Genomic DNA, 71,325 nt, shown 5'->3' on the forward strand with positions numbered 1-71,325 from the left:
CTCTCTCCCATTCTTTTTAGGCCATGGTTGATCTTTCTGGTGTTGTTTTTATTTATTTTTCATTCTTATCTTTTTAAATTTATTTATTTATTTTTGGCTGTGCTGGGTCTTCGTTGCTGCGCGCAGGCTTTCTCTGGTTGCGGCGAGCAGGGGCTACTCTTTGTTGCGGTGCGTGGGCTTCTTGTTGCGGTGGCTTCTCTTGCTGCGGAGCACGGGCTCTAGAGGTGCGCAGGCTTCGGTAGTTGTGGCTCACGGGCTCTAGAGCACAGACTCAGTAGTTGTGGCACATGGGCTTAGTTGCTCCACGGCATGTGGGATCTTCCCAGCCCAGGGCTCGAACCTGTGTCCCCTGCATTGGCAGGAGGATTCTTAACCACTGTGCCACCAGGGAAGCCCTCTGGTGTTGTTTTTAAACTGAAATTAGGTATACATTCCATGTGAAAAAAAAATCGTAGCATGAGTTTGTTGCTGTTTGATCTTAAAGGCATTAATAAATGTGCGGCAAAGGCCCATGTTATTCCCACATTACAAGTGAGAGATGTCGAGAAAACAAGGCACCCTGGGAAGAGCCCTAGTGTTCATCTTCTACACTACGGTCCACAGTCGGGGTGTCTCAGAGTTCTTTTGCAGAGAACAGGGCCCACACTGGCTAGTTTATGCAGGAAACAACTTATTAGGGACTATGACAGAATTGCAATGGAGCTGACAAACAGACTCTAGACAGGGCTTTGGGGACCGGCTTGCAAACCATACTGCAGACTTGGAGCCACTGCCTCACTGTACCAGGAAAACAGTGATTCCAGAACCAGCCTGGAATCAAGGAGCTACTGCTACTGCCACACTCCCAGCTTGCTGGGTTCCACTCCAGAAAAGGGTTGCTCTTCCCCCTGCCTCTAGATGTGAGCAGACACTGCACTTCCAGGAGCAGCCGAACATCTCCACCCCAGGACTGCATCTTGCAGAACAGGGCTGCCAGAGTTTTGAGAGAGGTCATTTGTAGCTTTTCAACTCCTGCAGTTCGGGAAGGATCTGTAGGAGAAGGACGGAAAGGACCGTGGAGCACCCGTCCACCACGCACAACTGCACACACTGGAGGAACCATCCTTTCAAGCCTTGTCGTGGTAACATTAGCCGCGCGAGGCAAGGGTCTAACTGTTATAACGAGGGCTTGTCCTATGTCCTCTTGAGCGATTTTTCAAAGGGCAATTTCTAAAAGGGATTTTCCTACAGGAGAATCTTACCTGTAGGTGATCTGTGCCTTGGATATCAGGTGTTAGCCCCTTGTAAGCCCAACTCCACCCTATTGCTGTGGCTTAGGCAGGTGATCGGCTCTTAGACGGGACTTCCAGAAATTGTTCTCATGCCCGTGGGCAGCAAGGCAGACAGAGTGGGGTGGTGCACCCTACAAGGCAGGCTCCTCTCCTCCTTAACACGCTCGCTCTCTGGGCTCATGGGCAGGGGGAGGGGGGAGGGACGTCTCTGGGCTTATGTAAGCTGGGCGGGAAACGGGGGTCTGGGCCCTCGGTCTCCGCAAACTGAGTGACGCGCGGAGTTGAAGAGCAGCAAGTCGTTGCTGTTCCCATACGGCGCAGGCCCTTTAGACGCGCAAAGCCTCGGGAAGGCTGGGACCCAGCGAGGCCAGGACGCTCCCCACGCCCCTCTCACTCTCTCTTTTGTTCCTTAAGTTTTAATTTTAGACATTTAAAGAGACACGGAAAGCTATTCTGCTGCGCTGGATAATCTGAGCGCCATACCAGAGCTGGAGAAGGAGGTGGTCAGGCGCGGCGGGCTGGGCGCGGCGACTCCCAGGACCCCGTAGTCTTAGGATCCTGTAGTTTTCAGATCGTGAAGCCCGCGGGTGGGGAAGAAACTCCAAACCAACAGCGCTCTGACGCAGCCACATAGTGCGCGGGCCTCTCCCCGCCAGCTCTGTCTCCCATCGCTAACTGCGGGGGTGGGAAACGTCCCCCTGGGCCGCCCGGGCCGCCCACGCAGCCGCTCGCCCTCGGGTTTCCTAACGCGGTGGGCGCGGACCGGCCCCGCGGAGCAGCCGAGGCCCAGCCACGCCGGCCCCGAGTTCAACTGCAGTAAAAGGGCCCAGCCCGCCCTTGATCACGCGGCTCGCCTGACAGCCCCCCTCAGGCCCGGGTCTAATTGAGCCCGGGTCACCTGGGAATAGGTTCAAAGGCATCCAGGCCGTAAACCACCTCCAGGCCCCGAGCCAGAACGGCCTGGCGAACAAAGAGCCCCCCCGAACCACTTCAAACGCGCCCGCGCTCGGCGTCCAGATGGCGCGGGGCCGACGTCCCCGGTGTCGCCCGCCGAGGCCGGGCCCCCGCTCTGCGGCCGCCCGGGCTGCCCCGCGGGCGCCCAGCGCAGGGGAGGCCGCGCGGCTCCCCAGACCGCCCTCTGTCCACAGCCGATTTGCGAAGGAGATAGTGGGCCCCGAGGCTGGGGCCCTGCACCGCGGCCTAGCGGGCGCCCCCGCCCCGCTCCCGCACCCCCGGCGGGGGCCAGGCAGGTGGGTGCGGTGGGCGCCGGGCGCTCCCGCGGAGGCTCGCGGTGGCGCTGAGGTTTTAACGCACTTAGAAGGACGGCCTGCTAAGGCCGTCGGGGCCGGGGCTCCCCAGCAAGTTGGGGTGAGAAACTCCCCCATACAACTGCTGGGCAGAGCAGGCCGCGTCTCCACGGATCCCCGCGTCGCGTGCGTGGAGAGCGGCGTCTCCAAGGGCACCCGCGTGTCCGCACGCCCGCTGTCTGGGCGCCGGGGCTACTGGCCCCGCACGTCCCCCACCCCTGGCCGAACGTGCGGGCCACGGCGCGAACTCGCTGTGCGTCCCGGAGCAAGCAAGGCGCACACTGGCCCGGGCGCCCCCGGGGTCTCCCCGCCGCGTCCTCACCTCCTGGGAGCGCATCCAGGGTAGGACTCGCCACCCGCACCCCTCGCGGCGCGGGAGAGACCCCGCAGCCCGGCGGGTTTCGATCTCCAGTTAAGGAGCAGACAAAGCCGGGTCGGCTGAGCCCAGGGCGCGGCGCGGCCGGAGAGCGGTCAGAGCCCGGGATGGAGGCGCGGGCGGCGCGCGAGGGCCCGGCACTCGCGGGTGCCCGCCGCGGCCGGGGCCTAAGGGGGAGGCAAAACTGAAAGTGCCGCGCCGGGGGGCGGGGGCGGCCAGCGAAGGCCCCAGAACTTGCCCTGCCCCCGGGCGCGGCGGCCAATCAGCGCGCCGCCCTCGCTCCTGACAACTATTTAGCAACCCAGCCCGGCTAGGGTTTCCAAAAAAGTTAGAATAACTTCCTCTCCCGGAGACCTCGGTTTTGCACAAGCCGGCCTTGAAATCAGAGCCTTTCGAGCAGCTCGGAGAGCGTGTGCTCGGCGACCGCGGGCTTGGCCAGCGGCGCGCGCTCGGCGCCCGGCGCCCCCAGCCCCACGCGCGCCGGGCGGGCGCCATGGAGGAGGGCTCCAGCTCGCCCGTGTCCCCCGTGGACAGCCTGGGCACCAGCGAGGAGGAGCTCGAGCGGCAGCCCAAGCGCTTCGGCCGGAAACGGCGCTACAGCAAGAAGTCGAGCGAAGATGGCAGCCCGACCCCCGGCAAGCGCGGCAAGAAGGGCAGCCCGAGCGCGCAGTCCTTCGAGGAGCTGCAGAGCCAGCGCATCCTGGCCAACGTGCGCGAGCGCCAACGCACCCAGTCGCTCAACGAGGCCTTCGCTGCGCTGCGCAAGATCATCCCCACGCTGCCCTCGGACAAGCTCAGCAAGATCCAGACGCTCAAGCTGGCCGCCAGGTACATAGACTTCCTCTACCAGGTCCTGCAGAGCGACGAGATGGACAATAAGATGACCAGCTGCAGCTACGTGGCCCACGAGCGCCTCAGCTACGCTTTCTCCGTGTGGCGCATGGAGGGCGCGTGGTCCATGTCCGCCTCCCACTAGCGCCGCGCCACCCACGTCCGGACCGGCGCGCCAGGGTAGGTGCTGCGCGCGCGACGGGCGCCCTCCTCAGCGGGCGGGCCCCGGCGGCGAGGATGGGGTGCGCTTTTCCTCCTAGCGACAGACGGGGGTCGATCGGGAAGCTTCCAGGTGCCGGGGCACCCCTGTGGTTTTGTGCAAGCTCCCAGACAGGGTGTCAGTCGCGAACGTGCTGACTGGTGACAGTGGTATTTTCCGTCCTTGCTTCTGTGGAGGTGGGGGCCTGTGGGTGAGTGTCGGGGGAGTGGGCATCAGAAGAACTGCCCGGAGCCGGCCGGGGCAGAGATCTGAGGACCAGCTTACCCACTGCGTCTCTCGGAGCGGAGGCCGCCCGGGAAGCTGCCTGGGCCGGGCCGGGCCGTGCCGTGCCAGGCTGTGGCTTCGCCCCGTTCCCGGGGAGTGGCAGAGCGCGCTCGTCGTGCGGACACCCAGTTCTCCTCGACTGCTCTTGCAGGGTGTCCCGGCCCGCGCCTCGGGGACCCGGCCGTCGGCGCCCTGGCCCGCCCGGTGGGCGCAGAGGTGCGGACCGGCGGCGCCTGGGTTTGCCTGGGGAAGGCGGGAGGACGCTGCCCTTTGCTGGCGGCTCCGGGGGCCAGTGCAGCCCGAAAGCCGGGGACCATCCGCGCCCCGAGCGCGGAGGACAGGGCCGAGGCTGAGGCGCGGAGACCGGACCGGCGCGGAAACAGCCGCTGGGAACCCCGGCTGCCCGCAGGCAGGTGGAGTGGACCTCGGAGCTGGGAGCCTCTGGCCCCAGCCTTGAACCTCGAGAGTCTGGGAGGGGGCTCTAGCCGCGCTGCGACCGAGCGTTCGGCCCTGCAGGAGAGCGCGAGGGGTCCAGGCTGGGAAACAGGTTTGCAGGGAAAGGGAGGCGGTGCGACAGGGCCCGGCGCCGGAGAAGGCAAAGGGACACGGCTGCCGAGAGCACTGGAAGTTCTGGATTCCTCTAGTAGAGCGCTCAGGACGTCCTGCACCGGCCCCTTTTCACCAGACACCTTAGAAGCCCCTTAGACAATGTCTAACTGCGGAGATGCTGTCCTGTCCTTTCCAGAAGGCTCTGTGACCATGCTTCTCTCAGACGATGGAGTGAAGGGTGCAGGATTTTTGGTGGAGAGAGAGCCGGGTTAGAAATCCTTCGTACTTGGGTATGTTTTAGTTTCTCGCTCATCGTGTAGTGTTTTTATTCACGTCTCCACTTCACACAGAAGGAATTTAGATTAATCAAGAGCGTGCAGCCGCCCATTCTCCCAAGCATATCCATTTCTTTCCTGTGTGTTTTATAATATCTGCAAATGTTTTTGCTGTGGCTCTGAAAGGCTGATCTAGCACAGGTGGATTTTATTTTATTTTTTTAGTTTTTATTTCTGTGCCACTGAAAATTCTTTTGGTGAAATAGGCCCCTAAGACAGTAATCATTTTATAGGCTTTTTAAAAAGAATTTTTAGCAGAGAATAACTTACGGGGATCTTCTCCTATCTTTGTCAAAAGCAGATGGAAAGTGTCTCAATCACATATTTCCCTAGGAAAGAAAGTTTGGATTGGCCGAGTACTAAAATGCTACAGTGGGATAATACATTAATTCTGGTTTTTGCTGCCTAAATTATGAGCTTCCATTAGTTAATTCCATTTACCCTTTCTACCATGCATAGTTTACAGCACATCTGAAATAAGAACAAACAGATGAGGAACGTCGTCTTTTTAAAACGTACACATATATAGCTTTGTTGAAGGAAAAAGTCAACAGAATTATCATTAAGACTTCCCTCCAGAAAATTATTGAAAACAAAAGCAAGAGGTATTACCTTAATGCAGGAATTTCGTAGGATCTTTTGCAGTTCATTTGAAAAGAATCGCATTCCTAAAACAGAGAATCAGACATAGAGCACAGTTCACATTATATAAAAATAAAAGGTATTACTTATAATGAATAAATGAAAAGCATTAAGAGTTTTCTTGGGAAAAAAGTCCCTGACATGTAAGAGAGAAACACATTCAGCTGGAGAGCAAATGATCTCCATGGGGCCCATTTATTTTTATTTTTCTGTACTTGAATATAACTGACTAGGTCTGATAAACCAGCTTCCTTAGGTGGATAGATACCCACTCTGTACAGAGGAGAAGGGAAATGTGAAAATCTTTGACCCACTGATGATCCCGGGCGCACCTTGTTTTTACCTATCAGGCATGTTCGACAAGCTTTTGCATTCTTTCTGTTTTTAAGAGTGTAAATACAGTCATAATTGGTTTGATTTCCTGAAAATGTTGCTCCATGCCATTTGTTATTTATTTGTAACATTTTTAAGACGCATTAGGTATATGTATTAGTAAGGAATTTCTAGACCTTTCCATAAATTGTGTGTGATTTTAGCGTCTGTTGAGCGATATGAGAAAAGCTGTGTCTACATGAGCAGCAGCCACATTAGACGCCGAAATTGCCCCTTGATATAAAGAGAAACACAGGAAGAATCAGAGTACTGCTGGTGCTAACGTTTGTCCTGACTCTTTCCTTTGGCCTGGTATTTAAAAATACAAATACACAATAAATCAGGTGTCTTTGGACAGTCAGCAGGGTTCATCTAATCTGAACATCTCCAAAGGAGTTTTCAGTTTTCTCGTTAAATGCCTGAGTCTTCGGTGCAGGGTTGGCGGGGCACCTGGCTGGGAGGGTGTGGGGAGGTGATGATTACTTATCAGACATTTTTCGTGTTCTCTGCTTTGTGCTTAAAGAAGATATCTCTCTAACTTCTGCAGTCTGCATAGATTTTCAGTAGGTTCCCACCCTCAAAATACTACTTATTTTTCCCTAAGAACTTTTAGTTACTTTGGAGAACAGAGTAGGACCCTCTAACCATCCGATATGTGTGAGCCTTTTCCTCTCTCCTGAAAATCGACGTTTTGGAGGTGTTCGTTAATGGCTAAATTCAGAATGCTAGCTGGTCCTGAAAGAAAATGAATCCCCTATGGTGAATGGAAATGCAGAATCCTAGGAGAGCTTTTGGTTGGTCAGGGGAAGAAGTAGAATGAATGGCCCAGCTACTTGAAATATAAATAATGTTTTGTTATAAAGTGCCCACTGAAAAGATCTGATGTAGAGGCTGACCTCTGTTACGTGGGTATTGTTTCCTTAGATATTTGTAGTTACTCTAAATCTTGCAGGAAGCAGGTCTTGCTACCCATCTGGCCAGAGTGGGAGCCGGAGGCTTGGGACTTGGAGAGTGGCTGTTGGAGGTCATTTGAAATGTAGTACTTTTCTGAGGTTTTCTGAAAGCTGTACTATTTTCAGACAAGTCTTGAACCTGAAAGAATTGAGTTTTCATCCTCCTTGCTTCACTGTATTTTGGATAGGCGGCGCAGATGCCAGATTCCTTTCGCCTGGTGAAAAGATCATAAAGTAAGCGCTTTCTGAGCAGATCACTATAACTCATAACTGTAGTTTAAATCTGGGCTTTAAGAGAAAACAAATATTTTAATAAGCCAGTTTTAAAGGCTGAACTTTTATGACAGTTTTTAAGCTTAGTATTTATATTCGTCTATTCTCATTGGTGTCTTTAAAAACCCTGTGAATGTGTGCTGGAAAGTCTGTTTATGTTTGTGTCTTGTCCTGGGAAAGGATAAATGTGCTGCAGAAAGCAAACCAAATACAAAGCTTTCTGCTAGCAAAGAATTCACAGATGAGGCAATAAAATTCAAAGAAGAGATGAATACGTTAGTGTAGCCAAGAAGCAAAGCCATAAAGAAGACGTAGAATCTGAGAGATACAGACATGGATGCGTTCAAAGGTAAAGCCAAGATGAAACACTAAAAACGGGAAATGCTTGAAAACATATTTCACGTGGTCACCTGAGTCTACACGTGTGATAAAACTGTATAGAATGAAACACTCACACGCACACACACACACATACACACACACGGGTGCGTGTAAAACTGGCGACATCTGAATAAGGTCTGGAGAGTGTATCAATGTGAGTTTCCTGGTTGTGATATTGTATTATAGTTTTTTGAGGTGTTACCACTGGGGGAAACCGAGTGAAGAGTGTAAGGGAATCTCTGTGTACTGTTCCTTACAACTTTCTGTGACTCTACCGTTATCTCAAAATAAAAAGTCTGAAAGGAAAGATATTCCACAGGAATTTTAAAAATTTCTATATTCAAATGAGCAAATTATATAAGGAATGATTATGCCTGTCTCAGAGGAATAAGCCCAAAAAAATGTGCTTTGAGCAAAAATCCATGTTTTTCCCTGATATCATTTGCATTATTGCACTTTATTAGGAATTTCTCATATTTGCAATATATAATGAATTAGAAGTGGTTCCTTTTAATTCTAAAACAAAGAGTAGAATCCCAGAAATCTAGAGGAGAAAGACGAATCAATACATTTATCCCTTTGCTAATAACGAGTATATTTTTCAAAGGAATTTCAGGAAATATTCACCTGAAACTGATACAACATTTGCTTTTAAGATACTAAGTCTATATTGACTTACGTATCCCCCCCCCACACACACACTATTCTGAAGCCGATGATTTATCAAAATTATTCATCCAAGAAGCGTAGAGATTGAAGTCTTAGTACACAGTTGGGGGATGGGGAGAGAGAGAGACAGAGAGACACAGAGAGAGAGAGAGAGAGAGACTGACAGAGAGATATCAAATCGTAAACTGAATCATGGTTCTTTTAAATTAATATTTGTTTGTCTTTAATAGGAACGTATTTTGTGTTTGGGTAAGTCTTTGACCGCAATTTAGTTATATTAAATGTGCCTTAATTTCATGTTTATTTTGGAGTGAGATACAGTGACATTAACGCTGCGATCTCCATGCTGATGTCAGCTAAGGCATGGTGGGATTTTTCTTCAGTGATTGCTAACAGTTGTCATGCTAAAAGGAGACTCGATCAGAAACGGGAAAAGCCAGCACGTAACTTTATTCCGACCTGAGAAATGTTTCGTGGTTACTTGAAAACAGAGTCATTTTGAGTCAAAACAATGTCTTCCGTGCTTTGAAATCTGTATTATTTTATCTGCAACTGTCTTATTTAGAATAACATGATCCTGTGATTATGTGTAAGAGGGAACATGATTGAGAGAGCGAGGCGTGGTGTCTGTGGAGGCTGTTATTGTTCAGTGTCTTCCCATAATATCGTTTTCCTCTGTTATTTGATCAGGGAAAGATTTAGATGACCCAGCTTCTCGTGATGTCTCCTGTAGATGGTAATTTTACTTCTCACATCCCAAGAGCAATGCCTCTAAAATTGCCCACATCCCTCCTTTCTTTGGACCAGAATTTCCCCATCAATTGAATGAAGGACAGGGTTGAGCCCAACGAGCTTTAAGTTATCAAAATCAGTTATTCTGAAAAATACTCCTCCTTTCTTTTGAGCTCATATTCGACCTTAAAAATAGCCACCTACATCTTTGGGGAGAAATGGTAAATTATGTTGTCTGCCATTAGATTCCTTTCCCTTGCTGTTTGTGATAGAGGGTTCACATTTGTTCTTCCGGACGTGCAGATCTGGTGTGTGACTGATGGGAAAGATTTGGGCAAAACCCCTAATTTTATTAACACTGCGATAGAGACCAAACAACCAGCCCCAAGCCCAGGGCTGAGGTTTGTGCTGGGGTCACAGCCAGGGCCTCTCCGGAGCGTCAGGGAGAGCAACTCAGAAGGGAAACCGGTGGTGGGTGTTCAGCCTTGTGCCTGGGGAGGGGAGGTGTGGGGATCCTTTGTCCGACTCCCCATGGAGGACAAATGCCCCAAGTTTTGTTGTTCGTGCTGTTTCCCTATTGCTGCACAGATGAAACACCACACTGGCCTTTCTGTTCAGTTCTCTCTGAGTATGTCCCTCTTCTTAGAGATTCAAGAGATTTTTGCCTGCTCCAGAGACAAGTGAGGGCTCCTTGAGGAACAGCTTGTAAAATAAACAAACTCCCTGAAAGAAAACACAGGCCAATAGTTTCTAGTCTCTGCCTCTGCGGCCGTGGTGGATTTCTGTGTGTGTTCGACCTTGATTTAACATTCTGGAAGTCAGAATGCAAGCAGACATCATGTTCTTTCAATCACGAGATCTAGAAATGAACATTGAGCTGCTATTTCCTCTCATTAATCTCAGCTCTTTAAGTAGATTTGTTTGCATGGAGTGTAGTGGGATCAGAAGTCAAAAGCCATTTGCCTTGTTTGACTTTCTGGCCCTGTGGGCGCGAAAGTGCCTGCTACCTAGTCGTCTGCTTCCATAACTCAGACTTTTAACTCGGAAAGAGTAACAGGGAAAGCTAGCCTGCAGGGTTGGGAAGACCTGTACTTACTGGGTCACTTCCGGAAGGCTGTGTACATTGAGAATCCCATTCCTAATGAGATTGCCTTGATCAATACACAGGTGCTTACCATTTCTTTGGGAAATGCCTAAAATTACTGCAAATTGGAGAGGAAAGGAGGGGGGAAAGGGCTTTATTTTCTTTCTCGAGTTGAGAGCATCGCCCCGTCTCTATTCATATAACATCGTCACTGAAGATTAATTTTCCTGAGTTTAAATCATCCCAAATTGCCTACTACGTATACATCGGGTCGTAACTAACGAAAGTCTTCAGAATACACATGGGCACCTTGTTGTCCTTTTTCATGATATCCGTATGCGTCGGCAGGAACCTAAGAAAGAAGATTTGATCCTTCGTGCATTTTTTCTGTCTGGTGAGCCTTTTTTCCTCAGCTGCTTCCCCGCCCGGACCCTACAACCCCGCATCCTCTCTGACGCTTATCCTTTAGCTGAGATCTAGCATGATTAATAACTGAAGTCCACGAAAGCTTTCATATCGTAGTAAGTGATAAAGGATGAACAAAAAGCCCGTCCTCAGGCCGCGACAGCAGCACAAACAGGCGTGGGGAATAAACACCTCGTCTCAGGTTCCCTGAGTAGAGCAGGCCTGGGTGTTCTGGAAATTCAGGGCAATTCAGTAATAGATGTGCAGCCAGACCCCCCCGGCCCCCGAACTGTGCGCTGGGTGACGCCCTCTCCTTAGCTGGCGATCGTGACTCTTCTCTAAGAAAACTGTTCCACTGATACTAGAACAAAAGTGCCCCTAATGGATATCTGTACCCTAGAAAGCCTGGTGTGTCCTGTTCTGTTGATTTTTCTTGTGCAAAATGACCTGCTTCAACCACCTAGAACTGCGTGAAACCATGTGGTGACTCCACCGGCGGGCGCTTCCGGGGCTGATCGTTCACGGTGTCCGTGGTGGGGCTGCACGGGATCTCCACGCACACCCCTCTTGTGGAAAGAGTCCACGCAGTCAAGTATTTTAAGGGCAGAATTAACTCAAGGCTATTTTGCCGGATGTTAAATTATTGCCGCTTCCGGAACTCTCTTTTAGACGATTTTTTGAGGATAGAGATTTTCTTTTAATTAAACAATAAGCAAAAAGCGTGGACTGTGATATATTTATCTGCTCGTTTCAAAGATCACTATTATGCGACATCCACTTTTGTTTTATTACATTTCAAAAATGAACGATTTCACATAATTTCACTGTTGAGTAGATTTAATCTTCTTACGTGTCTCCAGCGATTCTGGAAACGTGAATCGATCATTTATGATTTATATATGACAAAGGTAACGTTTTCAGGAATGGCAAAGTAAAAGAGAAAGTGAAGATCTGAACGGGAAAAGTGATGTGTGGAGAATTTCACACGGAATAGGGCGATCGAGGGGATCGGGGCCCCTGAATAAGGAAACGGAAGGATCAGGTGTGTGTGCGGGCGCGGACCTCCCTCTGCTGGTCCCTGGAGACCAATCGCGTCTCCCCAGGGATCCCTGAGAAACCTAGAAGACAGTGGTTTATCAGAACAAACACCCTCCCGGCCTTCCCAGCAAAGGGACACTTTGTAAAATCCAGTAGGGCTGCCTCAACGCTGCTGTGATGATGCCCCAGGCGGGAGGCCACGGGGCCGCATGACCTAACAAGGACCTGCAGAGCCTTCACCTGCCACCTGCCCCGGGGCATCAGCGCCACCCCGAGAGGGCCATCCCAGACGTCCCAGAGGTGGCACCCGACTTGCAGGACCCTGCCAGAGGCAGCGGGTGCCCCAGGTACCAGAGAAGGCAGAGGTCCCTGAGAGCTCGGTGGCTGAGGCGAGCACCCTGCATAGGCGAGGGGAGCCCAGGAGGCGGGTGCTCAGCTGGGCCGGACGGGCCTCGGCGCTGCTGCTGATCTGCCCTCAGGTCACGCGGACGAACGGCTGAGCGTCAGCCAGCGTGGCTCAGCCTTTGCCAGGGTTAACGAGAAGACGTGGGAACTCAGCGCTGGTTTCCTCCTCCTGTAGATAACCCCACTGTCAAATTTCACTTTGAAGCTTTCGCTCGTCCAAAGACAGCAGACTTCCAGGAGATGACACCCGCCCACCACTGAGGTTCACAGGGGAAACAGAACGCGCCTGGCTTTGCTGAGAGAAGCCAACTCACCATGCTGGCCATCTTGTGAAGCATCCTTCTGCTGGAGCCGCCGAGTTCTCTGAATGGTAATAAAGCGTTATTTGCACGGATGACAGAGTTCATCCTCCTGGCTCGTTCCTCAGAAGCGTGTCAATGTGCGGATTTTATGAAGCAAGCTCTTGGACAGTCAGCTTGTGTTGTGTATTTTTTGAAAGTTACAGCGAGTATCATTCAATGTTAATTATATAATTTCACTTTTGCTGACCAGAAAGAGGCAAAGGGGAAGTGAGGACACAAAGAGCAAAGCTGGTGTGTTTCTGGCTCCTGGCACCCACCGCGCTCTCTCCTGCGTGACTCTTCACAATGTGAATTCTGGAGGTTTTAAATGTTCACGACTACATGTGGTCAACGAGCCTCTCCCCAATGGATTTTGCTCTTCAGTGAAATCACCGTTTCCAGAGCAAATCATATGCAATTCTTTCCCTTGGTGAATTTCTCTGACATGGTATTTTTCTACTGGGGGAAATTTTAATTAGACAGAAAGCAAAGGCAGTTGCTCTTGTAGGGGGCGGGCTAGGTCCCCAAGTGAATCTGTTGGGAAAAACCCATTGTCTTGGGTCCAGGGGATTGAGAATCCAAACAGGACTTCTCCTGAATTTGAACATGCAGTGGACCTCAATTTCCTGCTCTCAGCCCTGCATTTTTGGGCTGAGGTGTGTCATAGCTTCGCTGGGACTCAGTTTTCCTGCCTTGCAAAATGATGGGGTAAGTTTCTCACAGTCCTGCGGTTATCAAAATTCCAAGAGCCAGTAGGACCCAACCATTCCCTCCTGGGTATGTACACACCAAAGAATTGAAAGCAGGTGTTCATACAGAAGGGCACACTCATGTTCATAGCAGTGCTGTGTACAACAGCCAAAGGTGAAAACAATACAGGTGTCCGTCAGCTGAGGAAGGGGTCAGTGCAGTGCGGTCTCTCCATACAGTGGAGAACTACTCAGCCAGAGGGCGTGATGTCCTGGCTCATGCTACAGCGTGGGTGAATCTTGAAAACATTACGCTGAGTTAAAGAAGTCAGACACAAAACACCAAATAGCGTCGATTCCATTGACATGAAATATCCGGAACAGGCGAAAGTAGATTCGTGGTTGCCAGGGACTGGCGGGGAGGGAGAACGGGACAGAATTGCTTAATGGGTGTGGGATTTCTGTGTGGGGTGATGAAAAAGGTCTGGAACTAGATAGCAATGATGTTTGCACAACAGTGTAAAATTCTCCTGAATTGTATACTTTAAAATGGTTAAAATGGTGAATTGTGTATTTTACCAGCAAAAAAAAAAAAAAAAAGAAAAAAAGTCCTGAGTCAGACTGTGGCCCTCTCTGGTGACTTGATGGGACTTGGGGGTGGAGGTGTGCTAGACCTTTACCTTTTCTCCACTTTCCAGAGACGTAATCCAGCTTATCCACTTGATTCAGCGCTTATCAGATGCTTCTCATCTAGTCAAGTTGTGTTGCCTAAAAGCATTTTCCTTTTGAAATCTCTTTCCTAATGTGTTCATAAAAAAAGTCCCTCAGACAATTCTGATAACACACTTAGTGGCCTGTTGATTGTGTCTCTGGAAGCCTCTCCACGGTGGACTGGGGTTACAGGGGGGAGGGGCGCAGGGGCGGGAGTGGCCCCAAGGTTCTGCACTGCCAGCCATCGACCCAACAGACAAGAACGGGGAGCATCTTCACACCTGCTGCAGGGGTGGCCCAGGAGCATTTGGACCCATCGCGTCCAGCAATGGGCTCCCTAAAGCCCAGGGCCTGCCCGCGAGTGAGCCGATCTCAGTCTGGTTCGCAGGCTCAGAGACCCTCAAAGGGGATGCTGTGGCCACCCCGAGCTGGTGATTCCTGAGAACGGCGTCCTCTGGCCCTGCGCTGCTCTTTTGGGTAAATCCCTCTCTTTCTCCAGTGCCACCTTCTAAGGGCTGGGACCCTAGCCCAGTGCAGAGTGGACATGTGACCAGCATGGTGGGGCCTGCCCCCAGAGAGAGGGACATGGGGAAAGGGGTGGCACGCCATCATTCGGGGCCAGTTGCTGGTTTTTCTCCTTTGATCTTTTTTCTCTCCTTCCCCCACTGCTGAGGTAACTCCTCACCTGCTTCCTGAGCCACTGTGCCCCAGAGACCCACCAAGGGAGACGGGTGGGAGAGTGCTCCCTCCGCCGTGATTCAGTTCCGCTTCTAAAAACACCATCACCTTCATGGTGTCATGCAGTCAGCACTTTGAGACACTTGCCGAAACCCCAGAGATAGTGTTGGGCTCATGGACTCTGCTTTGAGAATCAGACTGGAGGGCTCAGGAGAACACGAAGCAGGTCCGAAAGAATCTCACCAGGAGGGGTGAGTGGCTGAAAGCAAATTTGCTGCTGCAGTTCCCGCCTTCCTGGTCCTCTGTGCACCCCTCCCCCCAAAAGAAAACCACCAGGGAGGGAAGAAGAGAGGCAGACAGTTTCCCTCAAGCTGCTGAGAGAGAGAACTCAGATTGAGGCAGGAGGACAGGACTCAGGTTGCCTGCCGGCCCCCTAGTTAAGTTGTGTCACCGCCTGACAAGAACCCGGGTCACCCCCGCAAGCCAAACGCATCTTGTCCCGGGGCCCCGATGCATCAACGCTACGTGCTTCCTCCTGCAGCTGTGAGGACGGAGCCCAGGTGCAGAGGGGATGCTCCTTGGTTCACGAGTGCAGACCAGCGCTACTGTACCTGGGGACGCTGCTCCACTCTCCGGCCACCTCTGCTCTGAGTAACTGAACTGGGGGCTCACCATATCCCCCTGGGTGCCACACACTGTGGACACTGGGCCAGCACCCGGGGTAGGGCAGTGTCATGTTGGGCGGGTGGGCTCCATCCTTCCTGCAGCTGGTTTTCATATAACCGTCCGGGTGACGGGAACTAAGTCGGCACCCTTGGGTGCACACACACAGGGTGCCCCCTCCCACCTACCCCATCCTTCTCACTATCCCTGCAGCCAGTCGGGTGTCACAACGTCCACCCACCCAACCTCTCCATGAAAACATCGGCCGTCAAAGCTAATAGAAAATCAGGCCTCCTGGTGAATCCTGGCGGACAAAATGAGTGCCGTTTTGTCCCGTCAAGGTCCGTGGCTCTGTCCGGCGGGGATCACTGACACGTGTGTCCACCCCCAGCCCACCGGCTGCGGCGCAGCAGGGGCGCTGCAGAGCCTGACAGTGGACACGGAGGGGACGGAAATGACGGTGCTGCTGTGGGGCCTTCACTGCCCTGGCCCCTGCGGCCGGTCACCTGAGGAACAGCAGACACAAGTCACGAACAAAAGGGATAACTGCAACTCAGTTAAAAAATGAAACTTCCAAATACCAAAAAACTAGGATATCCAGAATTTTCACATGAACTGGGAAGGACATGTTTACACTGTGTTTTATAATGGATCAATATTCTTATGAGACAAAGAGCCCTTAAAAATCCATAAGAGAAAAGACGATCACCCAGTAGAAAATAAGGGCAAAATATATGAACTTACAAAAGAAGAAATTCAGTTGGTCATACACATATAAAAGTGTTGAACTTCAACAGTAGCCAAGAAATTCAAAATAAAACAGGAGGATACTATTTTTTTACTAAAGTGGAAAATACATAGAGATAATGATAATTCCCATTATTGAGGAAACGGTGAGGAACCAGGTCCTCTTGTCCCTGCCAGGGAGAAGATACATTGTAAAATCTTTCTAAAGAGGTTTTGACAGTAGGTAAAAAAAAGATTGAAAGAAAAAAATTGGAAATAAGCTTGGATGGAGCAAATGCACTTCTAGGAGTTATCTTTGAGTGAATCACGGTGGCTCTGCCTAGCAGCAGACACATTCATATCAGCTTTGTTAATACGAGGGAAATGTTTAAAATGTCCTGAATGAATTGCTTGAATAAGCTGTGTGGTTTAGCCATATTCTGGAACACTGTACCGTCAGCAGATTTGGTATCGTAAGCAAATATTTAATAACGTGAGGGAAACGGTTGTACAATGGAACAGAACAGAACATATGATCCCAGGTTGAAAATTCACAGTGTGCTTGCGTGGGTATGTTCGTCCAGAGAGAGAGAAAGGTAAGGACACGTGTCTCTAGACCAGAATGTTAGTGGAAAATCTTCCTTTCCTTCTTATTTTTATTGCTTTTCTTTATTTTCCAAATTTTCCGCAAATGCCATGTATCACTTATGCAATTTGAGAAAACCAACCAGGACGTTTGAGAGGGAGGGTGGAAGGCTCTTACCACGCATCCCTTCCTCTGGACTCTGGTTAACCCTCCTACCCGCAGGCCCACGCTGGTAAAGCAGGGCTCCTGCAAGACAGCCTTCTGCCCTCCTGCAGATCCACCCTCGCTGGAACTTTCACTCCATGTCACAACTTTGGTTCCTACTGAAGTAACATGTGAAATATATATTTTTCGTTATCTTCTGTAATCCACCGTCACTACCCTGTCCCCTGTCCACCGTTTTCTCAGAGGGCCTTTAATGCTGGGATCATTTGATGTCTTCTTCCAGAACCCATCAACTTGGCCCAGCTGGGCTCCCTACCGGGACCCCAGGCCGGCTTCTTCTGGTGGGGGCGGGGCGGGGGGGGGGACCATGTACCTTTCTGCTTTCTGCTCTTATCTCCCGGGCAGATCGGCATAAGCGCTTAATTACAGAAATTAGCTCATCCTCTTCCCCTGTGGCCACCCCGCCCTCGGTTTGGTTTCAGCATCCTCATTTGTCTTTCTTTTCTTCTCTGTATTTGGGGATATATGCTCTTAATCGTAAACCACTTCAGATTTGTGGAAGCAAGTGGAGAAAATACAGTGAACTGACTGTCCCCGAATCCAGTCTGAGAGGAACCCCAAGGGAGAAGCCTCCTTACCTTCTGGAGGCGCTTGTGCTCACCAGTCACTGGAATCCAAGGTTCAAATCAGTCACCCCCCGCTCCTGGCCTTCGGGGATGAACGGCACACGTTCAGGACTGAAGCAGAAGCTGGCGGTGCCGGTGGGTTTACGCCCCCTCCCATCCTGACAAGTCAGGTTCTCTAGGAGCCTGGACCCCGGTGGTTTGCAGCCTCACCTACTATCTGAATCACATCTGCACCTCCCAACCTAGTGTCCCTGGGCTGAGCCCCCAGCTCTGAGTCTCACGCTTCCTTTCCAGTTCTGAACCATAATCTAATTTGCTCTGAGGCTGTCTTCTTTCACACCCTGGGCTGCATCGGATGCAGGCTTCTGGCACATTCTGGGACCACCCTTGCCAGATGGCCAAATCCTTTTCAGAAAGATGACTGAAATGTTTGTAAGTTTCCATCACCGCCGGGTGAAGTGGCCCTGAGGTCTCCAGGAGGGAAAGCCCTGGGTAGGCACTTTCCTCCAGGCTGTCTGTCCTCTGCAGTACACCCGTGAGCACACGGATGCAGTGAGCTGTGCTTGAATTCTCAATCCGAAACCACAGTTGCCTTTGCTGTAGAGACATAAAGAAACCAGGAGGTTAACGGCCGGGTTAGTCCCCGCCGTGGGCCTCCTGCATGAATCAGAGCCGACGGGGGAGCATGAGTGAGTCAGAGCGATGGCTTTTTGTCTTCTAGCTGCGCAAATAAACAGAGCAGGAAGGCCGAGTGGGGCGCCAGGAGCACGGGGCAGGAGGCGGCGCCCTGCCCCCGACGGTCAGCCTGGGCCAGGGGAACTGGGGTGCAGGAGGTCGGAACCCGGGCTGGGGCCTAGACCAGGTGGGACCGGGACAGGGAAGCTGGTGCCGTGGGGCACAGCCGGGCCGAGACGGGTCTGGGGGAGGCGGGTGCAGGCCTTGGCTGCTTTGCAGAGACACGGAGCCAGGGTCCCCCCTGCCTGGGGTCCACCCGCCCCTTGGTGCACCCTGCCCAGCCTGCACCGGCATAGGAGGGACCCTGTTCCACGCCCTGCGCTCGGCTCCTTCTGAAGTGCCCGTTGGGCACCTCCCCTCAAGCAGCCCCCTTCTCTGAGCTCCTGTGTGCCAAGGAAGGGGGTTTGTGAAGCCCGCCAGGTGCAGCTGGGTGGCACCAAGGTTTGGGGGTGGCTCGGAGGGGTGCCTCCCACCGCAGGCCTGGCCACGTGGTGATGTGAGGGGCCTCCTCTCTCCCCGCAGACTGGTACAAAGGGAGGAGCCACGCTGCCCCAGAGAAGCTCAGGGACCAAAGGAAGACCAGTGAGGGTGCTCGCTGAGGCTGTGATGTGGAGCATTTAGGGGTCCCAGCACTTGGCACGTAGAGTTACTTTAATCCTGAAAATGGCCCATGTGCCCTTACTCCCAATGCCCAGTTGGGGAAACTGAGGGGTCTTAGCTGAGACCATCTAGCTGCAGTGGGCGGAGCCAGGAAGTGCACGCAGGTGGTCTGTGCCTTCAGCAGCTGGTCTGAAACGTGAGACGCCCCCTCCTGTTCCTGGGATGGGTGGTCACACTGGGGATCTCTATTTCAGACAAGATGGGGACCCCCATGTGCCGTTCCCTGGGGAGAGAGCAAGGGTTGGGCCTGGATGCTGGCTGCGCACCGGTGGCATTTCCTGCGCCCCTGCCCACTGCCTGCGGGAGCCCATGCAGCTCTCTGCCAGGAGGGTGGGGATGGGGGTGGCGGGAGGCTGATTCTGCTTCCGGCCACCCCCCACAGGTCGCCACACCTGTGCGTTTCTGTTTCCGTGCTGTCAGGATTCAGCAAGGCAGGCTGGTCATGATTCAGCCTGAACACAGGAGCCCCAGGTCCAGAAATGGATTAAACCCTCCCCAACCCAGGTTACCCTCCTGGGCATCAACCCACTAGGCAGGGGTGAAGCCTCTGAACTTACAGAGCCCGGGGATGAGGTGAACCTATAGACTTGTCACCGGAGCTTGTTTTGTTTGCTGTGGTATTAGAAACATGTTCCTTCTAACCCAGAGAATCCCTGCTACCTGTTTAAATGTGTGGTGTAAATAAACAAGCAGATGTAATGCTCTCTGTCAGTAGGGAAGACTCCCCACTGTCTACACAATGCCAGCATGGATCAGATGTGCTTCCCAATAAGGGAACATTTCCTGTCACTCAGTGCCCTGCCCGGCAGGGGACGGTTGGGGCCCTTCTTCTGGGCCCATCTTAGGACAATAAACAATAAACAACAAAAAAAATTTGTTTATTTAATTTATCCTTTTTATTCAACTACTTTTTAAGAGCAGTTTAATTTTCGCAGCAAAATTGAGGGGGAAGTACAGAGATTTCCCATATACCGTCCGCCACCCCCACACGCAGCCTCTCCCACCAGAGTGGAGCATTTGTCATAATTGATGAAACTGCATGGACACGTCATCATCCCCCAGAGTCTGTATCAGCGTTCACTCTTGGTGTGGTACATCCTGTGGGTTTGGACAAATGTATAATAATGTGTATCCACCATTTGTAGGGTCATACAGAATAGTTTCACTGCCCTAAAAATCCTCTGTGCTCTGCCTTTTCATCCCTCCATCCCCCCAACCCCTGGCAGCCCCTGATCTTTTTACCGTCTCCATAGCTTTATCTCTTCCAGAATGTCATACAGTTGGAATCATACAGTATGGAGCTTTTTCAGGTGGGCTTCTTTGTCTTGCTGACGTGTATTTAAGGTTCCCCCATGTCTTTTCAGGGCTTGATAGCTCATTTCTTTCTAGTGTTGAATAACGTTCCATTGTCTGATGTGCCACGGTTTACTTATCCATTCACCTACTGAAGGACATCTTCTTGGTTGCTTCCAAGTTTTTGGCAATTGAGAATAAAACTTGTAAAAACCTCCACGTGTGGGTTTTTGTGTGGACGTAAGTTTTCAGCTCCTTTGGGTAAATACCAAGGAGTGCGTTTGCCGGATCACAGGGTGAAAGAATAGGTTTAGTTTTGTAAGAAAGCATAAAACTCTCTTCCCAAGTGGCTGCACCGTCCTGCAGCCCCCACCCCCACCCCCGCGCTGACCAGGAGTTCCTGTTGCTCCACAACCTCACCAGCCTTTGGTGATGTCAGCATGCTGGGTTGTGGCCCCCCTGGTAGGTGTGTAGTGTTAGCCTGTCGTTCAGGACATCCGTCACCTAGTCAGCCAGGGCATGTCTGCAAGTCACTGATCTCATCTAATCACCTCCATGGTTGATGGAGAAATATCCGTAACATGGCGTACGAAGTGCCGCCTCCCCTGGGCCCCGTCGAATGTCGATTCTTTGGCCATCCCGCTACCCCACCCCCTGCCCTCAGCACTGCTCCAGGTTCCCTCGTGGCTGCGGCTTCTACGCACTTTTAACCCCGGGCCTCCTCCCCGATCAGCTCCACCACGGGGGCAGGTCTGTCCCTTTCACACGGTGCTCTGCACCTGCAGGGGAGCTACCTGGAACAGGTGTTCCATGGGAACAGGTGGAGTGAATGAGCAAATCCTAGTGTTGTGTCCTGAAAACACCCATCTCCTCATGCTCTGTGCTAGCGTGCCCCTGCCTCCGCCCCTCTGGTACCCCCGTCCCATGTCCCCTTCTCTGGGGGGACTGTGACATTTGTTGTGACCCCCAGCATGCTCCCCTCACAGTGGCCCTGTTGCTGTAACTCTCTCCAGGGCACGTCTGACTGCCCAGTATCTCTCGAGTGCCTCCAAGACCACGTCTTGCTTATACTTCCACCAGCCTGGCCCAGCCCGAGGCCGGGCATGTGGTTTGTACACAGCGTGTGTTTGCATGATGCAAAAATGCAGGGGAGGGGATTGCAGGAGGACCCTCTGTTTCCCCACCAAGTACACAAAGGAATTATGCTGTGTCTGTGATACAAAAGCACATTTTGTCTTGTGACAGGAAAAAGTATTTGTGATTTACAGTTCCCTCGCTGCCTTCTGAGGGAAACGCTCCTGGAAGCTGGGGGGCCTTGAGGTTGCTGAGAACAGAGAGTCGGCCTCTCCCTGTAAGCGTTCTCCATCCTAGAAGCCTGTGGCAGTTTGCCGGAAGGGGGGGCTGTGACATTGGAAGGAACACAGCTCCTGAACTTCTGTCTGCAAAAGGAGGGGGTGAAGAGGGAAGTTGGGGGAGAGAGAGAGAGAGGGAGAGAAACTTCTTCAGTGCATCCTAACAGAGGGGAGAATAGCGGGAAGAGATACATCTGGATCTGGGGGGGGCGGGATTGTGATTTGTGATTCGAGGATTGAAGTGCTGTACACTAAGTGCTATCTCCTTTGCCCTCAGCACACACAAACACACACACACTCAGTAAAATACTCATTTCTCACCAGGCTTTATGCAGTGGCTTTGAGGGTAGGGGTGCAATAAGGAGAATCCCAGCCAGGGTCCTGGCGTGGGGTGGGCTGTGATGGGAGAGAGTCGAGGCTGAGTACCCTTCGAGAAAACAGAAGAAAGCATCTACTGCAGGGCTGCGGAATGCCCGGCCTGCCTGCTCTGGGCTAGTTGCCAGCAGACGGCATCCAGAGACTGAGGGCTGGGTGGACAGGCTGGCCGCCAGCTGTGGGCTTTACATCACCCCTGGGAAATGCCTCGAACCCAGGACAGAAATGCAATAGCGTCCTCACCAGAAAGAAGCTGATGAGCGGGCTGGGAGGCCGGGGGCAGAGCATCCCTCCCAGAGGTCTCTGGGTGCATCCCCAAAGGCCTGGATGATGCGGGCAGGAGGACACCTGGAACCAAAGGGTAGGGATGTGTCAGGTGGAGGCCGGAGAGAGGAAGAGCCAGACATGGCGCCCAGCAGGACCGAGGCACCAGGCAGGCTCCCCCGCAGCCAAGTGAGGCTCTTCACAGGGAGTGAAAGGATGGTTGAAAGAAGGAACGGAGTTAACGGAAGCCCAGGGAGGCGGCTGGCACTCCTGGACCACCTCTCCTGACGAACACAGACCAACATAGACCAGACATGAGTCCCTCAGATGTAAACCCGAGTCACTGGGACTCCTCTGGCTGCACCAGCCCGAGGCTCCCGGAGGCCTCCAGGGCCCTTGGGCGTCATCTGCCGAGGCCCCAGGGGCCTTCTCTGGGGTGGGGTCTAGAGCAGGTGGGCTCCAAGCCCCCAAACTGCCATCTGCCCGGAGCTGGTACACGCTGGGCAAAACCCGAGCCCGGTGGTGTTGGTTCAGAGGTGAGGCAGTGTGTCTCAGCAAGGGGACGTCACGCAGAACTTGTGTGCAGGATCAGCCCGGGCTGGGGTCTCCTCTCCTCAGCGTCACTCCATCACGCCATCAGTGGCTGGACCACAGCTGCTGGTCCTCACAAGACAGAAGATGCTGGGGGGTGGGGTGGGCAGCAAAGCAGCTCTGGCCGTGGCTCTGTCTGTGAGATACGCTGTGTTCTGAGCTGGGTGGTTCTCTGGGACCAGGACCCCCATGCTCTCCTCTGTCCCCGCCCCACCCCCCACCCCCCCCCCCGCAGACGTGGCTAGCTGGGCTCAGCATGGACAGGATGTAGTCTGATGGCTTGTAGAGTACTGGGGGAGCCCTGAGTGCCGGGGCTTGTACCCACCAAGTCCCCAAGACAGTCCGGCGAGGGGGTGGGGGTGTGGAGAGGCAGGGGATGAAGAAGGAGCAAATGCAACGGCTCAGCACGGCTGCAGCCATACGCCCTGCACTGTGGGTCCTGCCCGCGCTGACACCGGTGACGGGGGGACACTGTGGTCGGCACGGGTGGACCGTGGTGTCCGTGGGCAATCAGATCATGTCGAGTGGGCATGGGGGATGCAGGTGCCTGAAAGTGAAGGTGTTTTGTGCAGAGGCAGAGCCCAGGGAGGACTCCACGGAGAGGAGGCACCGCGTGTGTGGCTCACTTGAGGAGGGGGCACCGTGGACGCGAGGACACAGGAGGGAAATCAGTCAAGGGCGCGAGGGACTTCACAAGAAGTGCTGGCACTGGCTGCCACTGCTGCAGCTTGTTTACCCCATGGAGATGGAATTTTATCCGTCCAGAAAGAACAGTCTGGGCTCTCTCAGTAAAACTTTCAGGAGACAGGCAAATGCAAGCAAAAATAGACAAACGGGACTCCGTCCGCTTAAAACTCTTCTGTGCGTGAAAGGACACAATGAACAGAGTGAAAAGGCAGCTACGGATGGGAGAAAATATGTGCAAACTGTGTGTCTGAGAGGGTTAACGTCCAGAGTATATGAAGCACTACTGAACTTGACAACGATGACGATAAAGATCGATTTAAAAACGGGCAAAATACCTGAGTAGACGTTTCTCCAAAGATGATACACAAATGGCCAACAAGTACAGGAGAAGATGCTCAACGTCACTCATCATGAGATAAATGCAAGTCAAATCTGCAGCAAGATACCACCTCACACCCACTAGGACGGCAGCGAGTGTCGGCAAGGAGGGAGAGAAACTGGAGCCCTTGTGCACCATTGGTGGGAACGTAAAAGGGTGCCGCTGCCGTGGAAAACAGTACGGAGGTTCTTCAACGACTTAGAGATAGGATTATTACCAGGTGATCTAGCAACTCCTCTTCTGGGTAAACACCCAAAAGAGTTGAAAGGGGGGTCTTTCAAGAGATATTTGGACCCCACGTTCATAGCAGCATCATTTACAATTTGGCAGCAACCTAAACATTCACTGAGGGTTGAACGGACCAACAAAATGTAGTTTATCCATATGGTGGAATATTATTCAGCCTTAAAAAGGAAGGAAATTCTGACGCAGGCTCCAACATGGATGAACCTGGAGGACATTAGGCTGAGTGAAATATGCCAGGTGCAGAAAGACAAATACTGTCTGATTCCACTTACATGAAGTCCCTAGAGTGTCAGACCCCTAAGACAGAGGCTGGGCAGAGAGGAAAACGGGAGATGTTGTTTGATGGGTATAGAGTTTCAGTTTTTCAAGATGAAAACGTTCTAGAGGTTGGTTTCACAGCTGTGTAGATATTCTAAACCCTACTGAACTATACACTTAAAATGGTAAAGATGGCACATTTTATGCCGTGTATTTTTTTCACATTTAAAAATAATTGAAATATAGTTGATTTACAGTATCTTGTTAGTTTCAGGTGTACGGCACAGTGATTCACTGATTCTATACATATGTAGAATATATTCCATATTCGTATGTATAACTGAATCACTCTGCCGTACACCTGAACTAACAAGATATTGCAAATATATATATATATTCTTCAGATTCTCTTCCCTTGTAGGTTATTACAAAATATTGAGTATAATTCCCTGTGCTGTACAGTAGGCCCTTTTAGTTATCTATAGTAGTGTGTTTTGCTATGTGTTTTTTACTACAATTAAAAAAAAAAAACTTTCAGGAGGTGTTCCTGTCATATTGATGCAAAGAGGAACAGGTGTTGGGCAGTGGGTCCCCACCAAGGGTCCTGCCTTCCCCGCTCCCTCCACGATCTGCTGGTGTCAAATCCCCCTGAGGGCCCCTAGCTGGGAGTCTTGGGTTAGTTCTGTTTGGGGCCAACTTTTGGGCCCTTTGACTTGGAGGCTGGCCCAGGCAAAAGCCATTTGGTTTGCTCATTTTACCTTCCTTCCAGGGCAGGAATTCTGGGCTGACAGTGTCCTGAGCTGTAAGGCCAGGACTCAGGCATCTTTTTTATTCATCTGCATTTAGATCTGGTAACTTTTTGGCCAACCCTATGGAGGGAAGTGGGATCCTGTTTCTTTTGGTGCGTTCAATGTCTATTACTTTGATACAGATATGTATCTTTAAGGTCATTCAAACAGCAGGCCTTGGATGTTCTTGGAACGGAGAATTATGAAATAGGACATGCCTTGGGGGTGGGGGAGGTGGGCACGTCGGGCCCGGCAGACGCCAGTTCACCTTCTGGACCGTGTCTCCCCCTCCTGCAGGTGGCAAATCTGAGGTCGCAGACATACGGCCCAGAGCACACACTGCGTGGGGTAGTTCAGAATAGCTGGTATTATGCGATGGAGTTATTTCTTCAGAGCCCTGTCTTCACATTGCACACGCATTTGTTGGGCGCTGACTGTTTGCAGCCCTTATATTTGGGTCTGGAGACTAAAGGTGATCATGACTTGGTCTCTCCCGTGGAGGAGTTGCCCCCCGCCGCCCCCCACCCCACAGTCAGGGAGACAGATACATGAGCCAGCAGTTATGATGCCGGACGTCAGTGTGCTGTGACAGTGGTTTGCAAACAAAGAAGCGGTGGATTTGTCTCCTGGACGCCATGGGAAGGCCAGACAAAGGTGCGGCACTTTGGTGGACTCGGTCCTTCGTTTGGCAGAAATTTATGGAGCTCTGTCTGTGTGCTGGCCTCCCAGTTAGAGGCTGGGATTCCGGGAAGAGAAAGATGGTCCTCGCCACCACGGGGCTTGGCCGGGGACAGCAGGCAGGAGCACACACTAAGAAGCAGATGTCAGGTCAGTAGTCACAGGTGCCGTCCAGGAAAATAAAGCCGGAGACAGGGAGGGGGGTGGCAGGAGGCTGGTGTCACGGCGGTCACTTAAAGCTTCTCTGAAGAGGCGACTCGGGCAGATGACTGAATGGAGTGAGGGATCCCGCCAAGATCAAGGGTTAGCAGGCCTGGGCAGGGAGTGGCCAGAGGAGCCGCACGTGGAGGGAACGGAGCTTGAGAGCACCCAGAGGGTGGGGTGTGCGTGGGGGACGGGTGGGGCTGGCTGTAGGCGGCAGGCTGGGAAGACAGCAGAAATCCACACCTGCATGTCCCCCTACACAACTATGTGTTACCAAGTCACCCCGCCAGGGAGACAGAAGCCAAACCCGACTAAAAGTCACATTTATCTTTGAAAGATTTGATAAGTGAGCCTGTAAGGAATGTTCTGGAACATGTCAACGCCAGAAACAAAATAACGAAGTGTGTTTTGTCAGATCTCACTTGGGAGAGGCTGGAAGCCTGGGCTTCTCTGGTCTACTGTCCCCGTCCCCAAACCCGGGGATTCTGTGTCATCTCAGAGCTGTTTTGTAACTTGCTCTAACCTTGCTGATCATATTTCTTCAGGGAAAAAAATCATAATTCACTTGCAGTTCTACACGAGGCTGGGACTCGGTCTGTGTCTTGGAGAAGTTAGGAGCCCTTCTGGAAGACGCGGGGCCCCTGGCAAGATGATGATGGGTGGGGACATCTTCCCGAATGACGGGTTTCTTGAGGAATGGCGGACCAAGGCTGGCAACTCCGTGTGGATGGGGGGTGGTTAGCCGCCACCACTGTTCAAGGGAAGCCACAGTGCGAGGACACGGCTGTGTCTCTAGGCGCCTTCGTTAACGCCTCCTGCGTTGCCGAGTCCGGTACAATGGAACCTCATTTGCTTAAAGCCCTCGCCTGTCCTCCTGTGGTATCTTAATCGCAAGTGCCGTGTTCCGCTTCAGTCCCACGTTACTGGGGCTTAAAGAGTCCAATTTAGTCATTTAATGTTCTTCTTTTGCAAAAGAATGGAAAAAATGTTAGGATGCAGCCCGATGAGACATTGCAGCGTCCCTGTGCTTCTAAACAAAAGGCTGAACTTTTGCAATGATTTGTGTCATGGTTGGACGCTGGCCCACTGACTCTCTCCCTGCTGGGTCCAGTCTGCACCAACCCCGACTCCGGTCCATTTCCAAGTGCCGGCAGGTATTTTTATGAAGACATACATTCTGGCCCTTTTCTCCTCTCCTGGAGAACCTACAGAGGCTTCCTCCCTGACAAGGCCAAGGTGAGCACTGTCTGGATGCCTGCTGTGCTTCAGGTAGAGAGGTACCTGCCCTGGGCTCCCATACCCCTGAGCCCTCCAGGTGCAGGTGAACCAGTGTTACTGGGATATATTTCCTCTCTCTCTGCCACACTGGGCCCCTCCCTGTGGAGTGCCAGTACTCATGTACGCTCTTTCCATGGCTTGGTGTAGAATGGATGAAGGCGCAAAAATGAATGAAGGACGGCGGGGCATCCACAGCTTGAAATGATTTATTTTCTTACTACCAGAAGACTCAGGGAACAATGCGAAAAATAGGAAATACTTTCATTGGCTTTCCCAGCTCTTAGATGGCTTGAATCAAGTGGGCAGACCCTGGCTGGGGAGATGGGACGTCTGCAGACCGCCGTGGTCTCAGGCCACAGTGGAGCCAGCTCTGTCTCTTCATTCTGGGGTGAGACACGGTGGACGCTTGGCCCTTCAAGGAGCCCTGATGACAGAGGAGAGGGGAGCCCCAGTTGCAGGGCTTAGCCAAGGATGAAAGGCCACTTCCAAGACTCCTCCAACAGTGTGACCGCCGGGACAGACTCCCGCTCCTCCAGTAGCCTCCTCCGTGGGGTAAAAATGAATCAGCTCCGCAGATCAAAGAAGAGAAAAGTACAAGTCTATGTGGTGCCTGTCCTCCAGCAGGGGACCTGGTCCAGGCCCAAGCTGTCATTCTCCAACCTTTGCGTAAATTGTAATCTAATTCTGTAAGCAGGTATATACAAGGGAGCTGGTTAACTTAGGTAGAATTAAGCTTTGAAACACAATAAACAGGAGTTAAAAAAAAAAAAAAAGGTCTGTGTGACGGTGGGCAGGCATTCTGACACAGGTTCATCCCGGTTGCTTTATTTTCACGTGGCTGACGTTTGTTGCTTGTAAGGAAACTGCAGAATCGCACGTCACCTTGAAAGAGGGACTGGCCTGCGGTGAGCTGGACATTTAGGAGTACGTGGGTTCCAGGAAAATGCCGTGAACTTCAGCTCCCTGACCTGGGTCACAGGAATGCCGTAAATCAGGCCAGACCAATTCCCAGGATGCCCGTTTTCCCTCGGCCCGGTTTCTGGGAATCATGGGTGTCTGTGCATTTCTACCCAGTCCCCAAGTACCAAAAAAATAAATAAATAGATGGAAGGGTTACCTCACCGATCCTTGGCAAAGACCCCTGGACTCTCACTTCTCAGTCCCAAGTGGAAGTTTACTCGGGAGATTCTGAAGCAATAGAGAAAAAAGTCAATAAAAGACAAGGGAACCAGTTTCTCGGGGGGCTTCCCCATCTGGCAGGGCTGGAGGGAGGCACCAGGATGCCTAGGGGGGTGGGGGGGGACCCTGAGGCCCACAGGCCAGGGTTCAAGGCCCCATCCACTCAATGCCCGTGGGCGAGGGGGCTGGTAGAACTAAATCCCTGTCGCCCGCCCCTGCCTCGGCCCCCTGGGTGCCTGTGGAGGTGACCAGGGCCTCTTGGGAGATGCGGCAGCGGCCGAGCCCTCACTAGAGGGAGGGAAGCCAAGATGGCCCCAGGCAGGACCTGCAGGGGGACCAAGGGCTCTCCAGAGGGCTTGTAACTTTCCTCCCTCCGAAGAATTTTGAAATCGGGAGGAGCAAAGCCTGGGAAAACATGGTTGTCAAATGTTTCACGAAGCGCCTCCAGAAACGTCAGGCTTCGGGTGGGCTCTGTCCCGGGGACTCTCTTCTACTTTCAAGGGGCCTTCAGACAGGAAGTAGCACCCCTGGTGTGCCCGCTCCCCTGGGGACTGAGGAAAAGCCTCCCCCGCCGGAGACCGTCTTGAACATCACGCAGAAACTAGTTCAGAAAAAGAGAAAACACCTCAGTGTTCGTCATAATGATAAACCAAAGCCTGTCGAAGATAAAAGAAACAAACAAACACACAGGCCTGTCTCATTAGGAACTTAGAAGAAATCCTACGTCAAGTATAAGAAAAATAAATTCAGCGAGCTTTCCAAAGAATAACGCACATGACAGGGAGGTTTTACTTCTGGACTAGAAGACCAGTTGACACACTGTCAATATGTGTCAGAAGCATTAAACTTGTTCCTAATCCTCCCGAGCCATGCCGTCCAGCCCACCCACCGTCGAAAAAGAAAATAAATAGAATCATCTGAATAGATGCTGAGAACGCATCTGAGAAAATTTAATGCATTTCTGATATTAAAATCTCTTTTTCTGGTATTTCAAGTCTCCAGAAGCTACGATCATGATTTGACCTCACCCTCACGGAGAGGACCTCTTCTGAGAGCTGACGTGGCAGTCACTGCCTTGGCATGGAAGTCAAGAGCATCCTCACCAACATTCTGTGTTGTAACACTGCCTGGAACACTTAAATGGTTCTGTGAAACAAGAAAAAGGAATAGAGACAGAACGACTCGAAAGCAGAGCAGCAGCAATGTTATTGTTCCGAGGTAAAGCAGTTACCTACCTGGAAGCTTTCCCCCCTCTCCATCACCAAAAAAAAGAAATCCCTTCAGAACCATTAGAACCAAGGAAACCATTTAGGATAGAGGCCATTTACTAAGTGAAGATAAATTTTAAGAACGTCCTCATATACGCTAACAATAACCAATTCGATTATATGATGAAACAAAAAAGATGCCATTCATAAAAACAAAAAATAAACAACACCTCCTATATCCTTAACAAGAAAAGCGAAGGCCTTTTTTGAAGGAACGTCTCGTAGCTGGGGAATCCAGCACAGGGTGTTTTTGAATGAGCAGCTCTGCTTACCGTGAGGCTGTTTGCAAATACATACGATTGTGAAGGTGCCATTTCTTTCTCAGATGAATTCCTATGTTTAATGTAATTTTTAATTCAAGAAAGTTATTGTCAGGGATGCAGGGAAGACGAGGACGGCAGAAAGAAGAAATTTATGACAAGGAAATGTGAGGAGGGAAGCTGGGGTGGCCAGATGTGAGATCTCAGAGCTCCGGTACTGAGATCACAGGGGCAGCCTGGGCACCAGAAGAAAGCAGCATGAAGTCGGGCTGCAGAGAGCTCGGAAACACCCCAAATATCTGTCATCCCCAGGTACAGGTAGAGGGGGGGCTATTCAGAGTGTAATTGCAAAAAGAGGGGTTGCCAGGTCTCTCAGGAATAGCCACAGGGGTTGTGAAGACCCAGGCTCTCTGCAAATGACCATGGCCCCCAGCTCTTGAGGGGCCCTCCTCCCGGCTGCACCCCACCTTGTTCCTGAGCCCCGGGATCTCTGCGGGACTTGGACCCCACAGCTGGCCTTTTGTCGCAGCCCGTCTGGAACCCGTGCAGGCAGCCCACTCTTGCCTTTGGAGTTACAGTTACACTTGACTGTCTCCTTCAGCGTTCTGATCTAGAGTCAGATGGCAACCAAAGACTGTGAACTCCAGGGCACCGTGAAGAAAGAGGGGCCAGCCCCGCCGGCATCCGAGCCCCTCCCGTCAGGGCCCTCCTGGGTCCTGGCCATCGTCAGGGTCTGGCCAGAGGGATGCGGGCACTGCTCTCCACGCCTCTCGTGAAAGTGCAGGTGGCAGCGCCAGGTTGATCTGTCTTCCAGGTGAAGTCGAGGTCCCCAGTTTCACGTGGAGTCTGTTCCTTCCGGAGATAACACAGAATGGAAACGTTTCCCCAGGACTGTGTGGGTTTCATCTTAATCGTGGCCTGAAAGCTGTGTGTGGCCGCGGGGACAGATCTCATGGAGGGGACAGGATGCCGGTTGGGCAGGGTGGGGTCGGTGCTTTCAGCTGGAAACCCCATGTGCCCACCACCTTTAGGAGCCCAATTTTATGTTTCACTCAATGTTACCTCTGGAGGGGCTGCGGTGAGAATTTGTCTGTGAAACATACCAAGTGAGGGCACGTGATCGCACAGAAGTGCTGGGACACCCAGTAATGAAAGGGAGACCATAATTCTGAAAAGAATTCTAAGTGGATAATATCAAATGGCACAGTGTGCTCTGTGCAGAGAAAGAACCCAGCAGGCGCCAAAAAGCAGGAAGGGGTCACTGCTGTGGGTGGACACGGCTCTCTCCCCTTTGAGCCTGTGGTCTTGCGGGGACCCGAGCACCTGGAGAGGTGTGGGGTTAGTGCCGTCCTGGTGAGATCAGTGACCAGGGCTCCGCTGGACTGAGTGGAGGTGGAGGGGTCAGAAGTGGATGCCCTGTTGCTAGGGTGACCGTCCCTGCCCTTATCCCCAGGACCGTCTTGGTTCACTTCTGTTCTCCGAGCCTGATCAGTAACAGTGCCCCTGTCATTCTCAAAAGTGTCTCACTTTAGCCGATGTGCCTTGTGGTCGTCCTCTCCAGCACGCACACACATGCATGCACGCGCACGCACACACACACACACACACACACACACACACACACGCACGCATGCACACAGCCTCCTGCCGGGGATGCCGAGCCATTCTCCAATGCTGGGAAGGGGATGTACATTAGAATTGTTTGTAGATTTTTCTACAATACTCCGTCCTCTCTCTGCCCTGCTGCCCCCTCCCCATTCCAGTGTGCCCAGCTAGGGGGGCGTGTGCTGAAAATCACTCCCCCGCCATCCTGATGTGCTGCCTCCAACCCCCGAAACCAGGGACCTGGCATCAAGCCGGGGGTTAGCAGGACCTCATCCTGAGTTAAGCCCCGGTCCCTGGGCTGTGGACATCACAGCTGTGCAGACCGGGGCCCCTGGTCAGGCCGCACTGGTGGGAAGCATGCTGGACATGTGGAGGGGAGGCGGGGGGGGGTGGTCAGGAAGGGCTTCCTAGGGCTGGCAGCCCTGAACCAGGCACCCCAAGACCAGAGGACTCGCCACTCCCCACAAGGGAGGAGCAGTGATCTTTCTCGGGGCTCTCGTTTGCGGTTCACCTGCTCATGGCTGTGCAGGCCTCCATGTTGGAGATCCAGACGGGGTGAAGGGAGGCCACCAGGTGGGGAGTGACTCAAGGAGGGGAGGGAGGGAAGCCCCCGTATGCCCGGTGGGCAGAGAAGGACCTCGGACAGAACCCTGGGGCCGCTGACGCATTCAGGCAGGGAAAGCAAAGGGGCGTAACTGTTACTGTCGTTATTACTGTTGAGCGAGTGGTGGGCGCTCACCCGTCCAGCCAGCAAGCCCTGTGCACTCACATGGTCTAATGGGGGTCGTAGAGAGCAGTCAGCGCCCCTTCACCCCTGTGCCCCTCACTCATCCGTTGATCCACTCACTCTCTCGTGCCCGTAGCCTGCCTCTACCGCAGGGAGGAGTGCGGTGGCTCATACCTGGGCTGGGTTTGGAGGATGTGCCCACCTGGCGTGGGGTCGCTGCCCCCGAGCTGGGACGGGCTCACCTCCCTGGCTGCGAGCTCTCTGCCCCGCCTCTGCTCAGTTCCATTCAGCAAGTCCGTTCTGGGCATCACCTGTGCCTGCAGTTCTGTGCAAGTCCCAGCGGGAGTTATGTGTCTGCACTTGTTTGTGTGAAGGGTGCTTTCTGGGGAGCTGCTCAGCCTTCAGATGGGGACACTGGGCATCACAGGGCTGGAGGGAGGAGACGGTGCCCACCTGAGTGCACTTGGGCTTCCCGTCCACATGCACCGCAGGCCTCACACCACCCCCATGAGTCAGGTGATGCCCTTCTCTGTCTCTCTTGTCTCTGTCTCGTCTCTCTCTCTCTCTCACACTGTCTTGTTCAGAGAGGCACACAGAGGCAGGATTTACGTTCAGGCCCCTCTGGCTCTGAGCCCCTGTCCCCACTGCGGGCCCTGCTTTCCTCCTCCTCCCGAGGGCTCTCGCCTTCCTCTCCCAGCAGCCCAGTTGCTCTGAGCCCAGGGCACCATGTGGGACAAACTGGCCAGCTCTGTGTTCTCCTGGAAGCACTGGAGCCCCGGCCCTTCTGCATCGGCACTGCTGCCCACCTGTACTGACTGGCCTCCAAACTGCCGGGACCTGAAATTAGGCGGCGGCTGGAAAACAGATTAGGGCTTTGTTCCACTTTTGTGCTGTGGCCCAAACAGAAATGCAGAAGCCGTGTGTCCCTCCCTGTGCCAGGGTGCCCGGCCTCACAAAACCGACAGCGCTCAGAAGCATGTGTAAATTTAATCCGGGTGAACAATGACTCCTGTTATTATCATTTCAGAGCCCCTTAGCCCAGCTCTGATTGGCCTCGGGGCAGCAGCCACCAACACCCAGCTCAGCTTCCTCCCTGCTCTGGCCTCTTGGCCAAGGAGTTAATGATCTGTAAAAGCACTTAAATTCACGAGGAGAACACCTTGGGAGGAGCGAATTTGTTTGTAACTCACGGATTCATTTTGTTCCATGTGAGGGACCTTTCAGGGAACAAATCTGCTTGGATCACTGAGAAGTGATAACTCAATCTTAAGAGCTCTCCAAGGACAGAGCTTCTTTTAACAAAGTAGAAGGATGCTTCCTGAGGGGCTCTGCAGAAACCCAGGGCAGTCCCAGCTGCTGAGAGCCAGGGCCGCCGGGGGACAGGTAGACTGGTCCAGGTGTGCTCCCAGGGAGAGCCAGGCTCCCAGGGGACACACATCCTAGGGCATCTGGGTTTGACAGTGGAACCTCCTGTGCGATGGCCCCAGGGCATTGTCCTGGGAGGCCCAAGGATCAGAACCTGAGACGTTCGTCGGTTGCAGCTGCCCGGCATGCACAGGGCTGCCCCATCCTCAGAGCTTGAATCCGAGGGTGTTCAGACAGGGCTGGACGCCCTCTGCTCAGCATGGCCCCAGGGGACTCAGGGAAGGGGCGGTTTGGGGCGAGATGGACATGAACATTTCTTTGATGATTCTTTCCCTCCAGCATCCGTTTTTTCTGCTAATTCTAGAGACCTCAGCAAGGCTGTTGCATTTCTGGGGCTCCATTTTCTGCCTGTGGTGCCTGATGCCCCTTGGAGGAGAGTGTGGCATTTGTGCAAATCCTGTCTTACTGGGAAGACGGGGCTGGGGACTCTCCCCCCCGACCACTGAAGTCACCCTGTGGCCTGTCCTCACCCAGAAGCGGGGACCTGTGAGCACAGGTGGGGCGGCAGGCTCATGGGAGTGCAGATGGTGGGGTTGCCACGTCACTCATCTTAACTTCTCTGCGGATGTAAAATCCACCTCACGCTCCCGTCTCCAGCTGCTCTCGGAGGAGCTGGGCTGGCTTTCCTCGCATTAAATAGGAGAAATAGAGAGAGAAAAGCGGAAGTGCAGGGACAGGAGACACAGGAGGAGTGATGGCCAGCCCATCCTTCACCGCTCACCAGCTTTTAATTCCAGCAGAAAGAAAAAGATTGGGATTTTGAAGACAGATCAGGGAAAATATTCAGCACTTGAGCAGAAGAGTTTTCTAGAAGCCTGGCCACAGAGGAACTCTGACGCCCGGGGGGAGGTGGGTCAGATGAACCCCAGCTCCTGGGGTGTCCAGAGGGGACCGGATGGGTTTTTTTTGGGGGGGTGCGGTCTCTGCCTTGTGGAGAGGGAGGTGGCTCTCAGGAATGGAAAGCTGTGTTTTTACTGGTTTCCCAGCTGTAAGATGTACGGAACTGGCTTTTCTCTCCTTTTGCATCTGCAAGACGTCAGTAATCGATGGCCGATCAGAGTTGCTCTGTGAAGCCAAGGGCCCGTGGGCGGCATGTCTGGCTTCAGTCCACCTGGACCCACAACTTAAAGTGCGATTCGCCTCCCCTCCGGTCCCCCGGTGCTTATCTGGGTTCCTTCTAGCCTCCTTCCCTTCAGAAATATTCCGGTTAAACCAGCCTCCTCCCCAAGAAGGCAGTGCGTGTACTCACAGCATTGAGCATCTTCTGGGGAGAGTGAGGGTTCCACAGCTTTAACCAGGTCTTAAAACAGATTTGTCAGATGCCAGCTGTGCCCCCGCGGGGACATGCGAATGAGCTCTCAGCTGTCCCCAAGATTCTCAAAAATCACCAGACCCCCAGGGCCGTGGAGGCCTCCAGCCACTTCCACCTGGGAGAAGTGAGGTCCAGCTTGGGGACAAGACGTGACCAAGGTCACTCAGATAGCAGGTGGCAAAGGGGAGACAGGAGGGGTTAGCGGGCCCTGATGGGACCTTCCTTTGCGAAGCAGCCTGAGCCCTGAGGCAAGTCCCAACACTTCGGCTCTGCAACTCCTCTTGGGGTAGGCTGCCCTGCCTGTTTACAGATGATGGCTGAGATGAAGGGTCCCAGGGTCAGGCCGATTCAACCCTGTGTCGGCAGAGCTGGACCAAGATGGGCCTCCCCGCAGGGCCTGGGAGTCGCGGGAGCTGCCGGAGGGTGGATGGGAGACGCCCTCCCTGCAGGCAGCTCCCACTCCAGGAGGAGGGGTCCAGGACCTGCACTGAGCACACTCAGTTCCCCTTCCACCATCCACCAGTCACGCCACTTCACCTCCCCTGGGCAGGGTGGGTCAGGAGGCAGAGGGGCCACGGGGTCACCGCTGAGTGTCATCTGTGGAAGAAGACATGGCAGAGTGTAGGATACACACGCAGACGCGTCCCTGGGATGCTCAGGGTTTGGGGTCAGCTTCTCGTGTCTTCAGTGCTCAGACCCTCCCAAACGGGGGAGATGGGGCGAAGCTGTGCCACCTCCTGCTCGGGGTCCCTGCTGCCTGGTCCTGAGGGTCCCCGCCTTACTCTCAGGCTGTCTTTGGCGCCGGAGGGGCCCCTCCTCCGGGCGTGGTCCACTCTTCCCGACCTCCCTCCCAGTGCCCACGGGGTGACCTGCCAAGGCCCTGATGCGTGCTGCCTGGTTCAGCCAGTTTTATTTAATCCAGGCAAAGTGGCCTCTCATGCGTTTATTGTGCATGCTTGACCAAGGAAAGAATACAGCCCAGGAATTTTATTTATGACTCTGCCCCCTATGGCTACGCAGTGTCCTCAGTGTCTGCTGTGTCAGCCCACAGCCCAGCAGAGGACGTCTGGGTCTGGGGACTGTACCTTCCCAATGTCCTGTGGGTTGGCGCCAGTCAGCAGGTGAGATTGCGTTTGATGATCTTGAGGGTGACGATAAGAATTCGCCATCGAGATCTCCGAGAATCCTGCAAACCAGATCGCAAATGCCGCGTAGCCCTGGGGAGGTGGGGTGGGGGGATATTACTGAACCCTGTAGGGTCATTTCCTAAAGGGATCCAAGGTCGTTTTTACACTTTTAAAGTATGTTTGTAATTTTAATTTGCAATCTTAACTTATAAAAACGAATGGTTTTCCTGCTAAGATGTAAAATGTGCTGTGAACTTTTTTCTAAAGACCGACAGCGCAGCTCCCTTGCTTTCCTGCCTGCCTAGACCCTCTCCTGGGATCTGAGTCCCCAGCTTCTAGTGAAATGGCATTAAGCCCTGAACCCCTGTAAATATCCAAGGACACAGCTTTACTTAGCGTTAATCATGCCTTCAACTCAACAATTAAACTTCCTGAAACTCAAAGTAAACTGTATTGGTGGGGAGAGTGGTTTCCTTCCATATCTTTCTGGTTCACTAGCTAGCTTCGCTTTTGCTTCTCTAGCCCACAGTACAAGGTATGAGGGAGAATCCACGCTCCTTCCCAGAGGTGCCAGAGGGCTGCCGGTGCTCTGAAGATGAGCCCGGTGTGCACGGTAATCCCTCATCCAACCCTGAGTTCACCTCGCTCAGAATGTGAGAGAGCCAAGCCCTGAGTTCACCTCGCTCAGAATGTGAGAGAGCCAACTTTTAGGCTGTTTTCTGGAGCCAGGGGGATGTCGGGTGTGTGTACGGCACCCTGGCCGCCACTTTGTGTGCAGTTCTGGGTGACGCCCATGAGCTGAATGGGGTGAGCAGGCTGGGGGGCAAGGTGGGGGCAGTGGAAGAGTCATGCGTCTGGTCATTGGGAACCCTGTTTTCAGCACAGAGCCCCACCAGCAGGAGACGCTTCCCCGTGAGGGACGTCCCGAGCCAGTCTCCCAGCCACACCTCCTGGTCCTGGAAGTGAAGTGACCAAGGTGACTTCTGGGAAAGAGAAGGAGAGGCATTTGTCCAGGCGGCCCTGAAAGACCAGATTTGGAGCAAATGCATTAGCAATGTCCAAGAACATGCTTGGACGAGGACGACGCCCCAGGGCAGCGGTGCCAGGAGGACTTCAGTGAAAGGCCAGCTCACACGAGCCCTGTGGAGCTTTCTTCTGAGCTCAGCGAGGACCCTTCACAAAACCCTGGGACATCGAGCTGCGGGTCCCTCCAGCACGACGAGCCCCCTGAAGTCACTGTCCCAGCGGAAACTTCACGCCAAGGACACCTGCCGCTGTCCTGAGAACCAGGTGGCCCGTCACTTGGAGAGAGGAGAGGAAAGCAGGGGTGGCACCTCGAAGCCGAGTAATAACTCACCTCACCACCCTTGCGGCCACCACATCATCTCAATAAAACAGGGTGTGAGCTAGTGAGTGAGACCCCGTTGCTACCAAGTTAACGTGGATTCACGTCATTGTGCTCACCTTGGTGTTTTGCCCTTATGGCTGACCTTAATGACCGTTTTTTTTTTAAAGTTAAGTTCTTTCACACATTCAGTATCTGGCTGTCTGCACCTTTTCCCCCAAAATACCGAGCTTCCCCAGCCGTGATTCTGCTACCTGTCAACCTTCAGGACTCTGATGCCCACATTTGGAGAAGGTAGTGTAATCAAATGATCAGATGGCTTCCCAAGTGATCATCTACAACCTACTTTTTGTGTCTTGGACAAACCTTTGCTCAAAAACCTTGCCTTGGCCCTTGGGGCCGACTCAGCGGCACCACCAACGCTTGGCCCTCCCCCTCCCACTCCCCAGACCCCGTGGTTGGGCAGGGTGACTGGTGCCAGCCAGTGAGCTTCAGGAGGAAGTGGCAGCAGCATCTCCAGGAGGAAGTGGGGGACACTTCAGTCTGTCTTCCACTGCCCGAGTGGCTGGAAGGCCACATGCCCGCAAAGGTGCAGCTACAAGACGGTGGAGACCCTGCCAGCCCGAGTCCTGAGTGCCCCGTGGAGCCGGGCCCCAGCCGGCCTGGATGAGCGGAAACAGCAGAGCAGGGGCCACACGTCGCCCCGGGAGAGGCGGGACCGTGTCTGCAGTTGCAGCCTCGCCACCCTCGCTGCCACTGGACCAGCCCTGTGACGGAGGGAAGACAGTCTGACACCGCAGAGGTCTCTCTCGTGTCCTGGAGCCTCAGACATGTTTACTCTGCTTTGCGAAATGGGTGTGTGCATTGGGAAAGCTGTCTAAACTAAGTTGTTTCAGATTCATTTTGGGAGAAGCTCAATTTCTAAAGGCACTTTTCACTGAAGTTTTTAACATACAAAACTATTTCAGAGTGTAACCCTGGCTTCATTTATTTGTTTACCAAACGTGAGCCTCTATACCCCAGATTTCCTTGAAGTAACTCCTGTTAGAAGTTGAAAGCGTTTGGGTTGTTCTGTGCCTCCCCTAAGCATTATTCGAATTCTTATCTTTGGTTCAAGGTGTATTTGCCGATTTTCAGAGTCCTGCCTCCATTTGGGGTTTTGTTAAAGCTTTCTTCTGTCTGTTAACTTTCCTCCTCTGTATGTGCCTCCAGAGTTGTGTTTTATTTTAAAGTGGATTCAACCTGAATTCTTTAAAACTACACAGAACATCTGTATCTCATCTATTTATTGACAAAGCTTGATTAAAGAGAGTCTAGAAGGGAAGGTGGATTGCTGGATCTAAGATTTAAAGTAGCTGTCGAATCCCTTTATAAACATTGACATCAACACTGCTTTCCATATTCATGGGTCTGTCTCGGCAAAAGAAATTAGTAGAGGATGCTAAGCTGGAGAGTCCAAATGGTAAATAAATGCATTAAAAATGGGCAGATTATGCAAAAGAGTGATTCCCGCTTAAGGAGCGCAGCCTTTGATTTGGTCAGAAATGTGATAGCAAATATTCAGACTTCAGCTACCCTGCTTTGGTCGTAACTCCAAGGTCTCATCCCCTGTCCCTGGGTCTTAGCGCTGTTATCTTTCTAATTAAAGTAGTTGTTTCCGGCTTTCAAACTCAGGAGTTGCAATCAATGCAAAAATACAGGGGGATACTCGGGAGATACACAGCTCTGCTTGTCACATGGGCATCTGTGATTCGCACGACTGACTGTCAGGCCGATTCTTCCAGAAAGGAAGAGACGGGAAGTCTTGGCACTTGAGTGACTGAAAACGTTCTTTTAAGAAGAGGGAGTCCTGTCCGCCTTGGGCAGGTTCCAGGGTGCAAAGAGCCTCTTCTGCATCTGCTCTCCAGTGCCCAGCCATCCCCAGAACTCCTGGAGCTGTGGAGCTGCACTGAGCCGTCACGCCCAGGAGAGCAGCAGGGTCTGACTGAACTCTGCCCCGAATTCACGCCGACTTCTGTGCGACAGGCCCGTTTGGACCCATGTGACTGCATAACCTCTACCCCCAAACTGTGAATTCACTAGTTAACGACTGCAGCAAACTCAGGACAGAGGTGACCCTCCTTAGAGAAGGCTGTGGCGTCGTGCGTATGAGTGTTTGTACGTGATATTCGTACGTGTGGGTGTGTGTGTGTGTGGTGCGTATATACACACGTATATGGGATATGATGGCATGTGTGTATACACACAAATACACATACTATCCAAGTACCAAAGGGCCTGAAGCCCGTCGGCCCTGCTCCACCCTGTCCACCACGCCTGCCCGGGTCTACAGCAGAGCTCCACGCACGCTGTGTGCGCGATAGATGCTAGTTGTTGAGTGGCCGCATTTCAAAGAAAACTCTATTTGTATTTGGACCGTAAAGTCAGGCTACTTGAGTCGCCCAGCCTGCAGTGCACAGTCATCCCAAACCCCAGGGAAGCCAGAACGTGTGACATGGAACAAGATTCCATCCCCCGAGCGCCAGGGGCCTCATTTGTAACGCCCCCCGCGGATTTCTCAGCGCCAGGTGAGCATCCATTACGTGCCAGGTGCTCACTCACCTGGGGCAGGTAGAACCAGCCCACTTCGTAGACGGGGGAGACAGGACCAGTCTGCAGGCTCAGCGATGCTGGGCAGCACCGCCTTGGCAGGACGTCCCGGTGTCAGGCCTGGTCACAGTCCTGGGGCAGAGGTCAGCGCCTCCCTGTCCGGGCATCCAGGGAGGGGCTTTGTTGGCTCTCAGATGCTTTGCTCCAGCAGCCCCCAGCTTAGGAGGGGTCTCCGAAGAGCCAGTGGTTCCGAGAAGCCTGTAGAAAAGAGGGGACACATGGTGCTACCACACAATCTAGGACATGGGGTCCCACTGAGGTTTGCTTCCAGAAATACACGTACACACACGGGCGGTCACTTCTCATTCGTGCCCTCTTCTGTGGCTGTGTGGGAAAATGCAGAATAATTCAGGCTTTCCTTTCTTCCTACTCAAAACTTTTTTGAAAACACAATACATTCTGTAAGATTTATTTGAGTCTGCCATAATTTATTTGAGTCTGCTGTAATTTATAAATGTGGGATTTCAATCCAGGAAATTTGAACTTTTAAAAATTGAGCAATAATGAAAGCATTTCTGTATCTCTTTACTTGGCCCTGGGGGCCGAGAGCCGTCTGGGATGAGGGCATGACTCAAAACTCTTGCGTGGAAGCCAAGGCCAAGAAGGCCCCTGAGAGTACCTGTCCCCCAAGACCTGCCCTTCCCAGACTGGACTGCTCAGGCCCCAGGGTCAGTCAGCACGGGGGCGTTACCAGTGGGCTGATAAGAGTCTCATGCTAAGTGAAGTAAGACAGAGAAAGACAAATATTATGTGATATCACTTATATGTGGAATCTAAAACAAATGAGACAAAATGAACCTATTTACAAAACGGAAACAGACTCACAGACACAGAAAACAAACTTACGGTTTTACCAAAGTGGGAAGCAGGGTCGGGGAGGAGGGATAAATTAGGAGTTTGGGATTAACAGATCCGCACTACTACATATAAATAGATGAACAAGGACCTCCTGCACGGCACAGGGAACGATATTCAGTCTCTTGTAATAACCTGTGATGGAAAAGAATCTGAAGAAGAGTAGATATATGTAAAGAATATACGGACGTGTGTATTACTGGAGCACCAGTTCGCAGTACACCAGGAGCTAACAGAACATTGTAAATCAACTGTGTGTCAATTAAAAAGAACAGAGTCTATCGCCCACATTCACGGGTCCTTTTAGGTTCAGTGCAGACAAAGGAGCCCCTAGATTTGTGTATTGTGCAATTAGAAGTTTGAATCTCAAAAGCAAATGGTTGGGAATTACAGCTCTCTGTTGGAAGGGGAGTGATGGATGCCTTTTTTAGGAGGAAATATCTAACGCTTTTTCCAGAGGCGACACCAACTCCAGGTGCTTTGAAGATCAGCAGGGTAACACTGACCTTATCCGGTGGATGGGGACCCCTGGTTGACCCTCTCCGGCTGACAGCAGACCCCCCTGTTAATGCCCCCGGGACCCCACTCCCTCTACCAGCAGCCGGAGCATCTGTACGAGATTCATCACAAACTTACCTCGGGGCTGGCTGGCGTGAACTCGACTTCTGTTTCTGTGTCTGCTGCCCCTGGGGCTTGAGGGCTCCCAGGTGTCATCTGGGGGTAAGAGGAGAGTCCATCAGATGTCCTTCCCCTGGCAGGCCTACGGGGTGAGCGAGCGAGGGTGTCGGCTTCACCCACCAGCAGGAGGCCATGGTTGTGAGCAGCGCGTGGAAGCCCAGCGAGAAGACACACGGGAGCCACAGGCCGGGGAGTCGCCCTCTCGCTGGGGCCGGGAGCTGGCGGACAGGGCCTGCGGGCTGCCTGGGAGGGGTGGCCGGTCTAGGAACCCCGAGTTCTCTCTGTGTTTGCCCTGAGACACCTGCGCGCCTGTCCTGGGGCCCATCAGGTGTCTTTCGGTTGGAGTTAGTGGCCACTGGGGGCAGGGAGCCGGGCTGTGCAGGAGGGGCTGGATTCTTGCAAGCGCGAGAGGTGCCGTTTAGCAGCCGGGCTTGTTCGTGGACCGCTTGCCGTCTCTCTGCCATTTACCTGCTAAGTGGACCGTCCATTCACTCCCCTTCCCCTTCAGCTCTCATCGGCCGTTAAACACGCACGGTCAGTTTTACTTCACCACGTGCTGGGGTGTTGACTGGTCCCTACGGAACCCACCCCAAGGCCACTGCGCACACCTTTCCTCGGGGCCCCGGGGCTGGCCTCCGCCGGGAGGGTCAGTGCTTTCCCACCTCAGCCCTGGCGGCTCACAGCCGCGTGGCCGGTCCGGCTGGGGGTCGCTCACTCTCCCCGTCCTGCTTCTATGAGCTAGTTTTACCCGAACCCCTGAGGCCCTTCCACGCTTGAGTGTGGGCTGGTCGATTTCTAAGTACGATGTTTCCCAACAGAGATCAGTTTTACTCAGGTGGTGCTGAGGTTTGAGAATAGGAAATGGGCTAAAAGTAACTGAATCCAGAGCTTGGGAAGCAAAAGGCCTTGCCGAAGGGCTGGGTTAGCCCAGCCCGTGGCTGGTCTGCGGAAAGCTGGGGTATCCCTGTGCCTAGAAGGACATCCTCCCGCCAGGGCCCCCTGGGTGCTGTTGCTTTGTCAAAATCAATCCCATATCTCAAGAGGCTGCCAAAATCAGGGTTCCCAGAGATGGGCAGGACCGGGGATTGGGCCATCGCAGGATTCTGAGTAAGGTTTTTGCATTCTTCTGGATGTGCACACCTATTTGCATAATATTTCAAAAGTAGCGTATTTTTTTTCTGGGTGGTCGGAAAAAGGAGGGCCCAATAAAATAGATTTAGGTGCAGTTATTTCTGTAAACCATTTTGCATTTTAAAAATTGCCTTCTTTTCTGAGATTAATCGGGGAACTAAAAGCTGGCAGTAGTCAGGCAGAGGTTATCGTCACCACCGATGCATTCCTAGAAACAGTGTTTCTATCCCCCATTTTTCGTCGTTCGTGGGAAATGTTCTTTTGCATTTTCCAGGCTGTGCTCCCCCGTAAGAGATGGGGTGGCACGCTCTGAAGACAGCGGGAGTCTGGGCTTCATTCCCAGCTCTCACTCCTCTGCTCTGTGACCCCACTGCTTTGCAGCCTCTCCAGGCCTGGGTGTGTTTACGCTGAAGATGTGGAAATGAGGGCAGAATCCATATAGGAAGCCAGTTCCTGGCATGCTCACTGCCCTCCAAACGTGCAGAAGACTGCTCCCAGCCAGCCCAGCCCCCACTGTACTGGGCCTGCCCTCCCCAAGGTCACCTGCTGACCGCCCCCATGGCCAGGTGCAGGTCCGAGCTCTCCCCTGCGATGCAGTCCTCCCGCCAGCATGGGGCGCTAGCAGCCAGCACCACCGGCCTCTTTCAGATGGTCCACACTCAGTCTCCCCACCTCCCCTGAAAGTGTGGCCCTAAAGGCCTGCAACCCCCAGTTCTGCCCCCGACAGGAGGCACAGAAATGGAGAATGAGGCCTGGGTTTGGGATCCAGAGGTCTGGGTCCAAATCCTAGCGAAGCCAGGTACCCTCATTCCTTCCAAGGGGAGGGTCTTGCTCATAAGTCTGAAGCCCCCAACCCTCTTCTGGGGTTCCAAGCCGCACATCCTGCTGAGTGAACTTAACCTTCATGGTGTCATGAAAGCACTGACAACTCAGCCCGACCAGCACTAGTCTTATTTCCCCACAAAAGCGCCTTCTCTCGTGACCCCCGTTTAGTCCCTGGGGTCACGACCCCTCCTGTTGCCCGAGCTGGACCCTCGGTCGCCGCTCACCTCTTGCTGATTCTCCAGCGCTGCTGCATCTCCCCAGGGTCCTCAGCCCTTTCCTCCTGGACCACAAGGGGGTCCTCCCCATCCTGGCATCCTTGGGGCCGCCCCACCGTTATCTCGGGAAAGCCCAGCTCATCGTGCCGTGCACTGCTTAGTACCCCTTTCATTGCCTCCCCACTGCTCTGTGGGTCCTGCCCATCTCTGCCCCCCTAAAAGTTGCCTTCACCGTTACCCCAAATCCTCACCTTCCTCCAGCCCACCTCGCGTGTGCCCGTGCACCCTCGCCTCTGCCCACGAGGCCCTTCCCCATTCCCACCCAGGACCAGACTCCTTGAAGACCCAGCGCCAGCCCCTGATCCCGTGAAGAGCTCCCCAAAGCCCTGGAAACTTAATCGTCGTGCTCTCTGTACTTTAGTGTGTGTCTTTTAATACTGTTATGATAACATTTCTTATATTTTGCCATAATCATTGTATTTATATTTGTTTGTATTTTAAAGTAAAATAATTGTAGACCTTTACGTACCTGTATTATACCTTCATTAGAACACATTACATTTTTGTTGTGATAATGTATTTTATTGTCCGTCCCCAAGGGAACTATGAACTGGTTGAGGACAGGGGAGCCTGTCCTCCTCATACTTACAGGCCAACATCCAGCAGGACACCTGATGTCAGAAAACCCTCAGTGAATGTCCTCTCGAGCTGGTGCTGCCGTCACTGGGACCCTTGTATCTCTCAGATACTCATTTGTCAAATGTGCAGAGACATTTATTAACTCGGTGCCCCCAGGTTTGGACCCGAGTGAAGGGTGTTGTGGGCATGAAGTCGGTCGTGGGAGACGAGGGACTTCCAGCCCAGGGCTTAGCTGACCTGAGTTCTGCTGCTGACTCTGCACCTGCCTGGTGACTTGGGATGAGTCACCCCCAACCCCAGGCCCCCATCTCCGAAATGATGCCATTGGATGGACCCTCCTGAAAGGCACTTACTTTGTGCACCTCCAGCCTGAAACGGGGCGCCTGCAGCGTGACTGTTTACTCCACCCTCTAACACTCATGAGTTTTATTTGGAAGCTGAATGTAGTGACATCTGGAGAAATCATAATTCACCGGTTAAACTAGTTCCTGGGTTTGGAGGCCTGTGGGCCAGGAAGAGGCGGCATCCCCCTCGTCTCTGGTTACTCGGGACTGCTTGCCCTCACTGTCTCTGAAACGTGGGAGGACCCTTTGCAGTGTCGCGTGACTCATGGAGAAGAAATGGGACGGTCTCCCTCCGAGGCAGCGCTGAGGATGGGTCCGCGGGGACCCCGGGCCTTCCTGTCATAACTCCCCTGGGAACTGAGCAGGGCTGGCCCTGGGGAGTCTCGGGCTGCCGGGGGTGGGCTCTGCAGGGCGGTCTCTCCAGGCAGTGACACTGGGAGGCACCAAGTAGGAGGGGCCTGCCTGGACGCCCAGAGGCAAGCATGCCCCCTCCCCAGCCTGTTCTCAGGGCTACTTCCCCATGGCAGACAGGTCACTGCAGACATAGCCTGAGTCACTGAAGCCAAGCCCAAGCCGGGGCCGGGGAAGAGACAGAGAGAGAGAGAGGGAGGGGGGGAGAGAACGCTGTTTCCACTTGTAAGTGGATGTGAAGTTCTTGGTCCCCTGGAGAAGCAAAGCCACCAGCTCCCCTGCAAGCCACCAGGGAGCCATAGGAAAGTCCTGGCATCGTAAACGCGGTCATTCCAAAGAGGATTCCTCTTTCTCACGCACGGCGGGCTGGCTGGGGTCAGACGTCTGAGTCGCGGAGCTCGGAGAGAGGGGCCATCTGTCCTCACCCTCCTTACCCTTCTTCCACTGACCCCAGACCCTGAACAGGGCAGGGGCCCCTGGCAGGTGGCGTCTGCAAGCAGGGGGCTTGTCTGGGACACAGAGAGGGGGCAGAGAGCACAGGGGGCGTCGGTGGCTCCAGCACAGACGGGCACGGTCCCTCTGGAACCCACAGCCTGCACCCGTGTCCGGGCAGCAGTCCTGAATGTCACACTCGAGCCGAACGCGCAGGTCCTGGAATCTTTTGACGTCCCCGCAGAGCCGAGAGGAGCAGGCAGTGCCTCAGGCATCCCCGCAGGGCAGCAGAAGCCCCTCCACCCGCTGGGGGTCCTGGGAGCTTTGTGGTATGGTGGGATACCTCCCACCCAGCCGTTCCCCGGAAAGCAGGACTGTCCAGAAGGGATGGGCCAGCCCCCGGCAGAGCAGCTCCGGGTCTCAACTCTGGCCCCATTTGCCACCTTCTTGCCTCTCACTGGCCTAATGAGACTCACATGGCTGCAGCCTCTGTCCCACTCTTTAACAAAGGGCCCAGGGGCCTGTAAAGAGAGGCCAGAGTGTCCTGCCTTCCCAGCCGCTGCTTGGTTCAGGGACCACTTACAGCCCCTTAAAGGGCAGGGACTCGCAGAGGGAGGGAAGGACCGGGCGAGGGAGGGAGGTGGGACAGCCGTCCAGAGGAACCTTGTAAAAACGTCACAACCTCACAAGCCCAGTGCTTTCTGCTTTACATTTGCTGGGAGAGGAAGCAGTTTGCCTTTTGTCTGTCCCTCCTTCACCCCACAGGGATATGTCCTTAAACTGCTCCTTTGAAAATCAAGTCGCAGTTAATAGAGTCCAGCCTACGGGAGGATAGCTCCGGGCTCCCTCCTGCTGTTCTAGGGTTTGGAGGTGGATTCCCAAATAGTCATTGGGACGGGGTCCGTTTTGTCGTTTGGCACTGCCAGTTCTCTACCCTTCTGACCCTTGGGGCTTCCAGGCCCAGCTCACAGCCAGGAGAGGCCACAGGGAGGGAGGGACCCTGAACTGGGAGGACAGAGGGCCCCCATGTGCAGGGGCAGCTGGACCCCCGCCTCTCCTATCGCCCAGGTGAGCCTCGGCCGCTGGTCCCTAAGGGAGGGGGTCCTGTGTACATGCTTTCCCGTTACCCAGGCCTGATTGGAGCTCGCTGCTCAGAGCTTCGCATTCTCTCCAACGAAAGCAAAACCGCTCTTTCCCCACGTCCCTGGACAAACATTTGTCACAGAAACTGCCTTGGGGCAAGCGGCTCTGGGGAACGAGCTTTGATCGGGCCACCCTCTGGCACTGCCCATCCCGGCCAGGCCAGCCGGCGGCAGGCAGGGAGGCGGCCAGCGCCTGCCCGCACCCAGTGCCCCATGGTCTCTTCAAATCCCCTACCCAGAGGGAAGAAGAAAACCCGTCCGGCTGAGTGGGTGATCCTTCCAAGACTCCCTGCAGGGGCTGTCGCTGGCACCCCTGCTGCCCACGCATTCAGGTGGGTGGTCATCGAGGTGCAGCCAGACGAGCCGGACACAGGTCGGTTGCACAGCTGTGTCCACTGCGTGTCCCGGGCGGGCCCCGGCGGGCCTCCGTGTCTGGGGCTCTCAGGCAGGATTGTAGCGGCTGGCACAGCCTCAGGGCCGGGCAGCCCGCGGGGGCCCCGCCCCCGGCAGAGAGCGTGATGAAGCTGGAACTCTCGTTTCTCCACCCAGCCACGTGCCCCGGCAGTCACAGCCCATCGCAGCCGCAGTCCATGTCTCTGAACAGGGATGTGGATGACATAGGCTGTGCGCGACCCCCCACTTCTTCCTGCTCGGGGAGCATCTCCGGAGAACTGGGATTTTGCCAGCGTGCAGGAGCTGATTCCTCGGTTCCGGGCCAGACCTGCCGTCTGCATTTCTCACTGGCTTCCGTGTGTCGCTGACCCTGCTGGTCTTGAGGAGAAGAAGCGTAGAATAAACGGGGGTCCGAGTGCATTACAGAGTGCGGGTGTTACAGGGAGCCTGGGGCTCCTGGTCGCCTGGGTGACCTTCACCTCTGCTGTGTGTCTGACCTCCTCATTGTAGCCCCTCTTGCAGCAGGTATCTATTGAGCACCTACTGTGTGCCAGGCACTGCTCCAGACCCTGGGGACCCAGCTGGGGAAGAATAGCGCCCTCTGCCCTCTTGGGACAGAAAGAGCGTTGACCACAGCGTCTTACCTGTTTGTCTGGTTTGCGGTGGGGGGGATTGTTAGATCATTTGTTGCCATGCCTGCAGAGACAGAGCCCGAGCTACTTTTCATCTGATGGAAGACGTTTCCTAGTAGTGTTTCGCAGAAGCGGGACCTGATAGGTGTACTTCCTGAGGTCTTAAATACCTCATGTTTCTTTCCCTCCCCACGGGGTCCATGGATTCTTGGGGAGCAGAGCTCCAGGGACGCCGTTCTTCTCCACAGAAACTCTGGGCGTCCTGGGATTGACAGTTAGCGGGTAGTGTGAGCACAGGGGAAGGCACCCCAGTCTGGTTCTTTTTTTGTTTCTTTTTATGCCTGGAAGCCTGTAGGAGGTTTTCTCTAGTCTCAGAATCCAGAACTTTGTGATGTGGCTCTGTTGCTTGTCTTGTTGGGTTTCCTTTCCAGAACTCGGTGCTCCTTTTAATCTGAAACCCTCGATCTTTCTTGAGCGTGGGGACTCTTCCGTCGGTATCTCTCCTGTGACCGCGTCCGCTTCCTCCTTTCCACATACCTTGTCTTTTTGCTCAGATGCCGAGAGATTCCATGAGTCAGTCTCCAATTCATTAATGGTTTTTCATCAGTATCTGTTTTGCTATTTTGTTTCTATTATTTAAAAAAATGTCTACTAATATTCTTTGTGTGATTTCCAAGAGCGCTTTTCCTGTCTCCTGGTTGTTCGTGCCCTTTCAAAGCAGCATATTCTCATTTTATCCACACATACTCCTCTGGCTTCTCCCAAGACGATAATTTCCGCTGTTTTGAAAGCTGGATCCCCATTCGCTGGGCTGTCTGTGTGGTGCTCAGCTTGGCAGTTTCCCCACTGTGGTCCTCAGTTGTCTGATGCGAATCATCGTTTGTTTTCTACTCGTATTTACGGCACGTTTTGTTGGTGATACGAAGTTGGCTCTGTCCCTCCAAACCACACTCTTGGGAGCTGTGTTCAAACGGCCAGGAGGCTGTGGGCAGGCTCGGCCAGGGGACAGAGGGCCCCCGTTGAAAAACAGTGCAGGACAAATGCCCAAGAGGGAGGGGGGCTGGCCCGTGCAGAATGGGCGAGACCCACCAGGGAAGGTGGCAGCTGTCAGCTCTCCACCCCTGGGTCCATCACTGCTCATCTACCCCTGGCACATTCCACCCCCGCCCCTGCACAGTGTACCTGGGAGCCCAGGTGTCCAGGGTCGTTGTTTTAGGCGTAGTGAACGGGAGGAGGGGGCAGCAAGGGCAGCCTGACGGGGGGAGCCCCTTCAAGTGAGCTGGGCAGTGCCAGGGGCCTGTGGAGGCAGAGATGCTTCCACTTTTCATGCTGAAGGGGCAGTGAGAGCTGTCACGACGCCCTGGATGTCTGCTCTGTGCTGGGGACCATGGCTACGCCCCCGGGCCGCTGTGAACAGTTCCTGGTCTCCTGACCCTCGCCTTCTGCCCCCCAGTCTCCACTGGCAAAGCCTCAGGTGTGCACATGTGTGCGTGCGTGTGCTGTATCTGACCAGGAGACATTTCACATCTGTGGTCCTCTCCCTCTGCCCTTATTCCTCACCCTTCCCTTCTGGTTGCAGAGTCTTAGCTACACTTCCTCTAAAAGAGCTGTCACTGTCTACCCTGAGCTCTAGTTGTTTATAAACATGTTACTCCTCCCCCGCTAGATTGCTCTGATCCACCTCTGGGCTTTTTAAACAGCTAACAGCATTCCTGGCACATGAAAGATGCTCAGTACATGTTGGAAAGATAGATGGGTAGATGGAAGGGTGGATGGGGGGATAGATGGAAGGATGGTGGGTGGATGGATGGTGGGTGAATAGAAAGAAGGAAGGGAGGCAGGGAGGAAGGATGGTGGGTGGATGGAGGGATAGATGGAAGGATGGTGGGTGGATGGATGGATGGGGGGGTGAATCAGTGAATGGATGGAAGGCCTTAAAATGAATGCTTCCCTCTTAAGCCCGCCCCTGCCTCACTTTCTGGAGAACTTTGTTGATGTGCCCCTCCCTGTGTCAGGCCCTAGGGATACAGATTCGAATAAGACCCTCGTTGCTTCTCAGTGCCCAATGCTTGGCGTGGGTGAGAGAGGGGGACGGCCAGCCTCTCAGCCTGCCCCGCTTCCTGGCCGGGCAGACAGATGCAGCGTGAACTGTGTACAGGACACACGCACACGGTTTCAGGTGGCTCTCACACGCGGGAGGCTGTCGGGGCCCCAGATGTTTTTCATTTGTGGCTGAGAACGCCGCCCATGTCAGCAGACACAGCTGGGGTCAGGGTGACATCAAGGCGGTCGGCCCCGAAGGCTCTCGGTCAGAAAGACTAATGAACCTGCCGCTCGCTCCTGCCCAAGCCCTGGGCCCCGCAGGCATGTGGAGTGAACCCTGAAACCTGCGCTCCTGGGGGCGGCCCTGTCGTTTCTGGCTTTCCACGGATGATGCTGTATTTCCCCTCGGAGGGCTGGCGCAGCTCATATATCAAAACCTGCTGTAATTGTTTCCTCCCACTGAGGAAGGCTTCCATTTAGCTTTCTCTAGCTGCCCCCCTTATTAATTATCTAATTACATCCACATTCTCCAAGAGAGAGCAGCCTTTGACTTTCTGCCCAGGACCACTTAAAAAGGCTTACATATTTGGAGTGCTCTGAACTTGAAAAAAAAGAAGTGCATGTGTGTTTCCACGCACTGGAGTTTGAGGGAAAATGTGTCTTTGCTTTTTTGCAGAGCTTTGTCTTGAGGCAGTAAAGGTTTCTAGAGTTCCCTGATCGGCTGGGCTTTAGTGTGGAGCTCAGGGTTCCACGGGGAGGGAGCTGGGGGCGCAGGAGGTCAAGGCACATACCTCGTGCTGCCCCTGCCCAGTGGCATCAGGCCACACACACCCCCGCCCCCCCCCCACACACACACGCTGTAAATTTGGGATTGGCTGCAAGCTGGCTGGGTGTGCTGTAGAGCTGGGTCCCGCAGGACTGGGCAGTCAGCAGTCCACAGCCCCAGAACAGCAGGCGACAGGCCAGCAGCTGCCCCAGCCACACGCTGCCTCTTTGGGGTGAGGTGAGGGGCCCACTGTGCTCACCCCCAGGGGCCTTGCCAGCGCGTGCTGAGGTCCTTGGCCAGGTGCTTGTGCCCCGTGATATCCCCGGGGCCCTCCCGCCGTCCCCACTGCGGAGACGTACGACCTTGGCTTACGGGGCTGCGTCACTCACTCTGTAGTCTGGTGCTCGGACACCCTGGCCCAGATCTTCTCTCCGGCACATTTTCTCTAGGACGTCGGTGGGCGCAGATGGCAGCCCGTGAGGTCCTGAGCTCCCTGCCCGCGGGGCCCGCCCAGCACATGCCCCCTCCCTCTGCAACATCACTTGGTCTTCCACCTCCCTGTCAGCAACAAGCTTCACTCCCCAGCGGGAAGGCAGGAGTGTTTCTGGTAGAGCGTGGCCTTTGTCACTTGAATTGGTTCCTGGGAGCCGCACTGGCCAGGTCCTGCGGGAGGTGGTAGACATGGGCGTGAGGGGCTCCGGAGACGGCGGCTGGAAGCTGGCCCCAGAGCGGCATTTTGATCGACCCACCTGCACTTTATGGATCAATTGCGTGAGCTCCGGGGCTTCGTGGGGCTGGGGATTCAAGAGTTGTGTATCTTGATCGCACTGGAGGGTGCCAGAATCCACAGGTGATGAAATAGCGTGGCGCATGCGCACAGACACACACACACACACACCTGTACAACCTCCTTCCACCCCAACACACACACACACACACCTGGTACAACCTCCTCCCACCTCAACACACACACACACACACACACACCTGGTACAACCTCCTCCCACCTCAACACACACACACACACACACACCTGTACAACCTCCTTCCACGCCAACACACACACACACACACACACACACACACACCTGTACAACCTCCTTCCACCCCAACACACACACACACACACACACACACACACACACCTGTACAACCTCCTTCCACCCCAACACACACACACACACACCTGGTACAACCTCCTCCCACCTCAACACACACACACACACACACACACCTGGTACAACCTCCTCCCACCTCAACACACACACACACACACACCTGTACAACCTCCTTCCACGCCAACACACACACACACACACACACACCTGTACAACCTCCTTCCACCCCAACACACACACACACACACACACCTGGTACAACCTCCTCCCACCTCAACACAGACACACACACACACACACCTGGTACAACCTCCTCCCACCTCAACACACACACACACACACGCACCTGGTACAACCTCCTCCCACCTCAACACACACACACACACACACACACACACCTGTACAACCTCCTCCCACCTCAACACACACACACACACACACACCTGTACAACCTCCTTCCACCCCAACACACACACACACACACGCACCTGGTACAACCTCCTCCCACCTCAACACACACACACACACACACACACACACCTGTACAACCTCCTTCCACCCCAACACACACACACACGCACCTGGTACAACCTCCTCCCACCTCAACACACACACACACACACACACCTGGTACAACCTCCTCCCACCTCAACACACACACACACACACACACACACACCTGTACAACCTCCTTCCACCCCAACACACACACACACACACACACCTGGTACAACCTCCTTCCACCTCAACACACACACGCACACACACACATCTGGTACAACCTCCTTCCACCTCAACACACACACACACACACCTGGTACAACCTCCTTCCACCACCAAACACACACACACACACACACACCTGGTACAACCTCCTCCCACCTCAACACACACACACCTGGTACAACCTCCTTCCACCACCAAACACACACACACACACACACACACACACCTGGTACAACCTCCTTCCACCTCAACACACACACACACACACACCTGTACAACCTCCTTCCACCACCAAACACACACACACACACCTGGTACAACCTCCTTCCACCTCAACACACACACACCTGGTACAACCTCCTTCCACCACCAAACACACACACACACACACACACACACCTGGTACAACCTCCTTCCACCTCAACACACACACACCTGGTACAACCTCCTTCCACCACCAAACACACACACACACACACACACACCTGGTACAACCTCCTCCCACCTCAACACACACACACACACACACACACACACACACACACCCCTGGTACAACCTCCTTCCACCTCAACACACACACACACACACACACACACACCTGGTACAACCTCCTTCCACCTCAACACACACACACCTGGTACAACCTCCTTCCACCACCAAACACACACACACACACACCTGGTACAACCTCCTTCCACCTCAACACACACACACACACCTGGTACAACCTCCTTCCACCTCAACACACACACACACACACACACACACACACATCTGGTACAACCTCCTCCCACCCCAGCACACACACACGCACATACACACATGCACACACACACGCAGCTGGGTACAACCTCCTCCCACCTCAACACACACATACACACACACACACACACCTGTACAACCTCCTTCCACCTCAACACACACACACACACACACACACACACCTGGTGCAACCTCCTTCCACCACCAAACACACACACACACACCTGGTACAACCTCCTCCCACCCCAACACACACACAGGCGTGTGGAGTGAGGTGTGAAGAAGCCTCGTGTGCCGAGGTCCCTCTTGTTTGTGATGCTTCACGAGACTAGTGCAAGGTGATACCAGTGGGGGAAGCCAGGTGAGAGGTGCATGCGACCTCCCTGTACACTTTTGTTTTGCGTTGTCTGTGAATCTGTAGTTTTTTCAGAAACACAGCTGTAGAAATTCATCCCCCTCTGACAGCTCCTGCCCAGCGGCCGTCCCATTTCTCTGCGTCCTCGCCCCCACCCCTCTGCAGCTGGCTTGGCTCACACCGCTGTCCTGAAGCCCCTGCAGCCGCCTCTCCCCAGCACCCCTTCCCCTTCCATGGTGGGCTGCTCTTCTCCGTGGGAGCTCCACTAGGGAGCGGCTCACCCACGGGGTCAGCACCGCCCTGCAGGGCACCTTGCGGGGCAAGGCTTTGGTGGGCACAGCAGACAGGAGATCCAGCCCTCTGGGTCTGGGTGCAGCCGGAGAGGGTGGAGGTGGGGAGGGGAGGGGGGCTCCAGGCCTGGTCTGGGTCCCTGGGGGCAACGGCCTGCAGGTGCCCAGTGGCCCTGACTACTGGTCACCTGTCCAGCTTCTGCCGGGGCAGACAGGGGGCAGACGGGTGCCAGAGCGGCTCGCACGTCTCCCGTCCCGTCCGGGGGCTCCTGAATGAGGGCGGTCCCTGGACACTGAGAGGTGTGGCGGCTTCTCAACCTCCCTCTACCTTGTTTTCCAGACTGTCCCGCGGGGCTGAGCGCACGTGGAACTGGGGTGCATCCGAGTCTGTAACTTCTGAAACCCGAATGACCTCCGGGAAACCCCCCCTCTCAGTGCTCCAGCACGGTGCCTAGACGAGGGCGCAGCGACAGAGCCCGGACCGCACGGCCCCATCCCCGAGACGGGCTCCCCAGAGGAAGTGGCGCACATGGTCTTTCTTGCCGGTGACATGTTCGTTGCCGTCCTCGCCGCTGTTTGAGGGTGGGAACAGACCCAGGCCTGGGTTTTATTTTTTATTTTTATGTTTTGAGGGGGCGGGGATTTATTATTTCTGAAAATCGCTGAGTTCAGGAACACATTTACAAGGATTTTGGATTTGTATTTCCCTCTAAGTGCCTTTTTTTAGTGTATATTTTAAAAAATAAGCCAGAAATGCCTTCCTGTACAATTCTGTTTAAACTGGACCAAGGCTCTCAGAAAAAGAACCTCGTGCTCCCTTCCCACCCCCAAGCCCCTGCATGATTGTTTCAAGGAAGCCTGGAATTCTTCTCACTTCTCCCCTTTCTCTTTCTCCATGATCTGCTCAGCTAACCTTTTTTTTTTTTTTCTGTTTCAGTGTATATGTTGCTTATTTGTTTTATTTATTGAGATATTTGTAACAAGCTCAGCGACTGCAGTGTGGCTGTGTATTCTGCTCCCTCCCAGGAACAATAAAGACGTCTTTGCAGTCCTGGTCCTCCGTCTCTTCTTTTCTCTACTTTGCAACACGAGAAAGGGCCTGAGAAAGTTGGGACGGGTTGCAAAAATAACTATCATTTCACTTTAAAGGGGACCGGAAAGGATGTGAGACATTTTATAGCATACGTGATAGTAGAACTTTCTAGAAACTACCAACACTAATGCAGTTGAGTGTGTTAACAGACCCAGGCCTGGCAAAGCGGATGAGGTTGGCCTCAGCCCCTCTAGGTGCCCATCTTCTCACCTACCCACGCCCCAGACTCAGTTGCTAGAGGTACGCTCTCCAGACCATTTCTTGTTCTTTAGATCAAGAGTCACCCATCCTGTGTCCCAGGCCTGCTCTTCAAGGTCAGTGCTAGCCAGTGCCAGCGCTGCAGAGCCTTCCCAGGTGGAATTCCTTACTCTCCCCAGACATGACATCCATGCCCTCCTTCACACTTCTCCCAGTGGGTTACAGTCTGCTCTGCATATGTCCAGTCCCCCTGATAACATGAGCTCTACAGGCAACTGTCCCACCCTCCATAGCCCTGTATATGCCACTGGGCCAGGTTAAGGTTGCAGCACTTGTATGTGCAGGTAAGGATGGAGCTCAAGAGCAGAAGTCCCAGGAAGGCCACAGTCCACAGTCTGCATCCAAGAAGGAGAGGCTGGCTGAGGTCTGGTCTAGGCGGGCAGGGAGACGGTGCAGACACACTCCATGTGGGGCAGGAAGTCCCGCGTCCCACCTGCTGGCCTCCCTACTGTGTCTGTGGGCTTCACTGGGGGTTGGGGAGGGGCTCCCAGGTTAAGGGCTTCTGGTGGGGGGAACTACAAGTCCATGGGTCACCACCTTGAGCCACCAGAGACATGTCTCCTGGGGGACAGCCGATACCTGGGGCTGCTGGGTGGAGCTGTCCACAGATGAGAGGCCACCCAGCTCCCACCCAGCTCCCAGACGGGGTTCTCTGGCAAGGCTGTGGTGGCCCGTGAGCCCTCGTACCCCTGTCCTACTTCTGCTCCCAGGCCCACCAGAAAGGCAGGAGCTCCAGAAATACCAGCCTGTCCTCAGCTTCCATCACCTGGCTGGCCCCTAGGAGTAACTGTGGCGCAGCACAAGCCCTAGCACCCACTGCGCACAACAAAAGCAGGCGCGCACACACACACACACACACACAACCTGGACTCCTTGCTGAGACCTTGGGAAGACAGAGCTGGGCAAGCGGCCGTCCTGGCAATGAGACTCCTGCCCTGTCCTATGCTATCCCACAGGGTCCTACAGAGGCCTTTGGAGGCCTTGAAGACCGCAGAGGTCATGGTCTCTCGCCATGGAGAGATTAAAAGAACACCAAATCATTATCACCTAAAACTTACGGGTGGGGTGGCCAGAATTTCTTTCTCGATTTCCAAATTGCGAAATCCATGCTCCCTCCTCCCAGAGCTGGAACCAATGTCACCCTGCAGAGTGACCAGCCCCTGGGTCTCTACTGTGGGTGACCAGGCCCTATGAACCTCCCCCACACAAGCCCAAGGCAGAGGGCTTGGCTAGGGGTGAGGCACAAGAGGTACCCATGCAGGTGATGCATGGCCCGCCTTGGGAGAGTCAGGGGACCCCCAGGCCAAAGTCCATGGAAAGAACCCAGGGCATATCTTGGGACCCGGGAAAACTCTACTCTTTGCCCCTGGATCCCCTTCCCCATCCAGACACAAACACGCTCAGAGGAAGCCCCACTTCCTCCAGGGCCCAGACCTTATAATGAGAATAGCCCTACCCCCCGTCCAGCGGTTTTCTGTTCACTCTCTACGTATCATGTTGTCTTTGAGTTCTCACCTAAATATGTCTCCCTCCCTCTACCTAATCAGGCGGGTTTTCTTCATAGACATTAAAATTGTCACCCAAAAAGCTTCCGTGGAAATATGGAAAGAGGGAGCAATACGTACGTCACGGGAAGCATTTTCCAGACGGAACAAGCCGTGTCCACCTGGGTCTCGGGGACTGACAAAGCCAAGGGTACAATTCTAGGCAGGACCTGAACACACGTCGCAGAAGAGACATGGAATAAAACGCCTACATTTCTGGGTTCCACCTCAAAACAGCTGGATGGGGGCATCGCAGCTGCCCATTCTCCCACAGCTGCTTCAGGTCTGGCGTAAGGAACAGAGTCCACTGCACTAACGCCCCCATGGCTGAAGGTAAACGCCATCATTAGTATTTGAGGATCCTCCTCCAGGAGTGACACGGCCAAGTGTTTGTATCTCAGATTACATACTCACCTGGATATTGTCTGCCTTTACCTTAGAGGTAGCACATAGATTCCATTCATAGTTTACCTACTCACCAGCGGCTCTGGGTCCATCTGCTTAAATATCCCTTTTGTTGCCATGCTCTCCACCTTGGACTGTGGCCCCAGAGTATCAGAACGGTTACCCACTCCTCTCCTTCCCCACCTGAAGGGGAGGTCGTGGGAGGGCCCGACTTGGAGTCTTGAGAATTTCAGGTTGTCTTGATGCCATGACCCACTGTGGCCCAGGCTTAGGAGAGCAGTCGAGCTCTCTCTGCCTTATCCAGGGCATAGAAACACGTGGAGCCTGAGCCCTGGGGGTTCTCAGCTTCCCTTCCCAGCCTGGAGTTGGCTGCTCTGCCTTGGTTACCTCAGTGCTTACTTCATGGTGGGAGCTCAGGGGCAGGGAGGCTGGAGAGACACAGGTGGGGATGCGGGAGGATGGGAGACCGCAGAGGCCAGAGGTGCCTGTGGGGAGGGAAGAGTGGGCGGGCCCCAGGTTGAGAGTAGGGGAGCAGAGTTTCGGGGGGACGATGATGGTATTGAAAGTGGCTGAGGAGACAGAGGTATGGAGACATGTGCCCCCCATGAAGAACACACCTTCCCCCCATACGTTTCTCGGGATGCCAGCGAAGATTCGGAGTATCTCAGCATTAGGTGGCTTCTTTATTAAGAGGTGACTCCCGTATTACAGGGACATCGGGAGGCAGGGACAGGTGCTCAGCTGGGCACCCACATGGGGAACTTGGTGGACGTCTACCCTGAGACTGTGGGGACACTGAGGGAAGGACAGGCCAGGCAGGCTGGGCCTCAGGAAGACATCTTGGAGAAGCAACCAAATGAGAAGACAAAGAAGTGATAACTGATGCTCAAGCACGGAGACAAAGATCCTCAAGATAGTAAGGCTACGAGCGCTCGCGATAGTAGAAGCATCCATGTCCTGTCACCACAGGAGTAGCACGTTCTCCCCACCTGTCTTGGCCTCCCCAGCGGCAACCCGGGGAACAGCAGTGCCTCCCTTGGGTGGTTGTCAGGACCGGGGAGGGGGGCACTCAGCACGTTTCCTGCCACCCAGTGAGAGTCCAGAATGGGAGCCATGGTTTCTTTTTTTTTTTTTTTTTCCGTATGTGGGCCTCTCACTGTTGTGGCCTCTCCCGTTGTGGAGCACAGGCTCCGGACGCGCAGGCTCAGCGGCCATGGCTCACGGGCCCAGCCGCTCCGCGGCATGTGGGATCTTCCTGGACCGGGGCACGAACCCGTGTCCCCTGCATTGGCAGGTGGACTCTCAACCACTGCGCCACCGGGGAAGCCCGGGAACCATGGTTTCTGATCCCAGCGGGGAGCGGCTGCCCACTTCCCCTCTCTCCAGCTCGGTTTCTCCTTCTATAAACTGTGCCGTGGACCAGTGACCTGTGAAAGCCGTTCAGGTTTGTTATAGGTTCAGTTGTGTCCCCAAGTTCATACGTTGGAGTCCTAACCTCCTTTGAATGTGACCTTATTTGAAGTTAAGGTCTTTACAGAGGTCATCAAGTTACACTAAGGTCATTAAGGTGGGCTGCATCCCACGTAACTGGTGCCCTTATCAGAAGAGAAGATTAGGGCATGGGCAGAGGGGCAACCATGTGAGGACACAGGGAGGAGACGGCCGTCTACGAGCCAAGGAGGGAGGCGGAGACAGATTCTCCCTCATGGCCTCAGAAGGAACAGCCCTGCCAATACCTTGATCTCAGCTTCCAGCCTCAGGCCCTGAGAGACACGACATGTTCATTGTGTAGGCTGCCCAGCGTGTGGTGCTTTGTCATCGCCGTCCTGGACAAGGCTGTAAGTTTCCTGCCCGTGTGTCTACTTTGAGAATAAAATAGAGAGAAATGAAGGCAGAAATGGAAGGAACTCATGGGGTTGGCATTCCTTCCCAAACTGCAAACGCATGGACGCCGCAGTGGCAGGTTCCAGCCAATCGCAGCCCTGGTCCCGGCTTCTCGGGTTGCAAAAGGGGAAGTAGGGGTGCAGCCAAGGAAGACAAAGGGGTCTGATGACGACTAGCTACGTGGACAGAAGTGTTGCTACCTGGTCTGCTTGGTGGCTCTGACCGGAGAGGGAAATTACGCGTGGACGCGGAGAAGTGTCCCTCAGCCCCTCCCCGCCTGTGGGAGAGGGGGAGAACGCCTTGTGCCCTCACTTTGAGCACGTCCGCCTGCAGACAGCCATCCTCCACAGAGACTAGCTGATGCTGAGAAACCAGGGCGCTTGGCCGCTCTCAGATTTAGGGCCCGAAAGAGACACCCTCTCTCTCTCGGTGAGTTTCCACTCCACTTCAGAGGTGCCCAGCCTCGAGAGCTCTGTGGTCACCTCTCCCTTTGAAGTAAAATGTCCAGCTTGGAGCAAAAACCATCCAAATACAGGCACACAGGCTTCACAGGCTGAGCGCCTACTTAAAGTGCGCTTCTGGGGGGCAGACCCCGTCACCCGACCCCCCCCCAAACTGCGGTGAAGTAGGACCTCACCGCGGTCTGGGAGTTCCTTTCTTGGGGCGGCCAGTGGAATGAACAATGTGAGCTCAGAGCTGCTGTGGAAGACTTCTGGCCTTTCTAAGTGATTTCCTGGCTCCTCTGGTCAATTTAAATTTATGAAACTCAGGGCTTCAAAATCAAGGTTTGATTTAAGGGAGGAAAAGGCGCGATTGCAGGGCCATAGAGACTTAGTGTTCCCCAAAGCCCCGCACACCCACGGGGTGGAAGGGAAGCAGCCAGCTTGAACCGTGGGCCCGCTACCGTCAGACCAGAAACCATCTTCGGGTATTTTTACACATGAAAATGTTTCCTGTTGGAATGTGGCAAACTGGGTCTATCTCCTTGGGCAATAACAAAATCAAAGGGCATGTAGAGATTAACTTGCCGAAATCCCAAGAGACCGTATCAGGAAGGAGGGGGAGGTGGAGAGTTGAAGGGCCGAAATCTCCACTGTTACAGGTTTTGCAGTAAAACGTGTGCCCTTTGATGGTAACTTTTGCTTTTCCGTGAGTGTGAACTGTGCTCGTGGGTGATGATTCTTCTTCTCCAGCAGCAGCTCCGGAAACTCTTGACACCTAAGTTTTGCTGGAAGGGGGCTGAGCTGTTAGCATCACAGCCTTCTCTCTAGACTGGAGGTTGGATGCGTCTTGCTTCCCGTGCTGTGGTCCAGCTCTTCTAACTAAAACGTTCCAGGCCGAGAGGTCTCCAGACAACAGTCATGGAAAGAGAGGCTCAGGATGGGGTGCAAGATGGGCTTGGGCTGGGAACCCCTCTGACGGGGTTTGGGCTGCAGCACCCATAAACATGTAAGGAGAAAATGTCAGCAGGTGTTCCTGACGAACAGGGTGGCCTGGCATCTGGCCCCTCCCTCACAGGTTACTCCAAACACACCTTCCAGACCCTCCATCACCCACGGCCCGGCCTTGGCGCACAAGGGGCAGGCTCCACCCAGAGCGACACTTGGCATGCGTGGGCTGGGCGACAGTGTCCCGCCATGGTGGACAGGGACCAGTCCGGAGCTCCCCGCTGGGCTCCAAGGACCTGGAGCTTTGCCCGGCTGCACTCTGCACTCACTTTCTGCCATTCTGCTGCTGGCATCAATCCGCATGCTTTGCCCAGGTGTTTGGGTCTTTTCCCAGCATTGCCATGCAGCCCACGTAACCTGCTGGAAAGGCTGCAGGTTGAGTGAGAGGTGAACAGAGCTCTGAGCAGCCACTCCTGGGAGGCGGCTGCTGTCGGGCAGGTGGATGTGCTGGCCCAGGAATGGGGGAGACCTCTGTGCTCCCGTCAGGGTGCAGCCGGCCGAGGCCAGGGCATGGCTGTCCACGGGCCGGAGAGCATCAGGGTATCTTAGCCGTCATGCTCCAGGGTTGAGACTCAAGCTCACCTGGTGCTCATCAGAGAGGACCAAGGAGGGCAAGTGAGACAAACCTCCCCCGGGAGGGCCCAACCCTCTCCGCCCTGAATAAGGTCTCCCTTTGAGCCTCGAAGAGCCTGTCTGCACACCAAGCAGTGAACAGTCCACCCAAAGAAACAGGGGTGGTTTCGGTTCTGCTGTTACTGGTGATTTCTGTCTCTTCTTGGTTGTTCCGAAGCTGTTGTTTGCTGCATGTGTCATACCGTGTTCCCGGACACGCAGGGCAGAGTCACTGTTGGAAACTTACTTTGGGGTCCCAGTTTCCTCAGCTGTAAAATGGGGATAAAACCCCATTGCTACCTCTCTTGTGGGGTTTCGTGACAATAAGCAAGGTAACCTGTGTAAAAGCATCTCGTGACTTGACTCATAAACAGTAGATTACCAGCAAGACCCTGGAATGAAGAGACACATGACACCACGCTCTGGTAACACAGGCTGAGAGTTTTGCTTGCTTCTCGGGTTTGTTTTTTAACCAGGTGATTGATTTTAGGGGGCGGGGACGAAGCAGGAGGGAGCCTGGGTCTCCCTTCACACGTGCCATTCAGTAGAGAAAGTCAAGGAGAGTGCTTTCTCTACACAGACCCCAACTCCCAAACATTCTTCAGTTTCTGTTTCAAAACAGTGATTGCGCTATTAGCAGAAGCTTAGCTAAGATAGTGGGCCAGGTCCTCGGAAAACCAGCTGAGAGTAAAGTTTCAGCCAGGGAGAGGAAGGGCCAGCAGAGACTCCCCTGCCCCAACATTCCCTTCTTCCTCGCCACCCTCCTGGTCCCCCCAGCAGATGGAGAAAAGTCACTCGTGGTAGCGGGGGCGGGCAGAGGCCGAGAGATGCTCAGCTTAGTCAAACGTCTACACGAGTGAAGAAGAGGAAAGACGTTGGAAGAAGGTGCTTTGTAAGAGGCACGTCTGATGCTCCTGGGTTTTCCTGGAGGAGCCTCAGCTAAGCGCCAGGTCAAAGGACCGCAGAAGAATGACTCCAGAAACTGTGCTGTACCTGGGGAGGGTCAGGTCCTCAGGGTGGCGGGGACAGTGCCTCATCTCAGGCCCAGGAATGAACATAGGGAAGACAGCGACGTGACTGCCCATCTCACCTGGCTCCGAGTGGCTGGTGATTAGAGCACGTGCTCGCGGCAGCTCTCAGAGCAGTGCTGGATGGCCTTCTCCTCGGAGCCACCCCACTTCACGGGGTTCTGCATCTTGGGATCCTAAGGGGAGCCCTTCAGCAAGTGGTCCCCACACAGGTGCCTTCCGGTGCATGGTCCCTGCAGGGCCCCATCACCTGGGGAACCTGGAGGCTTGAGGAAAATACCTCCGGATCCAGGAAAATACTGGATGGGGGCTCAGTGAACCTCAGGAATCTTGCTGGGGACAGCTCATCTTCTTCAGGGCAGAGTCGGGCTGCAGGGACAGGTCCCTCTGCAGAGCCACTAGCTATGAAGGGGGAGCAGTGTGCCTGAGTGCTGGATCAAACCTCTCCTGAAGGTCCCCGAACCTATGTCCTCTCCCCTGAGGTGACCAGTACATGGTCCTTGTTGTTTACATCCATTTGAGCTGAGCTCCCTGTCAGTTTACGATGCAAAAAGTCCTAACAGAGAGTGTGCTCCAAACTTCCACCAAAATAGGAATTAGATCATCGTTTGCTAACAATTGTCACGCTTGCAGAATTTTATGAGGGAAGAAAGAAACCTTTTTGACATATTGACATCATAATAACCCACATCCAAATAGTAACCTTTACAGCGACACTGGGGAAAATAGAACTGCTGCCAGGTGTGACGATCTGGGAATCCAGGTGAGTGTGAGGGTCACCTTCACACCTGTCCAGGCCAGGAAAGGCCTATGTGCTTTCCCGTTCCTACCGTTAGAAGAAGAAAGACCCAAGAGACAGTTCTCTGATTTGACAAAACACAACACAACAAACAACCACAGCAAATAACCCATTTTCCCCGTTTCCCCATCTGTGAGGCAAGGGTCCTGGAAACCAGATGTAACCTGCAGGGCTCTTGAGGACATAAATGTGACAACACATGAGAAAGTCCCCTGGGAAGGGCAACGCAGACATGTGTTCTCATTTTGGGGGGCTGTGTTGATGCCGCACCTCCTCAATGCCCAGAGACTGGAAGAAACTTGGGAAGATGGAAGATGAGTGTCGAGAGCAGAGTCCAGCCTCCGGGCTCCTGATCTAAAATGTACCAGGATCAGGTATGCAGCCAGGGCTCATGGACTGACAGGTGGGCAACTCCCATCTCAGCCCGACACGCTAAAGATAAACATCCTCTTGGGGTCCAGGTCCCCGAAACCTGTGCTCGAGCTCTTCTTGATCTGTGGTGACATTCCCGCTGCTTCCAGACCAGGTGAGCCCCGTGAGCAGTGCTGAGGCCTCGGGGAGGTGACGCGTCCGTCCTGAGACTCACGTCCTCTCACACCACGTCAGATGAAAGCACTCCACCTCCCAGCAACAGGGGGTTAAATATTGACTCTGCACACAGAATGTTTTTTCTCATTATTCTTTTTTAACAGACTCTCCATAAAACAGGATGTTACTTCTTTCGTGTTGTTACTGCTTTATTTTAGTTCAGATTTTGAAAACACATCATTTAGATGCCAAGATTAACAAAATCTGGCTCTTTATGATGTTGGGAATTGACCCAACAATTCACAGATTAAAAAAAAAAAAAAAAAAGCAAAGCTAGTCAAGCTGGAAAAAGTTGCACATTCTGTTCGTCAGATGATCTGCTGACCCCGCAGACCCAGTTCCTCCCATTGTCCTTTTGGGGAGTTGTAAGAAGTAATAAAAAACAAAATGAAAGCTCCCTGCTTCACTTGTAGGTCCTTTGTGCTGCTGGTGTCTTCCCGCCCACAGCTCTTCTGGGTGAACAGCCATCTCCCTGCACAGCCACCCATGGTCCCCACTCCTGTCCCCCTGCCTCCGCCGTCGAGAACAGGGTGGATGCTGGGCCCAGCAGCAGCTGACTGCCAGGCTGCCAAGGGCACGTGGCATGAGTGGCCTGGGTCAAAAAGGTGACTGGGCCAGCAGAGTCCTCCTGGGAATTGGAAACAGAGAGACTGGTCTCATTGATGGTGTGAGCCGAGACCACAAGCCTGTGCGTCTGGAGTCACAGCAGGGATGGAAGTGCGGTGCCATTGGCCCCCAAACGAGCTGGAGAGAGAAAGGGGGAGAATCTATGAGGGAGGAGAGAGAGCCGGCAGGCGGAGGGGCCATGGAGAGAAGCGGAGATGACCGCACTGTCCCAGGTGCAGGAGGAGAGAGGGCCACCCGATCCTCGACGTCCTCAACTTCCAGACCACACGTTCCGTGGTCCATGGCTTTGTGCAGACACCTCTTAGGGCCTCTGTCACATCCTCCTGACCTGCCTCTTTCCCAGTCCCTACGGAGGAATGAGCTGTGTGGGGCTGTGTCCTGACCGCTTCACCAAGGGCATCAAGTACTACTCAGCCACTGCCCTGGGGCTCCCGACCACTAGTCATGGACCTCTGGTCTGTTCTGGTGCATTCTCTCAAGTGCTAGTGCATGGGAGTTCACACACCCTGGGGTGACTCTTTACCCGTAGGACAGGAGTTGGAAGAGAAATATGCCCCTTCCCTGTCTCAGGAGGACAGTTATGCTCAGAGGGTGCCCAGCAGGGTGGAGCCCTGTTGTCTGCAGTGCAGCCGGCTCAGCGAGGCACCCCTGGATCAGCGTTCCCTCCTCCCCTGTTTCATTGTCCCAGTACCCCCGTCCCTCGTTCCCTGGAAACTTTACAGAATAAGCCATCTGTGCAGAAGCCTTGTCTTAGATTCTGCTCTGAAGGGGAAGCCAAGCAAAGACACCCCTTTTCTTGAGGCGACATAAATGAATCCCTTTTACTGGCAACCAAAACCACGCCATCCAGAAGATCCTTTAAAAAGTAGTTAGAATCGTCTACTTCCAGGAACATGACAAACTAGGTTACTCAAACCAAATTCCTGCTGAAAACAAATAGGCTGGAGAAAAAAAAATCTTTTAAAATTGTCTTAAAAGCAATGAAGAGCCAACAAGATGGTGAGAAATCAACAGGCTAAAATGTAGAGAAAAATGGGTTCCAGAGAGACAAACAGAACATGGCAGCTGCAAGTGGCCCGAGGGTGTTTGGAGACTCGGACAGCCCTGGGCCGCAGCCTTGACAGTTTACGTGACGCAGAGACCTCTCAACATGGCATGCTGAATAAAAGACCCTCCTCACATCAATCTGAGACTCCCAAACGGACCACTGCTTTCCCCAGACCACATTCAGGGTACTTTAAGGAAAGGTGCCTTGGGACTGAGTAGAGAGGAAAACACACCCGTGAGAAGTTGTAAACACAAGCCAATCCTGACATGCATTTGCACCTTAAATTTACATTACTTTGTGGCCAGAACATAATGAAAATGGAATTTTGAAAAAATGTTCAAGTAACCCATAGGAAGACAGGAAAAAGATAACAGAGAGAGTAAACAGACTCCCCCACCATGCAGACTTAAAGCTAAAGCAGTGCTGAGAGGAATATTTATAGCACTAAGTGCTTTACATTAAGAAAGAGGAAAAGTCTCAAGTCAGCATGTGAGCTCCCACCTGAAAAACCCATAAAAACAATAAAAGAGGGCTTCCCTGGTGGCACAGTGGTTGAGAGTCTGCCTGCCTATGCAGGGGACACGGGTTCGTGCCCCGGTCCGGGAAGATCCCACATGCCGCGGAGCGGCTGGGCCCGTGAGCCATGGCCGCTGAGCCTGCGCGTCCGGAGCCTGTGCTCTGCAACGGGAGAGGCCACAACAGTGAGAGGCCTGCGTACCACAAAAAATAAAAAAAATAAAAAATAAAAATAAAAGAATTCAGAACAAACAGAGAGAAGAAATTAATGAAGATAAGAACAGAAATCAATGGCACTGAAAGCATAGCAATAGAGAAACTCATAAACAAAGGTGTGGTATTCTGAAATAATCAATAAAATTGACAAACCTCTAGAAATACTGACAAAGAAAAAAAGAGAAAAGACAAAAAAGACCAATAGTGAAACAAAGGATGTCATTACAGACGCTTTAGGCATTGAAAGGATAGTAAGCAAATACTGCAAACATTTGTCAGGTTAGATGAAATGGACCAGTTCCTCAGAAAAAAAATACCACAACTCACCTATTATGACATAGATCATTTGAATAACTTATAAGTATTAAGGAAATTGAATTCACAATTTTAAAACTAAAAAAAAAAAGAAAGAAAGAAAAGGAAAAGTACTCTCCAGCCTAGATGGTTTCACCAAAAAATTTTACTAAATATTTAAAGAGAATTGACACCAATTTTACACAATCTCTTCCAGAAAACAGAAGAGGAGGAAGACTTCCCAATCTACTCTATGAAGTTAGTATTTTACCCTGATACCAAAACTGGACAAAGATATTACAAAAAATAGAAAGCTCTAGACCAATAGCTCTCTTAAATATAGATGCAGAAATCCTTAACCAAATATTGGCAAATAAAGTTCACCAATACATAAAAAGAAATGTACACTATGACCAAGTAGGATCTATTCTGGGCATGCAAGGCTGGATATAAAATTAAAAATACAATACCTGAGCTTCGCTTGGTGGCGCAGTGGTTGAGAGTCCACCTGCCGATGCAGGGGACACGGGTTCGTGCCCCGGTCCAGGAAGATCCCACATGCCGCGGAGCGGCTGGGCCCGTGAGCCATGGCCGCTGAGCCTGTGCGTCTGGAGCCTGTGCTCCGCAATGGGAGAGGCCACAGCAGTGAGAGGCCCACGTAATGCAAAAAAAAAAAAATACCATTTACAATTGCTCCAAAAAAATGAAAATTCTTAAGTATAAATCTAACAAAACATGTACAGGACTTATGTGCTGAAAACTACACAATGTCGGTGAAAGAAATCACAGATGATCTGTGATTGAAGACATTACAGGTTCATGCGTTGTAAGACTCAACATAGTAGAGATCCCCATTCTCCCCAAATTGATATACAGTTTGAAAGCAACTCCCATAAAAAACCCCAGCAAGAGTTTTAGCTAGAGACAAAATTATTCTAAAATCTTTATGGAAAGCAAAGTAACCAATAGCTAAAATAATTTGTAGAAGAATAAAGTAGAAGGAATCAGTCAACTGAATTTCAAGACTTACTGTAGAGCTACAGTAATCAAGACTGTGTGGTATTGGCAAAGGGACAGACATATAGGTCAATGGAACAGAACAGAGAACACAGAAATAGACCCATGCAAATATGCCCATCTGATTTCTGATAAAGGAGCAAAAGCAATTCAATGGAGGAAAGATAGGGTTTTTAACAAATGCAGCAGTTGGACATTAAAAGGCAAAAAATGAACCTCAACTTAAGTATTCTTCTTTATAAAATATTAACTCAAAACGGATCGTGGACTTAAATATAAAACCTAAAACTGTAAACTTTTCAGAAAAAAAAGAGAGAAAATCTTCATATCTTAGGCTTGGCTAAAAAGTTTTTAGAACTGATACCCAAAGCACAACGTATAAAAGGAAAAATCAATAAGCTGGACTTCTTCAAAATTTTATAACTTGTGCTGTGAAAGACTGTGTTAAGAGAATGAAAAAAACAAATAACAGACTAGGAGAAAATATTTACAAACCATATACCTGACAAAGGACTAATATCTAGAATGTGTAAAGAACTTTCAAATCTCAGCAGTAAGAAAGAAAATCAGACAGTTCAATTAGAAAATGAGCATAAGATGTAGACAGACATCTCACCAAGGAGAACACACAGAACACAAATAAGCGCATGAAAAACGTTCAGCCTCATTAGCTACCAGAGAAATGCGTATTAACACCAAAACAAGGTATAACTGTACACCTATCAGGTTATCTAAAGTAAGAATTAGTGACAACACCAAATGCTGATGAGGATGTGGGGAAGTTGAATTATTTATTCATGGCTGGTGAAAATGTAAAATGACACAGCTGCTCTGGAAAAGTACTTTGGAAGTTTCTCTAAACATTAAACATGCAACTACTATATGACCCAGCAATTTTATTCCCGGGCATTTATCCCAGAAAATGAAAACTTATACTCACACAAAAACCATACATGGATGTTTGTAGCAGATTAATTTGTAAAATAGCCCCAAACTGGCAACAAGCTGAATTTTCTTCAACAGGTGCGTAGTTACGCTGTGGTGCACCCATACCATGGAACCCCACTCAGCAATAAATAGGAATGAACTACTGATACACACAACAGCCTGGATGGATCGCCAGAAAATCATGGTGAGTGAAAATAGCCAATTCCAAAAGATTACTTGCTGTATAATTCTATTTATATGCCATTCCTGAAATGACACAATTATGGAAATGGAAAACAGAATAGTAGCTGCAAAGGATTAAGAAGGGGAGGCAGGAGGGAAGTGGGCGTAACCATAAAGGAACAACACGATGGCCCTCCTGGTGATGGCATGTGGAATGACGGAATGATGAAATGGTCTGTATTGCGACTGTATCTACGTCAGTTTCCTGGCTCTGTGATATTGTACTAAAGTTTTGCAACATGTGACCATTACACAGGGTCTCTATCATTTCTTACAACTGCATGGGAATCAACAGTTGTCTCAAAATAAAGATTTTAATTAGAAATAACCAAAAATATCATTCAAAATGCAACTTAATGAAGCGGGTACTCTCCACTGTGAAGAAGGCACCTCCGCACGTTGTGACATTGGAAGAAGCAGTGACTGACATGGGGGAGCTTGGGGACGTGTGTGTGATCACAGCGGCACCTTTAGGAACGGCGTGACCTTCAGCTCGTCACTACCCTTCTTTGGGTGTCCCCCCTTTTCATGTGAGAGATGAAAGAACTCATGATTTTAAAAGGCTCCAAAATCTTCCAAACTTTTTTCCTTCCACGTTGGAAGCACAGTCTAGGCATCTGTGCTTGCTGATGTCATGGCGGTGTCTGCACCAGGGTCTGTGCTTGTTGATGTCACAAGCAACGCTCCTTTGTGAGGCACAAGAGGACAAGGGGCAGAGCCTGCATCTGCTCTTCTGCCTTATTGGTCCGTGTTCATTAATTGCAGCTTAAGCCGCATGAGGGTCTGGTCATTGTCTGATTTGTTCCCTGCTGGCTCTCCAGGCCCTAGCACGGGGCACAGCCTACAGGATTTGCTCAATGAAATCCAATGGTCCAGCGTGCCAGCCAGACTGCCGATCCAAGGCGGAGGGCTCAACCACTCTCGGGAGAGCCTCCCTGCGCCTGTGTGTGAATGTTCGCTCCACTCGCCCATCGGTTCCTGTCTAATTTCTCCCAGCACCAGACGATGAGTCTGGTGCACCAACCAGTCACGGCTGAATGAAAAGCGCGCACACACAGGTGAACACGGCCAGTCCTGGAGTAGCACAGCCGTGCCGGTCACACCCTTTCACCCCCGGGTCCCCTCCCCAAGGCTCAATGCCCACTTAGAGGTTCATTCTCCACCTGTGTACTTGTCCCCGTGGTTCCCAGGTGTCAGCCCTTCTCACTTCCCATCGAGCTGCCCTCCCCTTTTTAAGGCAAAGTCCAATATCTACCATAGTATTTCTGGATTAGTCAGAATTCTCCAGAAAAAACAGTACCAATAGCACATAGTTGTAGATATAGGTATATAGATACAGATACAGGTATATAAGAGGGGATCTGTTACAGGAATTAGCTCACATGATCATGGAGAGTAAGAGATCCCACCATCTGCCGTCTGCAGGCTGGGGAACCAGGAAAGCCGGTGGCATAATTCAGTCCGAGCGGAAGGCCGGACGGCTGGGGCAGCTGATGTCCGAGGGCGAGAGAAGACGGGTGTCTCGGCTCAAGCAAAGAGCAGCTTCACTATTCCTCCACCTGTTTGCTCTCTTCAAGTCTCAAGGGATTGGATGACGCCCACCTGCACTGGGAGGATGATCGGTCCTCAGTCCTTCAAATGCTCACATCTGTTTGGGAAACACCCTCCCAGACACACCCAGAAATAATGTCTTACCAGCTATCCACGCATCCCGTAGCCCAGTGAAGCTGACGTGTAAGGTTAACCACCACAGTTTCTTGATGTATGAAGAATTTAAGGTGCCTTTGTGACTGTTAGTATTTTCTTTAGGTTTTGATATAGATGAGTATTCTTTTTTATTTTTTAAATTGAAATGTAATTGCTGTACAATATTATATGTTACAGGTGTACAACATGGTGATTAATAACTTCTAAAGGTTACACTCCATTTATAGTTACTATAAAACATTGGCTACATTCCCCATGCTGCACAACATATCCTTGTAGCTTATTTTATACCTAATAGTTTGTACCTCTTACTCCCCTGCCCCTACATTGCCCTCTCCTCCTTTTTAATTATGATTTAAAAAATTATTGTTCCTGTGTTGGTTGTTTGGTTACAAACTTGTGAAGTTTTTTGCGTTAGGATCACGCGCCCCTGTGGATTCTCACGCCCACTGCGGTGTGAAGCTTGCGGCCCTCAGCAGTCCACAGCACAGCCCGGCGCATCCAACTCCAGCCAGCCTGAGATGCTCCCCGGCGTGATGGCTGAGTGCTTGCCGTGGGCTGTGCCTTCTTCCCATCCGTCTCCCGTACAGGCTCCTGTGGGCCCCGTACACACTGTCCTTGCCCACGGGTTGAAGAGCTGAACCCATACGGGTTAATTACTAGCCAGGGTTCTAGGATGGGCAGAAGCGAGAGTCAGAGCCCTTGCTCTTGACTCCCATGTTTTCCCGTCTCGGTTTTTAACACACACACACACACACACACACACACACACACACACACCCCCCGAAGACTGTGAAAGCTTCAACCACATTCAGCCCTTCACGGGTTTGCACGTGGATGTTACCTGTGCCTGAAGAGCACGCTGGTTCTTATCTGTACTCACACCGTGACCCAGGGATCAAGGGTGAAGACACAGGACCTCGTGTGAGTGTAATACATCTCTGTCACCCACAGGAGGACCCTGAGGGCCCGTGCACCAGGATGTCTGCAGGCAGGCGAGCTTGCTCCCAGCCTGGAACTGAGAGCCACGGAGGAGGCCGTCCTCCAGCCCTGACCAGCAGAGGAGGCCCAGGCTGTTGCTTCTCAGAGGCACAACCGGGTGGCCACCAGCTCTGCGGCCACAGCGTCCCATCAGGGCAGGGCCTGAGGCGCCTCGTCACTTGGAGAGGAAACGTACGTTTGGGTGTCCTCTTCAGCTGTCACACACTCCAGGTCTGAGGCAGGAGGCGGACGGTTCTGCCTGGTCCCATCCCCACAGCATCTGGAGGATGAATGGCTCTCTTCTCCACCATTCAAGCTTCCAAGGCAAAGCTCGGTCAGCCAACACGGCCTTGCG

The 71,325-nt window shown here is 52.9% G+C and overlaps 1 protein-coding gene across 1 annotated transcript; it reads left to right on the forward strand.

Moving 5' to 3' along the window:
- Nucleotides 1-3,281: 3,281 nt before the first annotated feature.
- Nucleotides 3,282-54,783, forward strand: TWIST2 (twist family bHLH transcription factor 2). Its single transcript, XM_065880883.1, has 2 exons — nucleotides 3,282-3,965; nucleotides 54,076-54,783. Exon 1 carries the CDS (start codon nucleotides 3,448-3,450, stop codon nucleotides 3,928-3,930), a length of 483 nt encoding a protein of 160 aa, XP_065736955.1. The 5' UTR covers nucleotides 3,282-3,447; the 3' UTR covers nucleotides 3,931-3,965; nucleotides 54,076-54,783.
- The last annotated feature ends 16,542 nt before the right edge of the window (nucleotides 54,784-71,325 follow it).

The sequence above is a fragment of the Phocoena phocoena genome, chromosome 7 (assembly GCF_963924675.1).
Source record: "Phocoena phocoena chromosome 7, mPhoPho1.1, whole genome shotgun sequence".
In the NCBI taxonomy this organism is placed as follows: Eukaryota; Metazoa; Chordata; class Mammalia; order Artiodactyla; family Phocoenidae; genus Phocoena; species Phocoena phocoena.

Coding starts and splice junctions, on each gene's coding strand:
- TWIST2 (XM_065880883.1), top strand. CDS start 3,448: ATGGAGGAGGGCTCCAGCTCGCCCGTGTCCCCCGTGGACAGCCTGGGC.